Genomic DNA, 72,089 nt, shown 5'->3' with positions numbered 1-72,089 from the left:
AGCGCTCAGTGTTGACAGGGTGTCTGCTAGCAAAACAGAAAGCAAGAAATGGAAAGAAATCAGAACTTGATCACGTAGTGGTCACTCTCTCAGAATAGTTGAAGGGCTCATGGATGGCTGTTACCTCTAGCATATTTCTGGTCATCTAGCAGGCCTTGAGGAGAGCCCGACTGCTCTCCCAGTTCAGCAGCAGTTCCAGCTGTCCAGCAGAGCTCTGCGGATGCCCCCGCCAACGCTGGCCCTCACTCAGGGCCTGCTGGCCTCGAATCTCTCCTCTCCTCTCTGACTCTGCTCCTGCTTTCCTTTCTGCTGACAGCACTAAGCCTGCCTCTCTCTGTCCTCCTGTTTTCAGAGCTTCTGAGACTGTGTTCTGACAGAGTCTGCTTCTTACCTTCCTGGTTGCAGGCTTTGCAGTCTCTCCCCCCCTCTCTCTCTCTCTCCTTGACACACCCTTAAAAGGAAATCAGACTGATTTCTTAGATCCTCTCCAATATAGAATTGTTCGTCCTGCACAGAGTTTTCTGGCAAGCATATGAAAGGCTACCTTTGGTTGCAAGGGTCCTGGTTAAATAAGGTGGGCATGATGGTGTTGTGGTCCACATAAACTATGGTGACAGATGTGTGAGGAGTCACTCCTGGACAGGGAGCTGTGAGCATGGTGTGTACGGAGAAAAGCATTAACTCCCATGAAATTCTGAGGCTGCTTTCCAGGCTTCCCTAGGGTTGGCTAATCCTATTAGAATGGAAAAGATAGTGCAGAATGAGCAAAGAGGATGAGTTAGCAGTCCAAGTAGTCGGATAGTTAGTCAGTACAATCGCTCAGTCGTGTCCGACTCTATGTGACCCCATGAATCGCAGCATGCCAAGCCTCCCTATCCAACACCAGCTCCTGGAGTTCACTCAGACTCACGTCCATCGAGTCAGTGATGCCATTCAACCATCTCATCCTCTGTCATCCGCTTCTCCTCCTGCCCCCAATCCCTCTCAGCATCAGAGTCTTTTCCAATGAGTCAACTCTTTGCATGAGGTGGCCAAAGTACTGGAGTTTCAGCTTTAGCATCAGTCCTTCCAAAGAAATCCCAGGGCTGATCTCCTTCAGAATGGACTGGTTGGATCTCCTTGCAGTCCAAGGGACTCTCAAGAGTCTTCTCCAACACCACAGTTCAAAAGCGTCAATTCTTCGGTGCTCAGCCTTCTTCACAGTCCAACTCTCACATCCATACATGACCACTGGAAAATCATAGCCTTGACTAGATGGACCTTTGTTGGCAAAGTAATGTCTCTGCTTTTCAATATGCTATCTAGGTTGGTCATAATTTTTATTCCAAGGAGGAAACTTCTTTTAATTTCATGGTTGCAATCACCATCTGCAGTGATTTTGGAGCCCAGAAAAATAAAGTCTGACACTGTTTCCACTGTTTCCCCATCTATATTCCATGAAGTGATGGGACCAGATGCCATGACCTTCGTTTTCTGAATGTTGAGCTTTAAGCCAACTTTTTCCCTCTCCACTTTCACTTTCATCAAGAGGCTTTTTAGCTCCTCTTCACTTTCTGCCATAAGGCTGGTGTCATCTGCATATCTGAGGTTATTGATATTTCTCCCGGCAATCTTGAATCCAGCTTGTGCTTCTTGCAGCCCAGCATTTCTCATGATGTACTCTACATAGAAGTTAAATAAGCAGGGTGAAAATATACAGCCTTGACGTACTCCTTTTCCTATTTGGAACCAGTCTGTTGTTCCATGTCCAGTTCTAACTGTTGCTTCCTGACCTGCATATAGGTTTCTTAAGAGGCAGGTCAGATGATCTGGTATTCCCATCTCTTTCAGAATTTTCCACAGTTTCTTGTGGTCCACACAGTCAAAGGCTTTGGCATAGTCAATGAAGCAGAAATAGATGTTTTTCTGGAACTCTCTTCCTTTTTCCATGATCCAGCAGATGTTGGCCATTTGGTTTCTGGTTCCTCTGCCTTTTCTAAAACCAGCTTGAACATCTGGAAGTTCACAGTTGACGTACTGCTGAAGCTTGGCTTGGAGAATTTTGAGCATTACTTTACTAGTGTGTGAAATGAGTGAAATTGTGCAGTAATTTGAGCATTCTTTGGCATTGTCTTTCTTTGGGATTGGAATGAAAACTGGCCTTTTCCAGTCCTGCGGCCACTACTGAGTTTTCCAAATTTGCTGACATATTGAGTGCAGCACTTTCACAGCATCATCTTTCAGGATATGAACTACCTTAACTGGAATTCCATCACCTCCACTAGCCTTGTTCGTAGTGATGCTTTCTAAGATTCATGTTGATGTATGGCAAAGCCAATACAGTATTGTAGAGTAAAATAAAGTAAAAAAAAAAAAAAACAATAAGGCCAGTTGACTTCACATTCCAGGATGTCTGGCTCTAGGTGAGTAATCACACCATTGTGATTATCTTGGTCGTGAAGATATTTTTGTACAGTTCTTCTGTGTATTTCTGCCACCTCTTCTTAATATCTTCTGCTTCTCTTAGGTCCATACCATTTCTGTCCTTTATCGAGCCCATCTTTGCATGAAACGTTCCCTTGGTATCTCTAATTTTCTTGAAGAGATCTCTAGTCTTTCCCATTCTGTTGTTTTCCTCTATTTCTTTGCATTGATCACTGAAAAAGGCTTTCTTATCTCTCCTTGCTCTTCTTTGGAACTCTGCATTCAGATGCATATATCTTTCCTTTTCTCCTTTGCTTTTCACCTCTCTTCTTTTCACAGCTATTTGTAAGGCCTCCCCAGACAGCCATTTTGCTTTTCTGCATTTCTTTTCCATGGGGTGGACTTGATCCCTGTCTCCTGCACAATATCATGAACCTCTGACCATAGTTCATCAGCCTCTCTATCTATCAGATCTAGACCCTTAAATCTATTTCTCACTTCCACTGTATAATCATAAGGGATTTGATTTAGGTCATACCTGAATGGTCCAGTGGTTTTCCCTACTTTCTTCAATTTAAGTCTGAATTTAGCAATAAGGAGTTCATGATCTGAGCCACAGTCAGTTCCTGGTCTTGTTTTTGATGACTGTATAGAGCTTCTCCATCTTTGGCTGCAAAGAATATTATCAAACTGATTTTGGTGTTGACCATCTGGGGATGTCCATGTGTAGAGTCTTCTCTTGTGTTGTTGGAAGAGGGTTTTTGCTATGACCAGTGCATTTTCTTGGCAAAACTATATTAGTCTTTGCCCTGCTTCATTCTGTATTCCAAGGCCAAATTTGCCTGCTACTCGAGGTGTTTTTGACTTCCTACTTTTGCGTTCTAGTCCTCTATAATGATAAGGACATCTCTTTGCAGTGTTAGTTTTAAAGGTCTTGTTGGTCTTAATAGAACCGTTCAGCTTCAGCTTCTTCAGCGTTACTGGTTGGGGCATAGACTTGGATTTCTGTGATATTGAATGGTTTGCCTTGGAAATGAACAGAGGTCATTCTTTCATTTTTGAGATTGCATCCAAGGACTTCATTTCAGACTCTTTTGTTGACCATGATGGCTACTCTATTTCTTCTAAGGGATTCCTGCCCACAGTAGTAGATATAATGGTCATCTGAGTTAAATTCACCCATTCCAGTCCACCTTAGTTCGCCAATTCCTAGAATGTAGACATTCACTCTTGCCATCTCCTGTTTGACCACTTCCAATCTGCCTTGATTCATGGACCTGACATAGGTTCCTATGCAATATTGCTCTTTACAGCATCGACCTTGCTTCTATCACCAGTCACATCCACAACTGGGTATTGTTTCTGCTTTGGCTCCATCCCTTCATTCTTTCTGGAGTTATTTCTCCACTGATCTCCAGTAGCATATTGGGCACCTAGTGACCTGGGGATTTCCCCTTTCAGTATCCTATCATTTTGCCTTTTCATACTGTTCATGGAGTTCTCAAGGCAAGAATACTGAAGTGGTTTGCCATTCTCTCCTCCAGTGAACCACATTCCGTCAGACCTCTCCACCATGACCCACCCTTCTTAGGTGGCCCCACGGGCATGGATTAGTTTCATTGAGTTAGAGAAGGCTGTGGTCCTAGTGTGATTAGGTTGAGTAGTTTTCTCTGAGTATGGTTTCAGTGTGTCTTGCCCTGTGATGCCCTTTGCAACACCTACCATCTTACCTGGGTTCCTCTTACTTGAACGTGAGGTATGTCTTCACGGCTGCTCCAGCAAAGCACAGCCACTGCTCCCTACCTTGGATGAGGGGTATCTCCTCACTGCTGCCCCTCCTGACCTGGAATGTGGAATAGCTCCTCTAGGCCCTCCTGCACCCACATAGCCACCGCTCCTTGGACATGGGGTTGCTCCTCCTGGCCGCCCCCCTGGCCTCGGGTGGGGGGTAACAATTCCCCAAAGAATATCCTTAAATTAACAACTGTCATGTTAAAGAAATTTATGTTCACTAGTTTGTTCCCTGACAACTCTGCGGCATTGTGCACAATGATACGGAAGTTAAATGAGAAAAATGATAATAACGCCTAATGTTTGTTTAGTAACTAGGCTAAATAACCTTATCTCATGTTAGAATTATTCCTTTCTTACAGACAAGTAAACAAATTCAGAAAAGTCACACTTCTTAAAGCCAATATATGGTAGGTGAAGAATTTAAACCTAGTTCTTTCTGGCACTAAAGCCCATGCTCTTAACCACTATACTAAATTGTTAGTCAACTAAGAAAAAGAATTTGAGGAGAAAAAAAAGAAGCATATCTCACAGAAGAAACCTGAGGCTAGAGTCAAAATGGAGATTGGGAATATCAAGAGCTAACCACTCAAAACTGAAAGATACAAAAGATCTCTCTACAGCCCTTGATCACCACCATCAATTTGTTAGGGCACAGAGACCAGACAAGTCACTTTCTGCTGATGTTAACAGCATATACTGCTGACTCAATGATCTGTTTGCTGTGAGAGTTCCTAAGCACCGAGATGGGAGAAACATGAGAGTTATCCTAGACTGGTGATTTCTTAAGGTGTTACTCTAATATTTTTCACCTGTTGATGCATACTAAAGCATTTTACAGTAATCACTGAATAAACATCTTGAAAACAAACTGTACACTTCATTGTACTGCATAATTCTCAATTTGATCACATCTTTACTACTATAAACTTTGTCCTATATAAACCCAATTTTCTTCAGATCAAAAATAACATCCCCAAATGAATATTGACTTATATTTGACATATGAAATTTCCACATAACACTCTTAATTAGCCTTTGGATTAATCTGTCCTATATAATTACTGGGACAGAGTTTTAATGATTTGGGCCAGAAAAAAAATTGTAAGTCAAACTAAAGAGGGTTCGTTGCTCAGATTCTATCTCTATAAAAATCACCAACAATAAACTAACCAGGTAAAAAAAGATTAAAAACAAGCAAAAAGTAAACACTGATCAAGATTCTGTTTTAAGATCTAGAATACTGTTATTGAGTCAAATGTTTTACTGTTTCAGTTTTGAAGAAAGTATCACATTAGGGAAACAGTTTAACATAATATTTTTCTTTAGGTTACTGGAAGCCACTGTGGTGCTGCCCACCAAAACTGGCACTGTTTTACTGTGGGGTGAGGTGCCCTCCACTTATGGTTTTTCCTCTTTTACATACACCACAGCATATAATTTTTGCCATAGAAACATTGAGCAATGCATTGGGTCTGTGTTTGTCTGGTAAGAAATGTGATGAAATTTCTGTATTTGCTAAACTACTGGAGGGCTTCCCTGAACTCCTAATTCCAGAAAACTCAGGAAATTAATGGAAATTGGGGTCTACATTTCTCTGAAATTCTCCTTGCTGACAGTGCTCTCCCCTCATCACAACACCTATATCTTGGGCTTTTCACTTTTGAAGTCTAAAGGGTAAGAATTCAATACAGACACTGAATTGACCTCCTGATCTAATTTTAGTCCTGCTGGCTGCAATTAATAAAGCACTCCTCACCTGGATCTTCACCTTTCCAACCCAGTTCCTATTAGCGGTCACTCTGTCTCCTCAATGGACAAAGCCACAGGAATCCATCCAGCCACTGGGTGGGAAGTTTGTATAGCTGGAAAGTTAGGATCTGAACCATTAATCAGGAGACAAAACCTGGGGGTGGCAAGTCATCCCAGGAGACTGAATGTGGGGGTGGCAAATTGATAGGACATTGCTCATGGCAAGTCTGAAAAGCTGACAAACCATTGTAACTGTTGCAGGCTATCTCAGGGCCAGCCCAGTCCACGGTGCTAGTAGAGAGAGGTGAATGAGCAAAACATTATGACTCACATCCTGGCCTTAGACAACACCTCGGGGTTAATGAAGGAAATAAAAAATAAATATCAGGGCAATGTCAAGGTTAAGTTTTAGTTTGCTTTGGAAAGCTGGGCATATTCTTTAATAAGCTCACAAACTGCATCCTTTGAAGAGTTAATGTTAGCGTAGCCTCTATATGCCTTACTACCAGTTTGGTTCTCTTTTGGTACTCTTTCTTAAACATATTTTGGGGTGGCTCAGAGGTTAAAGCGTCTGCCCGCAATGCGGGAGACCTGGGTTCTATCCCTGGGTGGGGAATTTTCCTTGGAGAAGGAAATGGCAACCCACTCCAGTATTCTTGACTGGAGAATCCCACGAACGGAGGAGCCTGGTAGGCTACAGTTCACGGGGTCGCAAAGAGTGGGACATGACTGAGCGACTTCTTTCTTTCATTTTCATACATCTACCACACTATCTTTTGTATTTCTCTTCTCCCATCGTACTGTGTATTGGATGTTGTGTTGGGTCAGGAATCTTCCATCATGTCTTTAAGTATAGATGTATGCTTTTTTAGCCTACAGAGGCAGTGCTTCTTGCTTTTTTGCCACTGTTTACAACTCTTTATATAGATACCATGTGTGTGAGTTAGTCGCTCAGTTGTGTCAGGCTGTTTGCGACCCCATGGACTGCAGCGCACCAGGCTCCTCTGTCCATGGAATTCTCCAGGCAAGAATACTGGAGTGGGTTGCCATTTCCTTCTCCAGGAGATCTTCCCCACCCAGAGATCAAACCTTGGTTTCATGCACTGCAGGCAGATTCTTTACCATCTGAGTCACTTACCCTGTAATATACATATTAGGTCAAGCCATATAAAATTGCCATTTGCAAACATAAAAAATGGCCAATACTGGCAATTTCAAACAGTTCAACCTAATATTTGTGTGTATGTGTATGTATTATGTAATGTTTGTGTCTGTATGTGCGTGTGTATGTTTGAGGTATGAGCACTTTACATACTTTACTTCAGTAATTATTACAATATTCTGTGAGATGTCTGTTTCTTCAAGATACACATGTGAAAACAAAAGGTAGGAAAGCATAGCAATTTATCTAAGGTCTTCAAGGATTCAGATTTAGCTTTCTTTCCCTGTGGTACATACTCTCTCCAGGCTCCCCATTATGAAGACTGTTTGGTTGGCTGAATCACCTTGGTTTCACAGCTACCTTGGGAAGAGACACAGCTGAGGGCTCCCAGCTTGCAGACATCCTTTCTCTCATCCGGTCTGAGGCTGTGGCACTGCACTAGGGAGGTGATCAGCATACTCTGTGTCGGTTTATCCCATTAGCAAACACTGGTAAAATTAATTTAGAATGTTTCAATGAGTGTCATGCTTATTTCTACAAAAAACCTTGAATAAATTCTTCAAGCCATTTTGTTGGCCCAGATTTGGGCAAAATCTTGCATTTTAGAGGAACACTAGTTTTCCCAGAAATTTGAAGAGAAATATGCTTAGAATATAGTTGAGCAAAGGTGTCCAAACACTGTGAAATCTAGTTCTCTCCTCTTCCAAATTATAGAGCGTGAGAAATGGTTTGCTGGCTTTCCGGTTCCTACCCTGGGCATTTTGGGAAGTTAGACCACAGCAGTCTAGATTTACATTGCTGGGATTTTTTTTTTTTTTTTTTCAGTAAATGCTTATGCAAATTCATCCTTTCCTGTTGGTCTTTGACTGATTTGTTTTCATCTCACATTTTCTGCTGAACCAAAGTTGTTAAAAAAAATAAGAAAGAAACTTTTGCACTAGATCATGATAACATTGTATCAAACCATATTCACAACTCACATTTTATAATGACCAGGGGCAGCAAGGAAGCTGACTTTGAAACAAGCAAGCACAGCATCTCCAGGATTCTCTGAAAAGGGAATAGGACCTGAAGAAGTCAACAAAGCATAGAAAATCAAACCAGAATGAGGTCACCAGGAAAGCGTCTCTGTCCCAATGATCTAATTCATTAAGTGAATAAACAAAGAGCAGGACAAATCATTTCCAGTGTAAACCTCGCCAGATGGGAGGATCCCTTAGGATTAAACTTTTCTCAAACTGAAATCTCTGCATGCTTGGTAGTTTGTGCCTTGTGTTCTTAGGCCTCCACAAGGTTCCCGTGAGAATTTTTTATTTTTCATTTTGATTTTAATGGTCTTCTAAAACGTGATCAGCATAACCATATCCTGGGTTGTTTGGATGACCATCTTGGAACCAGAAACTGTACTGTGGTTTCCAGGCCCATATTTGCAGTTGTGTTTATAAATTATTGAGAACAGGGGAGAGCTGAACATGCTCAGTGAAAACTAAATGATGTCACGAGCATTGTATAAAGGAAAGTTCTGGAGTAGAGAAAAACTGGGAGAATTGCACCCAGGAACATGTAGTCAAGAATATATTTATAGTGGGAGCCATGATGCAGTTGTAGCAAAATTATACTAATCGTCACACTAATCGTTAACTTAGAGTCACTCATGCAAAATTTGGGGGGTTTATAAATTTAAATATGTATATTTTTAAAATTTGCTTTGCTTTGATAGCTGTAAAAGAACTGTAAGTTTATGGAGGGTATTGATACATACGTAAGTATATTAGTTTGCTAGAGTAGCTGTAATAAAACATCACATACTGGGTGGCTTCAATAGCAGATATCTAATATCTCACAATTGTGGAGATTAGGAGTCCAAAATCAAGGTGCTGGCAGGGCCATGTTCTCCCCAAAGGCAACAGGGAGAAACCTGTTGCAGGTCCTTCTGTTAACCTCTAGTAATTCCTTGGCTGCTGCAGATATGCGCATGCTCAGTCACTTCAGTCGTGTCCAACTCTTTGTGGACTGTAGCCCGCCAGGCTCCTCTGTCCATGTGATTCTCCAGGCAAGAAAGTGGGTTGCCATGCCCTCCTCCAGGGTGTCTTCCCAACCCAAGGACTGAACCCAAGGCTCCTGCATCTCCTGTACTGCAGGCAGATTCTTTACCTCTGAACTGCCATGGAACCGCTAGCCCACATACATGTCTGCATCCAAATTTCCCATTTCTATAAGGATGTGCTGTGCTCTATGTGATGTCGCTTCAGTCGTGTCCAACTCTGTGCAACCCCATGGACTGTAGCTCACCGGGCTCCTCTGTCCACGGGATTCTCCAGGAAGGAACACCGGAGTGGGTTGCTATGCCCTTCTCCTTCTATAAGGATACCACGCTGGATTAGGGACCTACCTTACTCTAGTGTGACCTCATCTTAACAAATTACATCTACCACAACCCAATTTCAAATAAGGTCACATTTTTCAGAAGTACTAAGGTTAGGACTTCAACATATAAATTTGGAAGGAACACAATTCAATCCATTATAAGAAATAATAAAAGTCATTTGTCGAGTCAAGATCATTTTCTTCCTTTAGAAGTGGTCTGCAGAATGCTCAATTTTAAGAAGCCATGCTGAAAGTTACATCATTCTGGTAAGAATTTACAACTTTTCATTTTCCCATAGAAAATATCATAAAAACATTTAACTATTAAACATGAACTTCTGACAGATCAAACCATAGAAAAATCTAGATAAAAATACAATGAATATTTAGTCAGACCTTTTGAAAGAGGTGAGTCTTTCAGTCTACAGGTAAAAGAAGAAATCACAATGGAAAAAAATAAGCTTAATGGTATAAAAGCTTTTTTTAAAAAAATATACTTAAAAAAAGCAAACTATGAAAAAATTACCATAAAAAACAAAACAGAAAAAGGGAATAATATGTTTATTTCACAAGATACATACAAAACAACAACAGAAACATAGGACCTCAGTAAATAAGTACAGGACAAAAAGAGACAATTTTTAATGAGAAAATGTAACTCAGAAACAATCAAGGAAATGGGGATTTTTAACTGAAATGCCTTTTGCACACATGCAGACAGGCACACAGGCTGAAACTGGGGTTCTTGCATCTTGCTGGCACCAAGAGAAACTCTATCACCCTTTCAGAAAGCACTATTGAAAACACTGCAAATCACATTTCTCAAAGTTACAAAATGTTCCGATGAATTTTTTAAAGCTTTATTGAGATGAAAGTCCCATAAAACAAAATTTAGCACCTTTAAGTGTATAATTGTGTGGTATTTAGTGCATTCATGATGTTGCGCAACTTTCACATATACTGACTTCCAAAACACTTTCATCTTCCCAAAAGAAAAACCTAGACTCTTTAAGCCAACACTCCATATGCCTCCCCTCCACCATCCTTTGGATTTACCAGCCTGAGGATTTACCTATTCTGGACATTTCATGTAAATAAAATCATTAAATATGTTATCTTTCTCTGTCTTGCTTCTTTAATTAGCATGATGTTTTGAAGGTTCATCAGCTTGTTGCATGTATCAGTATTTCATTCCTTTGTATGGCTAAATACTACCCCACTGTATATATGGTTTACAACACGATTTGTTTACACATTCATCTGATGATGGATAGTTCTGTTGTGTCCATCTTTTGGCTGTTGGGAGCAGTCCTGGTACAGACCATATTTAAGAAAAAAACTTTGCATTTCTTATTCAGGCATTCTAATGCAGGAATCCTCTCTGAAGGGAAAAACTTAAAATATGGGAAAATCTACATCTTATGTTTATTTCAAAGCTATCAGTGCAACTGGGGAAAAAACACAGATTAGTAAGGCTCACACTGATGGCTAGCTGTCCAATCTTTAATCTTTTGTTATAACCTGTGGATTGGTTCCCACTAATTCCACTTTTTCCCTTAAAATTTATCCTTCAAATATAGCTTAAATATATATTTTACAACAGGATCATCTCAGTTCAGTCCTCAGTCATGTCCAACTCTTTGCAACCCCATGAATCACAGCACACCAGGCCTCCCTGTCCATCACCAACTCCTGAAGTTTACTCAAACTCATGTCCATCGAGTCGGTGATGCCATCCAACCATCTCATCCTCTGTCATCCCCTTCTCCTCTCGCCTTCAATCTTTCCCAGCATCAGGGTCTTTTCCAAGAAGTCAGTTCTTCGCATCAAGTGGCCAAAGTATTGCAGTTTCAGCTTCAACATCAGTCCTTTCAAAGAATATTCAGTACTGATTTCCTTTAGGATTGACTGGTTGGATCTCCTTGCAGTCCAAGGGACTCTCAAGAGTCTTCTCCAAATGCCACAGTTCAAAAGCATCAATTCTTCTGTGCTCAGCTTTCTTTATAGTCCAACTCTCACATCCATACATGACTACTGGAAAAAACATAGCTTTGACTAGACAGGCCTTTGTTGACAAAGTAATGTCTCTGCTTTTTAATATGCTATCTAGTTTGGTCATAGCTGTTCTTCCAAGGAGCAAATGTCTTATAATTTCATGGCTGCAGTCATCATCTGCAGGGATTTTGGAGCCCAAGAAAGTAAAATCTGTCACTGTTTCCACTGTTTTTCATCTATTTGCCATGAAGTGATGGGACTGGATGCCATGATCTTTGTTTTCTGAATGTTGAGCTTTAAGCCAAATTTTTCACTCTCCTCTTTCACTTTCATGAAGAGGCTCTTTAGTTCCTCTTCACTTTCTGCCATAAGAGTGACATCATCTGCATATCTGAGGTTATTGATATTTCTCCCAGCAATCTTAATTCCAGCTTGTCCTTTTTCCAGACTGGCATTTCGCATGATGTACTCTGCATAGAAGTTAAATAAGCAGGGTGACAATATACAGCCTTGATGTACTTTTCCCAATTTGGAAACCAGTCTGTTGTTCCATGTCCAATTCTAAGTGTTGCTTGTTGACATGCATACAGATTTCTCAGGAGGCAGGTAAGGTGGTCTGGTATTCCCATCTCTTGAGTAATTTTCCACTGTTTGTTATGATCCACATAGTCAAAGGCTTAGTAAAGCAGAAGTAGATGTTTTTTCTGGAACTCTCTTGTTTTTTCTATGATCCAATGGATGTTGGCAATTTGATCTCTGATTCCTCTGCCTTTTCTAAATTCAACTTGAACTTCTGGGTGTTCATTTCACTCCCTAGCAAAAGTCTTCCTATTATTTTCTATTAATACCCCATTCAAAATAAAAGGCAGTCCCCTCCCCTTGGCTTCCGAAGTCCTGCCTGACTGTGCTCCAGCCTCATTGCCAGCCACCCTCTCTTCCCTATGCTCAGTCATGTTGGTTTTCCTTCTGTTTCTGATGGGGGCTTTCACTACTCTTCTCCAGGTCCAGTCACATCTCTCTCCTCAGGTTTTTACTGCCTCCATTTCCTCCTCACTCACTTATCACTGCAATCAGAACTTTGTTCTACCACTTGATAAAAATTGCACTGTGGAAGTGACTCAGGAATAATGTTGGCTAGATCCATAGGCCAAATCTTTATAAGAATCTCTGTGAAAGTGAGAATGAAATTCGCTCAGTCCTGTTCAATTCTTCGCAGCCCCATGGACTGTCCACAGAATTCTCCAGGCCAGAATACTGGAGAGAGTAGCCTTTCCCTTCTCCAGGGGATCTTCCTGACCCAGGAAGTGAACCGAGGTCTCCTGCATTGCAGCTGAGCTATCAGGGAAGCCGATGAGAATCTCTGATGATATCTTTAAAAACAAATTGCTTCAAGACGAAGGGGACATATATATATACAACTACAACTGACTCATGTTGATAACTGGCAGAAAACAACAAAATTCTCTAAAACAATTATCCTTCAATTTTAAAAAAAAAATCGCTAAATACTTTTAAACATATTTCAGCTTTTCTGCCAAACTAGCTGTAGAAATTTACCAGTTCTGTCTGTCACTGATTGTCTTCCTCTACTTCCCCTTCCCTTCACTGGGTGCAGCCATTCTTCAAAGAACAGACAATCCTGTGGCTTCAGCGCTCCTCTCTATACTGTTTCTCTGTGAAATGCAAACAGAACCAGAACCACTCCGGCATGTGTTTTCACACTAGGCTGGGATGGCAGAGAACGTGCCAAGGTAGCTTTCAAATGACTGGGTCAAAGACCACAGAGTGGATTTATCCCTGTGAACCTGATCAGGTGGCTCAGTGGTAATGAACACAGGTAATGAACCTGCCTGCTAAGGCAGGAAACGCAAGTGACGCAGGTTCAATCCCAGGATCAGGAAGATCCCCTGAAGTAGAAAATGGCAACCCACTCCAGTATTCTTGCCTGGAAAATTCCATGGACAGAAGAGGCTGGCAGGTTACTGACCATGGGGTCGCAAAGAGTCAGACACAACTGAGAACACACGCATGCACTAATGATATCCAACCCCTTGGAGAACACACAGAGTAAGGTGAGGAGGCTGCCAACAGGTAGGGGTCAGGCGCTGGCGATATTCGAATATTAATATGAATGCGGTCTCTTGTATTCTCACAAGTTGGTAAAGCCTGGGCCTTCAGGATGGTGTCAGATCCATACTTCTCTAGAGCAGAGAACACCACAGATCAGTGGGCAATGCCTGTCGATTACTGCATTACACAGAGATTACTTCAGGTAACACTCAGGCTCGTTGTTGCTAATTAATGTCAAAATCACACAGAAACTACACAAATAAATGCTGGTGCTCTTTACATGCAGCAGGAGACCCCATCGTGTCTGCTTCAGCACAGTTTTAAGGTCCCCATTTGCACATTTGCTTAATTTAATCAAAGAAACACATACTGAGTACCTACCATGTGTCCTTGAGCCAAACACATTAGATATGAGATGAATCTGACATGGTCTCAGCTCTAGGAGATTAACGAATAATATAAAGGAGGCTGGAATAAAGGGAGCCCTTTTCAAAAAGTAACACCTTCTCCACCAAAATTCAGATCAAATTCAGAGGTAAGGTTAAAAAAAACTATATAAGTAGTATATCAACTTTATTAGCAACAGAAACTAGATTGAAGGACAAAGCTTAGTGTGAAAATCAAATTGGGTTTGCTTTTCCTTTATCCTCTAGTTTATATCTTGGAACAGTCCAACAGATGGACAGTTTTAATCTGTGAAGTAGACACTCTTACTTCAGGTCTTCCCTCCCACTGGTCGAGCAGAGAGGCAATGAGAACAGAGACCAAACGTGCCACCTCAGGACCACTGATGGATTAATGCCATGCAATTCAGACATGTGGCCCAAAAGCTGTCACCCGCTGACCACACACTTACTCTGTGAGGAGAGTCGGCGAGGGAAAAGAGGCCAGCAATGATAAAGGAAAAACTTTCTTTGTGGAAACCAGGAGTGGAAAAGAGCTGCCAAGAGGAAGCAGTGATGTATGGAGGAGGTAGCTGTTGCATTATTTGGAAAAGTTGAGAAGGACAGGTCTAATCAGAAAGGGAAAGATCAGTTTTCACTCCAATCCCAAAGAAAGGCAACACCAAAGAATGTTCAGACTACCACACAATGGCACTCATCTCACACACTAGAGAAATAACGCTCAAAATTCTCCAAGTTAAGCTTCACTAGTACATGAACCGAGAACTTCCAGATGTTCAAGCTGGATTTAGAAAAGGCACAGGGACCAAAGATCAAATTGCCAATACCTGTTGGATCATAGAAAAAGCAAGAGAGTTCCAGAAAAACATCTACTTCTGCTTCACTGATTATGCCAAAGCCTTTGACTATGTGGATCACAACAAACTGTGGAAAATTCTTAAAGAGATGGGAATACCTGACCCACCTCCTGAGAAGTCTGTATGCAGGTCAAGAAGCAACAGTTAGAACTGGACATGGAACAACAGACTGGTTCCAAATTGAGAAAGGAGTGTGCCAAGGCTGTATATTGTTACCTTGTTATTTAACTTATATGCAGAGTACATCATAAAAAATGCTGGGCTGGATGAAGGACAAGCTGGAATCAAGATTGCAGGAAATATCAATACCAATATCAATAACCTCAGAAACGCAGATGACATCACCCTTATGGCAGAAAGCGAAGAGGAACTAAAGAGCCTCTTGATGAAAATGAAAGAGGAGAGTGAAAAAGTTGGCTTAAAACTCAACATTCAGAAAGCAAAGATCATAGCATCCAGTTCCATCACTTCGTGGCAAATAGATGGGGAAACAATGGAAACAGTGACAGACTTTGTTTTCTTGGGTTCCAAAATCCCTGCAGATGATGACTACAGCCATGAAATTAAAAGACACTTGCTCCTTGGAAGAAAAGCTATGACAAACCTAGACAGTATATTGAAAAGCTGAGACATTGCTTTACCGACAAAGGTCATTATGGTCAAAGTTATGGTTTTTTCCAGTAGTCATGGATGGCTGTGAGAGTTTGACCATAAAGGAAGCTGAGCATTGAAGAACTGACACTTTTGAAAGGTGGTGTTGGAGAAGACTCTTGAGCATCCCTTGGGCAGCAATGAGATCCTACCAGTTCATCCTGAAGGAAATCAGTCCTGAGTGTTCACTGGAAGGACAGATGCTGAAGCTAAAACTCCAATACTTTGGCCACCTTATGTGAAGAACTGACTCATTGGAAAAGATCCTGATGCTGGGAAAGATTGACGGTGGGAGGAGAAGGGGATGACAGAGGATGAGATGGTTAGATGGTATCACTGACTCGATGGACATGAGTTTGAGCAAGCTCTGGGTGTTGGTGATGGACAGGGAAGTCTGAGGTGCTGCAGTCCATTGGGGTTGCAAAGAGTTGGACACAACTGAGCAACTGAATTGATCTGAACTGAACCAGGAAGGGAATCAACCCTTCCATGGACTCACAAAGAGTCAGACACGAGATAGCAACCAAACAACAACAAACCAGGAAGGGAATAGTGGGGTGTGCAGTGGAGTGTGAGGAAAAGAGAAAAACATAAGGTACAAATGTGAACATTCATGTTTGAACTAAAGAAGCAAAAAGTATACAGCAGTGTGAACGTGGTCATCTTATGAGACCTATTTGGTTATAGAGTTTTTGACTTGGCCTTAAACACAAACATTTTCCCACATTTTAGATTATCAAGCCACAATGTTTAAATGCATTTTATCATGGCTCAGAATATGATGAAGTTCAAGGTAAGGGGAAATTCAATTAGGGACAGGTGACAAAAATGGCGAAAAGGATAGAATACCTGTTTCCCAGGTTACTGGGTGATTTAAAAATATAGTGATTAACATTATGATATGGCCATTTTGAAAAGATATTTGTGAAAATGTCTCTCATTTCCCAGAATACTCTGTTCAAATCCTGGGTTGTATGGAGGGCGGAAAAGTAAGAGATGGAGATTTTTTTTTTTAATGCAGAGGGAATGAAATTGTAAAGGACTTGGGATAACATTTTAGTGAGTTTATTTCATAGGAAGAAGGAACGAATAAAAGATTTTTTAATAGAGCTATTATTGGCAGGTGTACACTAATCACTGGTATGAAGTGATACTAGCATTCCAAGAGTTCATTCCAATGAGATCAACAGGTAGATAAATTCCGTACAAGCAAACAGAAAGACAGGGTGACATTATCTGAGTCATGTGTCAGAAATATCTCTCTGGCAATGGTGTGAATACTGGGTGGAGGAGGAACAGAGACTGGAGGCAAGGACTCCAGTTACAAAGCAACATGACATCCAGGTAAGAAGAGACCAAGACCATCACTGAGTTACCAGGAGGAAATGAAATCTAGCACACAGCAGAAGCATTCACTTCAGAAAAAGGAACTTCTGAAACAGGTGAAAAAACAAGTACAAGTAAAGATACAAAATATTAGATTTTAGATTTTCATGATTTAACAATCATTTTGGCATTTTAATTCAACGGGGTCTCTCTCAGTAGCTGTGATGGAAAGTATTCAGACCAATTACTCAGATTCCAAACAAGCAGCAGACTTTTGTTTATTTAACTTCATGGTTCAGCTGTAGAAAAATAATCAAGAGTTGACCTCGGTGTCTGTTTGTACACTTAGAAAACTATAGGTTAGATTCCCAGAGGTTTTTATTTTTCCAGGAATCAAAACCACAGTCATTATAAAATTATGAAACAAATAGTGAAGAAAGTAAGAAGCTCTTTTTGAGAAGACAGCGGGAAGAGGCACATATGAGAGCAGATCCAAGGTGACAGGCAGTGGACACTCACCAAGAGGTTACTATCCATAGGCAGTTGTGCAGCTATCCCTGAAGAGCTCATAAAATCAGCTGCCTACACTGCCATTCATTCATTCATTTCTCAAATATTTATTAAATGCCTGTAATGAGCCAGGCATTCTTCTAGGTACAGAGGGTATAGTACTAAGTATATTAAACAAAAAACACCCTAGCCTTGTGGAGCTTACATTTTAGTGAGAGAAGGCAGATAACTAAAAATTAGATAAGTGGAAAATTAATAGTGTGTTAGATAACTGTTAAGGAGAAAACAGCATGGAAGGTTGGACGGGACTGTTATTGCTGGGGCTCAGGGTGTGCAGAGAAGTCTTCACTAAGAAACTAACATTTGGGTAAAGGCCCTAAGGAAGTGAGAGACTGAACAATTAATGCTTCTCCACTTGAATGTCCAAGGACCCAACAATCAGCATGCTCAAAACTGCTCATCATCTTTCTTCTCAATGAGAAGAATCAGGGTTAGTGAACTATGTTTCCCGGGTTAGTGAATGGTACCAACACACACTGGTCTCCCAAGTCATCTTGACCTGGTCCCTTCCACTAGCTCCCACATTCAGTCTGTTACGAAGGCCTATCAGTTTTACCTCCAAAACATTTCTCCTATTTGTCCCTTGGTGACACACAAGTCCGTCTCAATCTACGCAATCTCATTAGCACCCAGAACTCCCTGCCCCTAGACTTGCCTGTCTGAAATCTATCCTCTGCATCAGAGATCACGAATGAAAATCTTGTATCTACATCACAAACCTGACAGTGTATTGTCTGGCTTAGAATGCTTCACTGTCTCATCATCACTTCTAGGACACTGTCCAAGCATTTTAGCATGAGGAACAAATCCCCTTAGACCTGACCTCTTCCAAATTCTCCACCCATGTCTTCTTCTCAACAGTTAATTACTCCTTTCCAACACACAACGTGTCATTTCACTTTTCCTTGCCTTTGCTCATGCCATCCCCTCAGCCTCAAATCTATGTCCAACTAACTCCAGATATCTGTCCAGCTCAACCTGGGTACCATTTTTTTCATGGAATGTAATCTCTCAGATTTGTTTAAATGCATCTCCTCTTTGCATACTTCTAACATAGAGAAGACTGTTGAGAGTCCCCTTGGACAGCAAGGAGATCCAACCAGTGCATCCTAAAAGAGATCAGTCCTGGGTGTTCATTGGAAGGACTGATGCTGAAGCTGAAGCTCTATACTCTGGCCACCTGATTCGAAGAGCTGACTCATTGGAAAAGACCCTGATGCTGGGAAAGATTGAGAGCAGGTGGAGAGGGAGGCAACAGAGGACGAGATGGTAGGATTGCATCATCGACTCAATGGTCATGAGTTTGCGCAAGCTCCCAGAGATAGCGAAGGAAGGTAAGCCTGAGGCCCATGGAATTGCAAAGAGTTGGACACAACTGAGCAACAGAACAACAATATAGAACAAACCACAGCATCACGTTACCATGTGTGTGTGTGTGCTCAGTTGTGTCTGACTGTTTGCAACCCCATGGACCGTAGCCTGCGAGGCTCTTCTGACCATGGAATTTTCCAGGCAAGAATACTGGAGTGGGTTGCCATTTCCTGCAGGAGATCTTCCTGACCCAGGTATCAAACCTGCGTCTCTTGTGTCTCCTGCACTGGCAAGCGGATTCTTTCCCACTGAGCCATCTTTCTGTGGATATATCTGTCACCTCCACAAGACTAAGTGCTTCAAGGGCAGAATGGGAATTACTCATCTTCATACCTCCTAGCATATTCCTTGTTGAACTTTTCAAATAAACTAATTTAAAGATAAAGTTCTCAGAATACAGGAAGTGATTATATTTTAGTCCAAAGTCTGATGCTTCTCTCTACTTGTAACTCAATAACCACAGAGTGGTTTGTTCTTCCCAATGCCAGAAGAGGGAGAAAATGCTGTTTCTTGACATTCTTCTTGGGGTCAAAGCAGAGACCACTTTGTGGCCTGGGTGTGAGCAGCATTGGTCTGTGCAGGACAAAGGACAGAATTTCTTGTTGATTCCAGAAACAATATTGGTATAGATGAGTACTGAAGTTTCAAATGGGGAGGGAAGCAAAGGTAAGCCAGGAGATGGCAGAAAGCTGTAGGTGTTCACTGTGAAACTTCTACTAATACTTCAAGTCTTACTGAATTTGGTGCACAAGTATGTATAGGTGGGGTTTAATCTGGGGAAGGCACATGGGTTTATGTCCAGTGATGAGGGACAAACAGAGACCGCATGAAAGGAATTGGAGTTGCAGACATTAGGGACCATAAGCAAATAAACTGTCACTATTTCCAGTGTATGGTTTATGTGAAGTAATCCAGGCATATGGCTTGGGGTAATGCGTGGACCTTAGAGTCAGAATGAGGTGAGTTTCAACCTTCTATCCAACTTTCATCAATTGTGTAGCCTTGGGCCAGTTGTTTAATTCCTCCAAGTCTGAGCCTTTGACTATATAAAGAGGATACCTCTGGATTACTAAAAAAATTACCTAAGTGCTTAGTGCATTACAACTGTTGTTATTTTCATCATCTTGTGTTTTAGTTCAGATACATCTGCTGGGAAGAAGTGAACAGAAGCCAAGAGAAACTGACAAGATGATATTTGAGCAACTCTTCATGAGAGAGAGAGCATTAAGAGTCTCAGTGCAGAAAATGGGGAGGGAAATGAAAAGGAAAAAGCTGAAAGATGAGACTTAAGGCTGAGAGATGGGGTCCGAGGTGGAGACACAGCTTTGCTTTCAGCGAGTGAGAGATGAACGGTGACAAGCCACCCTCCTCTATGTGCAGAGAGCACTCCCGTGAGGTGTGGGCTGTCCTTTCCTAAGCTGAGATGGCCGGGCTTGGCGCAAGTCCCTTGTCATCAGAAGTCTTCCCTGACCACGCAAGCCCAGGTTTAGCTCTTCTTTCTCTAGTCAGCTGCTGCATTCAAGTCACTTAAGTGTTGGGTACTTAATTATACTTCATTCCTGAGGTTTTAGGTCTGACTTGCTGACCAAATTTTCTTGTCCTCTGAAGAAGAGAACAAAATCTCCCCTATTTTTCTATCGTCATCCCAGCCAGCGAACCTATTCCTACTCACTGCTTCTGCGACCTAACATTGATGACTTCCTTTGTTCTCAACCTTCCTACAATCACCAGATGCAAATTGTCACTCATGAGAATCCCATAAGGAAGAGAGTGTGTTTTTTTAAAAGGTAGTAGAACCAGGCAGCAACCTCCAAAGAATAAACGAAATCAACCTAGTACAAATATTTTGTGCTCACCACTATATTCATCATCATCTCCACCACCACTAACATTTATTGAGCATCTACCAAGTGCCAGGTACACGGGTCATCTCATTTAAACCTCAGAATCACCTGATAAGATCCCCATTTCCCAGAAAGAAATGAGACTTACGGAGGTTAAGTAGCATCCAGATATTAACAACTAGTAAGTGGCAGAAGATGAAAACTTTAATATAATAGGAAACACTAATGTAGTTGAGTTATGCTAGTAACCAGATTAAAATAGCTGTTTTGAGGGAAGGAGGTAACTCTAAAATAGAGCAAGGGGTGGCAGAAATACCCTGGGCTTGGAGTCAGGAGACCGAAGTTTTGGTCCCGAGCAGGTTAAGATCTCTAGACCTCAGTTTTGTTCTCCTGGGAAATGAAGGGGTTACGGTTGGGTAACTACTAAAATGTATCCCAGCCTCAAAACTCTGTACTAGAAATATCAATTTCTTGATACAATAAGAGACTTACTAGCATCATTTTTAATATAGATGCATATATTCTAAGGAGTTATTGGAAGTATTGGGGCAGATAGATCTGGGAAATGGGAAGGTCACATGGAGCTTTGAGAGTGAAACAAGGAAAGAAATGACATGAAGTAGAGACATCGGAGAAAAATTCATGCTAAGGTATCGTCAGTAAAGTGAGTAAAAGGAAAGAGGGGATGAGTCATGCCTGTGCTAGCAGATTCGCCGGGCTTCGAGGGGGGAAGCACAATCACAGCAGGAAACGGAAATGCTTAGTCAGGAGAGGACTAAAAGTGGTGAACGATCTTGAAAGTGATGCTTGGAGGTCCACAAATTACTAACTGGGACAGAAATCTTTGTCCAAGCTTTTTGAGTGTCTGCAGGCAAAAAAAAAAAAAAAAAGACCAGATAAAGTATTTTTTTCATCCATTAATTTCTTTTTCTGAGCATAACAGGAACATAGCTACCTCACAGGAGCTTTCGAAAAGGAAAAGTGTAGAATAAAAAGTTGTTCTGGCATGACATTCTAAAAATCACCTGAGCCAAATAAAATGTTTGGTGATATAAGAGTTACATTTCCTCAGAGAAATGGTTATGAATGGGGGCGGGTTTGGGGAGCGAGGTATCTGAATGTGGTATATGTATAAATGTTAGGAGGAAATTGTTGAGGTCTGCATCTTAGGGGTTTGGCTTTTCTTTCTTTCTTTTTTTTTTTTTAGTTATGGCTGGCATGTTTTCTTAATTTATTCCCAGAATGAAAAACAACTTTGCCTAACTTCCCAAATGCACTACAAGTCCCTTAAACTTTGTGTTACCTTTCTGAGATCTTTGTATTCACGAAAAAGAATCTTTATTTGAGAAGAATAAAATCAATTAAACTCTGAAATTCTTTGTAAGCTAGCTCTACTTCTTAGTCATTAGGAAACAGCAGGGCCATTTCAATAGGAAGTCCTTATAAAATGATTAGTTTTGATAAGAAACTAGATAGGATAGTTCTAGTGCTTTTCATAGAAATCATGAAAATTATTTTATAGTATATCATGAAAACATTTATTTTGTATTCTCTTGTTTCTGGAATGCCTTTCCTTAATTATAAAGTGACATAAGGCACATTTAAGATTTGGATTTTCCAGTCTGGGCAGAGAGCTATGTTGGAAAGGAAAAAAAGAAACAGTACTAATTTGAATGTGTATTTACTATGTGCCAGGTATCATTTGGATATTTTATACCCATTGTTTCATTTAATTGCTCGAATGCTCCTACACATGAGAACAAAGAGCCTCTGAGTTACTGGGCTGAGTCACACTGCTCATAAATGAAACATAAGGATGCAAAAAATCCCAGATCTACCCTATTTTGAAAGCCCATGTTCGTTCTACTAACCACTGATTCATGCTACTGATTACCTCATCTGGAAAAGGGGATTTCTATTTATTAACAAAACTCTTTGATGTTAAAAATTTTATTAAAAAAAATATAAGTACAATTTACAAGGACTACTTAAGATCAATTCCACTGAATTTTATAATTTGCTTATTAACCTTGGGGTTAGGAATTTGGGCAACTAATAAAAGCAGATCATTCATTCAGCTCTATCTTAAACTCCATGTCCAGAATCAGACCACTTCTCATCACTGCCCTTCCCACTACCCTGGACCATGCCTCCATCCTCTCTCTTTCCTGGATTACTGCATTCTAACTGGTTTTCTGAATTTATCTCTTGCCTCCTTTTCAATTTATTCACACAATATAGTTTCCCAGAAGGATCCTTAAAACTTCATAACACAAAACCCTCCTGTTCAAACTCTTCAATGGCTTTCCATCTCACTAAAGTAAAAGCCAAAGTATTTAATAGGTGTAGGGAGAGCAAATTAGCCAAGATGGTGTGGCCAGGCTCTCTTGCTCCACAGCCTCTTGCTCTCGCCCTGTGCTTTGTACATAATGATTATGTAACAGCTGAGCTCACGAGTATCACTGTGCATGCCTGTCATGAGATACTAGCTTGGACATGGGCTACTTCTGTTATATGAGCTCCACTTGGACCATCCCTGGGGACTGTGAGTGGTACACCTGTACATGCTTCACCGTGAAAGCCCTGGAAGCTGCTGTCTTGGGGCTACACTGGTGCAACATTATGGTCTTATGCTATATGAGGTTACGTTATGGCTACCTTATGGCTACTTTATGGTTATCTGTGGCTGCTGCTACAGCTTCTGCGTCAGCCAGGAGAGACACCGTGTTATGGCTGCCATGCCAGCCAGGAGAGAATGAATGTGTCTGCAGTTCCTACGGCTCCTTGCATCTTCTTCCAGCTTCTTGGCTTGTGCCTTGACTACCCTGGATTTGTGAACAGTGCAGTGTAAACAGGATCAGCAATAAAATGGGCTAAAAAGTTTTAATTGATTTGGCCCATGGGTACCTCTTTGATCTTGTCTCCTATTGTTTTCCCCACCATAATTTTAACTCCCTGCCACTCAGGTCTCTGGTTCCTAGAACACAGCCTCTGGTTAGTGACTTTGCTCTTGTTTTTCCCTCTGCTCACAACACTCTTTCTTAAGATACTGACATGACTTGCTTCTTTAACTCTTTCATGCATGCATGCATGCATGCTCAAATGTGTCCAACTCTTTGCAACCCCATGGATTGCAGCCCACCAGACTCCTGTGTCCACGGGATTTCCAAAGCAAGAATATTAGAGTGGGTTGCCATTTCCTCCTCTATGGGATCTTCCTGACCCAGTGATCAAACTCATGTCTCCTGTGTTTCCTGTACTGGCAGGTGGATTTGTCACCACTAAGCCATAGGTCTTACTCAAATGTTAGCAGCTAAGGAAGATTTTCTCTGATGATCTTGTTTTAAAATTGCAAACTTCACACATACACACACACACACACACACACACACACACACACACCCTATCCCTCCCTATCCTTCACCTTGAACATGAGCTCTGTATTGGCAATTTCATTCACTGCTGAATATTCAGTACATAGGACAATGCCTGACACATGGAAAGGGCTCAGAAAAGTAGTTTTGATATGAAAGAATGAGTTTATCAGTAATCCTTATTATATATCTACTGAGTATCAGGCATAATTTCTAGTCCTCAATAGCTATTTATCTTAGGGCAAGTCATTAATTAATTTGGGGGGAGTTTATTTTTGGCCACTTGAATAATAAAGGTGTGGAGCAGAATCAGTTTAATTCATCAGCTCAACAAAAATGAACTTGATTAAGAACTATATTCAAGAAGCTAAGCCTGGATTGATAGAGGTGGGAGATGTTTTTTAAAATGAAGGTGCTGTGCCTGTCTTCAAAATATTTACTTCTAAAGTGAGAACTAACAGAGAAGTACAAAAGTATCAGGGGAGGTCAAAGACAGCAAACATTAAATTTTATTGGGCCATTGTAGGAATGACTTTGTGGTGTATTTAGCTATTTGATGTGAACCTTGAAAGATGGTTAGGATTTTTAAAAAAGAGTTTATTGCAAATGGAGTGAACAATAAAAAAGAAAAAAAAATAACAACAAAAAAGATAGCAATGGCAAACAAGAATATCTGTCTCAAAAGTAATAGAGCTAATAGTAGAGAAAGGGACCTCATGCTATATTTTGAGAAAGCACATAGATTTTCAGAAAAGCAGAGAAGGCAGTATTTCTGTGTTAGCCAGAATTCTTTCAATAACAAATCTCAAGAAACTCAAACCATTTTAAGCAGAAAAAGAAGAACTTAATACAGTATTACTATCTCACAGAGTCCAAAATGAGCTTGCTCTCATGGAAAATTTGAACTCAGTTTTGAACACTGCCTGGCCCACTTCTATTATCCTACCAATTCCTCTTTGGGAGTTGGCTTCATTCTTTCTTCTTGTTGCTCACAGCTTATTCTGGTCTTCAATCCATGTGCTAAGCTCCTGCAAAATTATCTATGAAATTATTAAAAAGAGATCCCCTGTAAGCACTTGGAAAGGAGAGTTGGCTGGGAGACAAAAGTGGGTTCACAGAGAAAAGTCATGCCATATCCAGAACATTTTATTTTTTAACAGGGTTATTAAATTGTAATATTATTAATAGAAAAATACTTTGGGGCACTAAAGTTTTATGTGATCTGTATATATGCCATATCTACTTTGCTGTCTTATGCATTCCATGATGTGGCCCCGGAAGCTGCTTCAACAGTCTTCTTTGTTCCTCCTATTGGTCCCCATCGCAGTGAGTGTCTCTGTCTCCCCAGCTAGGTTGTAAGTTAAATGGGAGGGGAGAGAGTAGGTCATTGTCACCATCATGCTTCCAGCGTCTAGCCAAAATCCTGGCTCATAGCAGGAATTTAACAAATGTATATAATTAATAAATGAATGAATAACATTTCATAGATAAAAATGGTGTTATTCTATGGGCTAAGAAAGAGTGAGATTTTGATTGTTTGCTCTTGTTTGTAAGTAACTAGATTAGAAGTATGTTTCGGTTCATGCAGTAACATCATGTTGAGGGCTATAAGTTCTGAACCCAATTATTCAACATTTCCATCAATAATTCAAACAGGAAATGGAGGAGTGTTCATTGTCCCTCCAACAAAGCTGAAGGGGCACATGTGGAATGACAATGAAAGCGAAACTAGAAAGTGTTAGTCACTCAATCGTGTCCAACTCTTTGCAACCCCATGGACTGTAGCCCTCCAGGCTCCTCTGTCCTTGGGATTCTCCTGGCAAGAATACTGGAGTGGGTTGTCATGGCCTCCTCCAAGAGATCTTCCTGACCCAGGGATTGAATCTGGGTCTCCCACATTGCAGGCAGATTCTTTGCCATTTGAGCCACTGGGGAAGCAGATATCAGAAAGACCTTGACAAGCTGCAAAGATGAAAAGCAATCAAGATGACATTTAAAAAATAAATATAAGCCTCTGCATTAAAGTTCAAAATCAACAGCAACAATGGAGACAAGATTTGACAATATTTCAAAAGGTGCATCTGAGAGTATAACTGTATTTCAGTTAATTGCCTTCAGTTTGCAGCCCTCTGTATTTCATTTTTGCATTTGAAAACATTCCATGAAAGGATCCAATTCTAGATCGCCAGTGGAATTTCATGGCAAAATATCCATGTTGTTGTTGTTCAGTCACCCAGCTGTGTCTGACTCTTTGGACCCTGTGGCCTATAGCACGCCAGGCCTCCCTGTCCCTCACCATCTCTGAAAGTCTTCCCAAGTTCATGTCCATTGCATCAGTGATCCCATCCAGCCATCTCATCCTCTGTTGCCCTCTTCTCATCCTGCCCTTAATCTTTCCCAGCATCAGGGACTTTTCCAATGAGTCCCTGTTCACATCAGATGACCAAAATACTGGGGCTTCAGCTTCAGCATCAGTCCTTCCAATGATATCCCCATAGGAATCTGTAATTTATAGGCTCTCCTTTTACAAATAGCAATTTTATTGAGCTATAATTCACATATTATAACTTTCACCCTTATAAAGTCTAAAATTCAGTGGATTTTAGATATATTAACAGAGGTATTTTTTTACAAGTAGTAATTTTTTAATTTATTTATTTTTTAAATTCCAAGATCATTGCTTTATACAATTTTGTTGTTTTCTGCTGAAATCAACATGAATCAGTCATAGGTACACGTATGTTCCCTCCCTCTTGAACCTCCCTCCCATCTCCCTTCTGATGCTACTTCTCTAGGTTGTTACAGAGCCCCTGTTTGAGTTCCCTGCATCATACAGCAAATTACAAGTAGTTTTTTTAATGTGGGCCATTTTTAAAAATCTTTATTGAGTTGTTACAGTATTGTTTCTGTTTTATGTTTTGGATCTTTGGCCCCAAGGCCTGTGGGATCTTGGCTCCCCAACCAAGGATCAGACCCACACTGCCTGCATCAGAAGGTGAAGTCTTAACCACTGGGCCATCAGGGACATTCCCATATAGAGTTTGAAGTCATCACCACAATAAAATTGTAGAACATTTATTTCATCACACCAGAAAGAAACTCCATGCTCATGAACAGTCATTCCCCATTCCAGACCCCTCCATTGCTTGGCAAGCTCTAATCTACTTTTTATCACTAAAGATTTGCTTGTTTTGAACATTTCATAAAAAGGGAATTATTCAGTATACAATCTTTTGTGAATAGATTTTATATAACGTTTTCAATTTTCATCCATGTTGTAGAATACATTGGTACTTCATTCCTCTTTGTGGCCAAATAATTTTCTACTGTATGAGTAAATTCTATTTGTTAATTTATGCATTAGTTGATGAATGTTTGACTTGTTTTCATTTTTTGGTCATTCTGAATAACGCTGGTATGAAAATTCATGTAGAAATTTTTGTGTGGATACATGTTTTCACTTCTCTTGAACAAATCCCAGGAGCAGAATTGCTGCCTATGTTTTAGTTTCCTGTGTGCCCAGTCACTTCAGTCACGTCCAGCTCTTCGCAACCCTATGGACCATAGCCTGCCAGGCTCCTCTGGCCACAGGATTCAACAGGCAAGAATACTGGAGTGGGTTAACATGCCCGTCTCCAGAGGATCCTCCAGACCAAGGGATTGAAGCTGCATCTCTTGTGTCTCCAACACTGCAGGCAGATTCTTTATCCACTGAGCTTTAGTTTCCTAGGAACAGGCAGATTGTTTCCAAAGTAACTGAACCATTTTGCAATCATGAAAACATGATTATACATGCTACCTTCATATAGAGGGTTCCAGTTTCCACACCTCCTCAACAACACTTGTTGTCTATGTTTTTTTTTACAGGTCTCCAAGTGGGTATGATGTAGTATTTCATAGTTTTAATTTGCACCTCACTGATGACTCATGATATCAAGAATATTTTCACATGTTCATTGGCCCACTACATAGCCTCAGGAGAAATGTCTATCCAAACCCTTTGACCATTTTTTAATTGGGTTATTTGTCTACTTATTAATGTGTTGCAAGTGTTCTTTACAGAATCTTAATATAAGCCCCTTGATATATATATTTGATATTATATATATATATATACTTGATATATATCAAATATATGATGTGCAAATATTTTTTCCAATCAGTGGTTTTTTTCTTTTTACTCACTCTTCTTGACTATAAAATCAATGGACACTTTTCACAACATTGCCAAAAAAATCAACATAATATTAAGCTGTATTAATAAAACTATAGGACCCTGATCAAACTATATCTGCTCTCTGCTTGGCTGACTACTCTGCAATGTTGAATCCATTCAAAGCACCACAATGTAGAAAGCATACCAAAAAATAGATAAGATATTCCAGGGTTAAACAGAGACCTAAAAACCATTCCACATTTCTTATGAGGAACAAAATAGGAAGCAGAGTATATTTAGTACAGAATAAGGGTTCTTATTGCACTCAATATGTCAGCAAATTAGGAAAACTCAGCAGTGGCCACAGGACTGGAAAAGGTCAGTTTTCATTCCAATCCCAAAGAAAGACAATGCCAAAGAATGCTCAAACTACTGCACAATTATACTCATCTCACACACTAGTAAAGTAATGCTCAAAATTCTCCAAGCCAGGCTTCAGCAATACATGAACCATGAACTTTCAGATGTTCAAGCTGGTTTTAGAAAAGGCAGAGGAACCAGAGATCAAATGGCCAACACCCACTGGATCATCAAAAAAGCAAGAGGGTTCCAGAAAAACATCTATCTCTGCTTTATTTGACTATGCCAAAGCCTTTGACTGTGTGGAACACAATAAACTGTGGAAAATTCTGAAAGAGATGGGAATACCAGACTACCTGACCTGCCTCTTGAGAAACCTGTATGCAGGTCAGGAAGCAACAGTTCGAACTGGACATGGAACAACAGACTGGTTCCAAATAGGAAAAGGAGTACGTCAAGGTTGTATATTGTCACCCTGTTTATTTAACTTCTATGCAGAATACATCATGAGAAATGGTGGGCTGGAAGAAGCACAAGCTAGAATCAAGATTGCTGGGAGAAATATCAATCACCTCAGATATGCAGATGACACCACCCTTATGGCAGAAAGTGAAGAACTAAACGGCCTCTTGATGAAAGTGAAAGAGGAGAGTGAAAAAGTTGGCTTAAAGCTCAACATTCAGAAAACTAAGGTCATGGCATCCGGTCCTATCAGTTCAGTTCAGTTCAGTCGCTCAGCTGTATCTGACTCTTTGCGACCCCATGAATCACAGCATGCTGGGCCCCCCTGTCCATCACCAACTCCCAGAGTTCACTCAAACTCATGTCCATCGAGTCGGTGATGCCATGCAGCCATCTCATCCTCTGTCATCCCCTTCTCCTGCCCCCAATCCCTCCCAGCATCAGAGTCTTTTCCAATGAGTCAACTCTTCGCATGAGGTGGCCAAAGTATTGGAGTTTCAGCCAGTCCCATCATGTCATGGCAAATAAATGGGGAAACAGTGGAAACAGTGTCAGACTTTATTTTTGGGTGGGCTCCAAAATCACTGCAGATGGTGATTTCAGCCATGAAATTAAAAGACACTTACTCCTTGAAAGGAAAGTTATGACCAACCTAGATAGCATATTAAAAAGCAGAGACATTACTTTGTCCACAAAGGTCCGCCTAGTCAAGGCTATGGTTTTTCCAGTAGTCATGTATGGACGTGACAGTTGGACTATAAAGAAAGCTGAGCACCGAATAATTGATGCTTTTCAACTGTGGTGTTGGAGAAGATGCTTGAGAGTCCCTTGGACTGCAGGGAGATCTAACCAGTCCATCCTAAAGGAAATCAGTCCTGGCCATTGGAAGGACTGATGTTGAAGCTGAAACTCCAATACTTTGGCCACCTGATGTGAAGAGCCGACTCATTGGAAAAAGATCCTGATGCTGGGAAAGTTTGAGAGCAGGAGGAGAAAGGGACAACAGAGGATGAGATGGTTGGATGGCATCACCAACTCAATGGACATGAGTTTGGGTGGACGCCAGGAGTTGGTGATGAACAGGAAGGCCTGGCATGCTGCAGTTCATGGCGTCACAAAGAGTTGGACATGACTGAGCAACTGAACTGAACTGAACTGAAGGGTTCTTCACTTACTAAAAGATACTCATGTAATCCTCTGGAAACCCAAAGTAAAATAAATGGATGCCAAAGACACTGGGTGTTTACATAATGACGGAATTGCAACAAACACACAATGCTAAATATTTATTTTGCTAAATAAATACTAGACTGTCAAGAATAAATGGATTAGACCAAAATACAAAATAATAAAAAACAACAAGCTGTTTCAACAAGAAATACATGGTCAGTCACTTCACTCAATAGTGTCTGATTCTTTGCAGACCCTATAGACTGTAGCCCACCATGCTCCTCTGTCCATGGGATTTCCCAAGCAAGAATACTGGAGTGGTGAATTTCCTACTCCAGAGGATCTTCCGGACCCAGGGATCAAGCCTGAGCCTCCTGAATCTCCTGCATTGGCAGGCAGATTCTTTTACCACTGAACCACCTGGGAAGTTCAACAAAGAGTAGGTGTCCATTAACAAAATGTTTAAGAAAGTAAAAGACTATTGTGTGCTCTTCTTATAGTACAAAAGTTTCCTGCATTGTTAAAAAAAAAAAAAAAGATTGGATAAGATCACCTGTAAAATCCTTTCCAAGTCTAATACTCCTTCACTTAAAAAAAAAAAAATATCAGGTAGCTATTGATAAAGATTCAAATTTTTAAATTAATTTTGAACTAGGAATGTATTCACAACTAAAAATTCAAGGTAAGAAGAGAATATAATGAAACTTGGATCTTTCTCCCATCCCTGTATCTTAGCTCAGCCACCCAGAGTCTTTGTTAGAAGTAAACCCCGTTATCGTTTCTTTTTAAAAAAATTATTTTATTGAAGGATAATTGCTTTACAGAATTTTGTTTTCTCTCAAACCTCAACATCAATCAGCCACAGGTATACATATAACCCCTCCCTTTTGAACTTCCCTCCCATCTCCCTCCCCATCCTACTCTTCTGGGTAGATACAGAGCCCTGTTTGAGTTTCCTGAGCCATACAGCAAATTCCCATTGGCTATCTAGAAGGAATGATGCTAAAGCTGAAGCTCCAGTACTTTGGCCACCTCATGAGAAGAGTTGACTCATTGGAAAAGACTCTGATGCTGGGAGGGATTGGGGGCAGGAGGAGAAGGGGACGACCGAGGATGAGATGGCTGGATGGCATTACTGACTTGATGGACGCAAGTCTGAGTGAACTGCGGGAGTTGGTGATGGACAGGGAGGCCTGGCGTGCTGCGATTCATGGGGTGGCAGAGAGTCGGACACAACTGAGCGACTGAACTGAACTGAACTGAACTGAACTAATGTAAGTTTCCATGTTACTCTTTCCATATATCACCCTCTCCTCCCCTCTCTCCATGTCCATAAGTCTATTCTGTATATATGTTTCTTCATTGATGTCCTGTAAGTAAATCCTTCAGGACCATTTTTCTAGATTCTGTATATGTGCATTAGAATACAATATTTATCTTTCTCTTTCTGACTTATTTCACTCTGTATAATAGGTTCTAAGTTCATCCACTTCGTCAGAACTGACTCAAAGTTGTTCCTTTTTATTGCTGAGTAATATTCCATTACCTGTACCACAACTTCTTTATCCATTCATTTGTCAATGGACATCTAGGTTGCTTCCATATTCTAGCTATTGTAAATAGTGCTGCAAGGAATAATGGGATACATGTGTCTTTTTCAATTTTGATTTCCTCAGGGTGTATGCCTAGGTGTGGGATTCCTGGGTCATATGGTGGTTTTATTCCTAGTTGTTTAAGGAATCTCCACATCCTTTTCCATAGTGGCTGCATCAATTTACAGTCCCACCAACATTGCAAGAGAATTCCCTTTTCTCTACACCCTCTCCAGCATTTATTGTTTGTAGACTTTTTGATGATGGCCACTCTGACTGTTGTGAGGTGACATCTCATTGAAGTTTTGATTTGCATTTCTCTAACAATGAGTGAAGTTGAGCATCTTTTCATGTTTGTCAGCCATCTATATGTCTTCTTTAGAGAAATGTCTGTTTAGGTCTTTTTCCCACTTTTTGATTGGGTTGTTTGTTTTTCTGGTATTGAGTTGTATGAGCTGCTTGTATATTTTGGAAATTAATCCTTTGTCAGTTGTTTCATTTGCTATTATTTTCTCCCATTCCAAGGGTTGTCTTTTCACCTTGCTTATAGTTTCCTTTGCTGTGAAAAAGCTTTTAAGTTTAATCAGGTCCCACTTGTTTGCTTTTGCTTTTATTTCCGTTACTCTATGAGGTGGGTCATAGAGGATCTTGCTTTGATTTATGTCGAGTGTTCTGCCTATGTTTTCCTCTAAGAGTTTTACAGTTTCTGGTCTTATATTTAGGTCTTTAATCCATTTTGGGTTTATCTTTGTGTATGGTGTTAGGAAGTGTTTTAATTTCATTATTTTACATGTAGCTGTCCAGTTTTCTCAGCACCATTTACTGAAGAGGCTGTTTTTGCCCCGTTGTATGTTCTTGCCTTCTTCAAAAATAAGGTTCCCATAGGTGCATGGGTTTATTTCTGGACTTTCTATCTTGTTCCATTGGTCTATACTTCTGTTTTTGTGCCAGTACCATACTGTCTTGATGACTGTAGCTTTGTAGTATAATCTGAAGTCAGGAAGGTTGACTCCTCCAGCTCCATTCTTCTTTCTCAAGACTGCTTTGGTTATTTGGGGTCTTTTGAGATTCCATATGAAATATGAGATTTTTGTTCTAGTTCTGTGAAAAATGCCATTGGTAATTTCATAAGGATTGCATTGAAATTGTAGATTGCATTTGGTGTATAGTCATTTTCACAATATTGATTCTTCCTACGTAGGAACATACATGTAATATCTCTCCATCTGTTTATATCATCTTTGATTTCTTTCATCAGTGTCTTGTAATTTTCTGTATATAGTTCTTTTGTCTCCTTGGCTAAGTCTATTCCTAGATATTCTATTCTTTTTGTTGCAATGGTGAATGGGATTGATTCCTTAATTTCTCTTTCTAGTTTTTCATTGTCAGTATATAGGAATGCAAGTGATTTCTGTGTATTGATTTCATATCATGTGACTTTGCTAAGTTCACTGATTAGCTCTAGTAAATTTCTGATACTGTCTTTAGGGTTTTCTATGTACAGTATCATGTCATCTGCAGACAGTGAGAGCTTTACTTCTTTTCCGTTCTGGATTCCTTTCATTTCTTTTTCTTCTCTGATTGCTGTAGCTAGGGCTTCCAAAACTACGTTGAATAATAGTGGCGAAAATGGACACCCTTGTCTTGTTCCTGATCTTAGAGGGAGTGCTTTAAGTTTTTCACCATTGAGAATTATGTTTGCTGTAGGCTTAGCATATATGGCCTTTACAATGTTGAGGTAGGTTCCTTCTATGCCCATTTTTGGAAGAGTTTTAATAATGAATGGGTGCTGAATTTTGTCAAAGGCTTTTCCTGCATCTATTGAGATTATCATATGGTTTTTATGTTTCAATTTGTTAATATGGTGTATCACAGTGATTGATTTGTGTATATTGAAGAATCCTTGCATCTCTGAAATAAACCCAACTTGATCATGGTGTATGAGCTTTTTGATGTGTTGCTGAGTTCTGTTTGCTAAAATTTTGTTGAGGATTTCTGCATTTATGTTCATCAGTGATACTGGCCTGTAGTTTTCTTATTTTGTGTTGTCTTTGTCTGGTTTTGGTATCAGGGTGATGGTGACCTCGTAGAATGAGTTTGGAAGTGTTCCTTCCTCTGTAATTTTTTGAAACAGTTTTAGAAGGATAGGCATTAGCTCTTCTCTAAATGTTTAACAGAATTCTCCTGTGAAGCCATCTGGTCCTGGGCTTTTGTTTTTTGGGGGGGTTTTTGATCATAGCTTCAGTTTTATTGCTTATAATTGGGTTGTTCATAATGTCTATTTCTTTCTGGTTCAGTCTTGGAAGACAGAACCTTTCTAAGAATCTGTCCATATCTTCCAGATTATCCATTTTGTTGCCATATAGTTGTTCATAATAGTCTCTTATAATCCTTTGTATTTCTGCATTATCTGTTGTAACATCTCCTTTTTCATTTCTAGTTTTGTTGATTTGATTCTTCTCTCTCATATTCTTGATGAGTCTGGCTAAATGTTTGTCAATTTTGTTTATCTTCTCAAAGAACCAGCTTTTAGTTTTATTAATCTTTACTATTGTTTCTTTCATTTCTTTTTCATTTATTTCTGCTCAGATCTTTATGATTTCTTTCCTTCTACTAATTTTGGGGTTTTTTTTTCATTCTTCTTCTTTTTCCAGTCGTTTTAGGTGTAAAGTTAGGTTGTCTATTCGATGTTTTTCTTGTTTCCTGAGGTAGGATTGTATTGCTATAAATTTCCCTCTTAACTGCTTTTGCTGCATCCCATAGGTTTTGAGTTGTTGTGTTTTCATTGTCATTTGTTTCTAAAAATTTTTTAATTTCCCTTTTGATTTCTTCAGTAACCTGTTTGTTATTTAGAAATGTATTAATCTCCATGTCTTTGTGTTTCTTACAGTTTTTTTCTTGTAATTGATATCTAGTCTCATAGTGTTGTGGTCGGAGAAGATGCTTGATGCAGTATCAATTTTCTTAAATTTACTGAGGTTTAATTTGTGACCTAAGATGCGGTCTAGCCTGGAGAATGTTCCATTTGCCCTTGGGAAGAAGGTGTATTCTTCTGCATTTGGATAGAATGTCCTGAAGATTCCAATGAGATCCATCTCATCTAATGTATCATTTAAGACTTGTGTTTTCTTATTAATTTTATGTTTTGATGATCTGTCCATTGGTGTGAGTGGGGTGTTAAATTTTACTACTATTACTGCGTTACTGTCAATTTCTCCTTTTATGCCTGTTAGTGTTAAGGTGCTCCTATGGTGGGTGCATAGATATTAACAGTTGTTATGTCCTCCTCTTGGATTGATCCCTTGATCATTATGTATCTTGTAATCGTCTTTATTTTAAGGTCGATTTTTTCTGACATGAGGATTGCTACTCCAGCTTTCTTTTGTTTCCCATTTGCATGGAATATATTTTTCCATCCTCTCACTTTCAGTCTATATGTGTCTTTAGGTCTGAAGTGGGTTTCTTGTAGACAGCACATATATGGATCTTGTTTTTGTATCCATTCAGCCAGTCTGTGTCTCTTGGTTGGAGCATTTAATCCATTTCCATTTAAAGTAATTATTGATATATATGTTCCTATTGCCATTTTTCTTCATTGTTTGGGATTGATTTTGTAGATCTTTTTCTTCTCTTGTATTTCTTGACTATGTAAGTCCCTCTAACATTTGTTGTAAAGCTGGTTTGGTGGTACTGAATTCTCCTAACTTTTGCTTATTTGAAAAGCTTTTTATTTCTCCATCAATTTTAAATGAGATCCTTGCTGGGTGCAGTAATTTTGGTTGTAGATTTTTCCCTTGCAGTACTTTAATTTTTCTTGCCATTCCCTTCTGGCCTGCAGAGTTTTTGCTGAATGATCCACTGTTAAATGTATGGGGTTTCCCTTGTATGTTACTTGTTGCTTTTCCTTTGCTACTCTTAATATTCTTTCTTTGTGTTTAGTTTTTGTTAGTTTGATTAGTATGTGTCTTGGCATGTTTTTCCTTGGGTTTATCCTGTATGGGATTCTTTGCACCTCTTGGATTTAACTATTTCCTTTTCTATGCTGGGGAAATTTTCAAATATAATATCTTCAAAAATATTCCCATACCCTTTGTTTTTTTTCTTCTTCTTCTGGGACCCCTATAATTTGAATGTTGGTGCATTTGATATTGTCTCAGACATCTCTGAGACTATTCTGAGTTCTTTTCATTCTTTTTACTTTATTATGCTCTTCAGAAGTTATTTCCACCATTTTATCTTCCAGCTCACTGATTCGTTCTTCTGCTTCAGATTTTCTGCTACTGGTTCCTTCTAGAATATTTTTAATTTCGGTAATTGTGTTATTTGTATGTTTATTCTTTAATTCTTCTAGGTCTTTGTTAATTAATTCTTGCATTTTCTCCATTTTGTGTTCAAGGTTTTTGATCTTCTTTACTATCATTATTCTGAATTTTTTTTCAGGAACTTTGCCTATTTCCTCTTCATTTATTTGGACTTCTGTGTTTCTAGTTTGTTCCTTCATTTGCATAGTATTTCTCTGCCTTTTCATTGTTTTTTTTAAAAACATTGTGTTTGAGGTCTCCTTTTCCCAGGCTTCAAGGTTTAATTCTTTCTTCCTTTTGGTTTCTCCCTTTGTTAAGGTTGGTCCAGTAGTTTGTGTGAGCTTCGTACAGCGTGAGATTTGTGCTGAGCTTTTGTTGGTTGCTTTGTTTGTTTTTCCTCTGATGAGCAAGGCTGAGTGAGGTGGTAATCCTGTCTGCTCTTGATTTGGTTTGTATTTTTGTTTTGTTTGTTGTTTAGATGGTGGTTGGGTGATGCTGGGTCTTGTATTCAAGTGGTTTCCTGTGTGTGAGTTCTCACTATTTGATACTCCCTAGGGTTAGTTCTCTGGTAGTCTATGGTGTTGGAGTCAGTGCTCCCACTCCAAAGGCTCAGGGCTTGATCTCTGGTCAGGAACGAAGATCCCACAAGGGGTTTGTTATGGCATTAAGTGAGATTAAAACAAATCCCCCAAAATGAGAAACCAAAGATGAACCCCAGGTAAATGATGTTAGAAAATAAGGCAAATAATAGCAAAAATAATGGAATATACACATATACATATACACCCATAAGCAAAGTCAAAACAGTACAACTAAAATAAAGTACAATAGACTGACCAAGCAAACAAAGGAAACCAAACATTATATCTACCGGTTAAGAACAAAACTAACTAAAGCACAAACGGGAAAATAAAACTAATGCAAGGTGCCAATTGGGGAATAAAGCAATGAAAATAAAACTAACAAATATATGTTGAGAGGAAAGGAAAGAATAGACATGCAATGTTAAAGGTGGATAAAGAAAATTTATATACATTAAAAATTAACTGCAAGGGGAAAAGAACAGTAGGAAAAACAAACAAAGGAATAAATGTAGAAAAAATAATCATAAGTTTAAAAATTAAAACTATAAAAAAAGAGAGAGAAAAAAAGAGAGAACTCCACAGAACTGCAAAAGCCCAATGTAGAAGCAGAGGTTTATAAAGCAATAAAAAATGTGACTGAGGAAAAAAAAAAAATAAAGCTCCAAAGCTTAATTAGATGTTATAGTGCCAATAAAATGAACAACTACAACAGGGGGAGGGGAAAGGGAAAAAAAAATCCGAAAGAGTCTACAGAACAAGTCAAAACATAAGAATAATAAATGTTTCTCTTGAGTCACTGCTGTCAGAGTCCTTTCCCTTGCTGGGAGTCACAGTCCACCTCACCTCCCTAGGATGCCCTCCAACTCTACGCTGATCTCTGGACCTGTTGTCCAGAGACCTGGCAGCTCAGATTCTAATCTGGTGCTACTCCTGTGTGTTCTTGCCTCCAATGTCCACAGCTATCAGAACTAGTGTCTTTTGTTTTGTTGGAACTCTCAATGCCCTTTTATATAATCCACAGATACAGAGTCTGCCTAGTTGATCATGTGGATTTAATCTGCAGCTTGTACAGTTGGTGGAAAGGTTTTGGGTCTTCTTTAGTCACACTGTCCCTGGGTTTCAATGGTTTTATTTCCACCTCTGCATGTGGGTTGTCCCCTGGGGGTTGCTCCTGAGGCTGCCCTGGAGGACTTGGCTTTGTCCCTGTGAGGGCCAGGTGTGGAGGTGGTGCAGCTGCTTGGGTCACGGGGGTTCTGGCAGCACCAGGCACTCAGGAACTGGTGGCTAGGGCAGCAGGAAATATAGTGCTCTTGAAGGGTATGGCAACCGGGATTGGCCAATATGCTCCAGTATTCTTTTCTGGAGAACCTCCCTGACAGAGAAGCCTAGCAGGCCACAGTCTACAGGGTCACAAAGAGTTTAACACGACCAAAGCAACCGTGCGTGCATAGATGCAAGACTTTTTTTGCCTGTGGCAGCTCTGCCCCAGTGAGGGTTGAAAATGAAGTTGGCACAGTTGTTTGGTTTGTGGGGACCCTGGCAGCACCAAGTGTTCAGGGTCATGGACTGCCTCCACCCCAGGAGTTATGGCCCTATCAGAGTTTTTTTTCGAGCCTCTTGTAGCTGGCCATCAGAAGGCCTCTTTGGCCAGTCTTTTTCCATAGCTCCACCAGTTCAGGCACGTAGGTGGCTCCCTTGCCTGGGGTTCTTCTCTGTTGTCCAGTATGTCAGGCACATAGAGGGGCACCCCTTGGGTGGGATCCTACTCTAGGTCAGTGCATCAGGCGTTTGGTGGGCCAGCCTCTCTACTGGTCAGCTGCGGATGCTGGCGTATGGGGAGAGAGGCTATGGGGATGGCTCCAACCCCTACACATGACTCAGCAGTATCGCCTTGCTTCCATGGCTGCCTGGCTTTCCTCCACAAGCATTTCCCACCACAGTCTCCTCCCTCACATCCCCTTAGTCTGTCTCTCTGCTGTCAACAGCAGCCCTCGCCCTGGGATTTCTCCACAATCCCTAACTCCAACTCCCAGCTGCTGCGCCTTCCAAGGGACCTGTGTCCCTATCCAGGGTATGTATAGCTGTGGCAAGGACTGTCTGTTCTCATTCCATTTAGGCTGCCACAGATCAGTTGTTTCACTCTCTGCCTTAAATGTTTCTCCTCTGACCCAGACAATTGCCCCAATGTGGGGATCAGACCCTTGCCTCAGTTCCCCCACTGCAGAGGGCAGGTCAAGTCCTGTTTTTCCCCCCTAGTTCCTTCATCTTATCAAGTTTTGCATGGTTCTATATATTCTTTTCCACTGGTCAGGTACTCCTGTCCGCTCTCAGCTGGTGTTATGCATGCACTTCTGTGTCTGAAGGTATATTCTTGATATGTCCGGGGAGAGAGATGTACTCCACGTCCACCTACTCTTCTGCCATCTTGTTCTCCCCTGTTATCATTTCTTATCCAGAGATATTTTGTTTGGGAAAGTATATATGAAAATACATTTTTACAAAATGGTAGCTTGGTACACATGTCTTGCATCTTGAATTTTTCACTTTAAAAATTTATGTTGCAGATTACAGATTATATCAGTCCATAAAAACCAATTTTACTTCTATTAAATGCTATATTGTAGACCAAAGTGTAGAACTGATGCAATTTATTTAAGCTGACCCCTCTTGATGGATACTTATGTGGTTTCCTATTTTTCCCTATTACAAACAGTGCTGCAGTGGATACATTTACGCAGTCCTCATTTCACATTTGTAAAAATAATCATCATTAGGAAAAATCAGTAATATAATTGCTTGAATCAAGGGATTTGCATTTTTGTTTTAGATAGAGATAGCCAGATTGCTTTACGTTGGAGTTGTAGCAATTTTCCCTTTTGCCAAAAATGTTTGACGATATTTATTTCCCTTCACCCTCAACCCCAACTCAATTCAATGGTTTCATTTTTTATCTTTGCTAATATCATGATTTTCATTTCTCTTATTTTGAATAAGGTTGAGCTTCTTTTCATGTGAAAGAGTTACTTTTATAATTTTTTAAAAAATATCCTTATCTAATTTGTTACTAGATAAGGTTATAGGCCTTTTTCTTAGTGACTATTCTGGTATTAATGTATTGAGGAAATTATGCATTAAAGAAAATAGTCATTTGCCTATTTTATGATTGCAGTTTTCCCCTAGATCCTAATTGTATTTTCTCTTTATGTTTTTCCCTTATGAAGTCACTCTTTATTTTATGTAGTTGGATTCAACATCAATATTTTCTTTTATGCCTTTGAAATTTGTTCAACTTAGAAAGTCCTCCTCTATTCCAGAATCAAATTAAAAATTATCCTCTGTATGTGCTATTCCTTTTATGATTTTGTTTCTCACATTCAAATCTTTGCACCATCTGGAATTTATTTAAGCGGAGGTGGGAATTCAAGTGTTTTTTTCCAGATGGCTATGCAACATGTTTTATTGAATACAGATAATAGATGAAGTTCATAATTCTGAGCTCATAGTTTCTACAAGAGTAGCATGTGCATAGTGGCCCAATAACAATAGCAGCAAAAAAAATAACAGAAACAGTAACAATACTAGCTACACTTACATGGTGCTTAGTATGTGCCAAGCACAGGTTTAAGCATTTTACAAAAATACTACTAGATGACTATCTCTAAGCCTAAGAACAGGTCAGATTCTCTACAATGATTGATGCAAGACAAATCCCTCCCGCACTCCAAGATGGAATGGTTAGACTATCAGTTCAGTTCAGTTCAGTTCAGTTCAGTCACTCAGTTGTGTCCGACTCTTTGCGACCCCTTGAACCACAGCACGCCAGGCTTCCCTGTCCAATACCAACTCCCAGAGTCCACCCAAACTCATGTCCATTGAGTCGGTGATGCCATCCAACCATCTCATCCTCTGTCGTCCCCTTCTCCTCCTGCCCTCAAACTTTCCCAGCATTGGGGTCTTTTTCAAAGAGTCAGCTCTTTGCATCAGGTGGCCAAAGTATTAGAGTTTCAGCTTCAACATCAGTCCTTCCAATGAACACCCAGGACTGATCTCCGTTAGGATGGACTGGTTGGATCTCCTTGCAGTCCAAGGGACTCTCAAGCATCTTCTCCAACATCACAGTTCAAAAGTATCAGTTCTCAGGTGTTCAACTTTCTTTATAGTCCAGCTCTCACATCCATACATGACTACTGGAAAAACCATAGCCTTGGTTAGGCAGACCTTTGTGGACAAAGTAATGTCTCTGCCTTTTAATATTCTGTCTAGGTTGGTCATAATTTTCCTTCCAAGGAGTAAGCGTCTTTTAATTTCATGGCTGCAATCACCATCTGCAGTGATTCTGGAGCCCAGAAAAATAAAGTCAGCCACTGTTCCCACTGTTTCCCCATCTATCTGCCATGAAGTGATGGGACCAGATGCTATGATCTTCATTTTCTGAATGTTGAGCTTTAAGCCAACTTTTTCACTCTCCTCTTTTACTTTCATCAAGAGGCTCTCTAGTTCCTCTTGACTTTCTGCCATAAGGATGGTATCATCTGCATATCTGAGGTTATTGATATTTCTCCCAGCAATCTTGATTCCAGCTTGTGCTTCCTCCAGCCCAGTGTTTCTCATGATGTACTCGGCATATAAGTTAAATAAGCAGGGTGACAATATACAGCCTTGACGTACTCTTTTCCTATTTGGAACCAGTCTGTTGTTCAATGTCCAGTTCTAACTGTTGCTTCCTGACCTGCATACAGTTTTCTCAAGAGGTTAGACTATATATAAAAGCAGAAAACAAAATTCCTCATTTTTACAGTGGAGCTGTGAAGAGTTCCAGGGATTAAAACTATTTATTAGTTAAAACAATTTATTGATATTTGCAGATGAATAAATAGTAGTTCAGTTGGTATTTGTTGAGTACAAGGCTTTGCACTAGGGAAGTGGGATAAAGGCTGGATCTGATCAGTCATCTGGTGGGATAAAGGCACCGCAATCATAGTTTGCATGTGCCAGGAGTCACAGATGCTCAGGCATAGATACACCAGAAAAACTGCACCAGCTGGCTCCACTCTGATGATGGAGCTTCATATATTCTAACTGATCAACACTAGAGCTATATAGGTTGTTAAATATTTCGAATCACGTCATAATACCAAGTGCTACAGTAATTCTTTACATGCATTAGAAGTGCTCTAAAATTAGGAGTGTAGAATTAAAATACACACATTACTATACGTAAAACAAATAATCAAATAACACAGGAAACTATACTCAATAAGAATCAGAAAAAGAATAGACATATAGACATGTATAACTGAATCATTTTTCTGTACACCTGAAACGTACACAACATTGTAAAATGACTATATTTCAATCAAAATTGGAAAACCAAGGAAAAAAACAAAAAAGCCCAATTTTAACAATAAGAAGTTTTTTAAGTGCTCTAATATCTCAATGTACATTTTCTTCATAACGTTTACTATAATTTGCACTTTTATATGGGCTTCCTAGGTATCTCAGTGGTAAAGAACTTACCTGCAATGAAGGAGATGTGGGTTCAATCCCTGGGTTGGAAAGAGCCCCTGGAGACGAAATGGCAATCCACGCTAGTATGCTTGCCTGGGAAATCCCATGGACAGAGGAACCTAGAGAGCTATAGCCCATGGGGTTGCAAAGAGTCAGAAACGACTGAGTAACTGAACAACAATACTTTTATGCTGTCAGTATTAATTATACTGTCTTTCTGCTAGTTGCTGTTGTTCAGTCAGTCATGTCTAACTCTTTGGGACCACATGAACTGCAGCACGCCAGGCCTCCCTGTCCTTCACCATCTCCCAGAGTTTGCTCAAACTCATGTCCATTGAGTCAGTGATGCCATCCAACCATCTTATCCTCTGTCATCCCCTTCTCCTCCTGCCCTCAATCTTTCCAAGCATCAGGGTCTTTTCTAACGAGTCAGCTCTTCAAATCAGGTGGCCAAGGTATTGGAGCTTCAGCTTCAGAATCAGTCTTTCCAATAAATATTCAGAGTTGAATTCTTTTAGGATTTAATGGGTTGATCTTGCTGTTCAAGGGACTCAAGAGTCTTCTCCAACACCACAGTTTGAAGGCATCAGTTCTTCAGCGCTCAGTCTTTTTTATTGTCCACCTCTCACATTCATACAAAACTACTGGAAAAACCACAGCTTTGCCTATACAGACATTTGTCAGCAAAGTAATGCTTCTGCTTCTAATACACTGTCTAGGTTAATCATAATTTTTCTTCCAAGTATCTTTTAATTTCATGGCTGCAGTCACCATCTGCAGTGATTCTGGAGCCCGAAAAAATGAAGTCTGTCTCTGTTTCCATTGTTTCCCCATCTATTTGCCATGAGGTGGTGGGACTGGATGCCCTGATCATATATATATATATTTATTTATTTATTTATTTTAATTGGAGGCTAATTACTTTACAATATTGTATTGGTTTTGCCATACATCAACATGAATCTGCCACGGGTGTACACGTGTTCCCCATCCTGAACCCCTCTCCCACCTCCCTCCCCATACCATCCCTCTGGGTCATCCCAGTACACCAGCCCCAAGCATCCTGTATCATGCATCAAACCTGGACTGGCAATCCGTTTCATATGTGACATTATACATGCTTCAATGCCATTCTCCCAAATCATCCCACCCTCTTCTTCTCCCACAGAGTCCAAAAGACTGTTTTATACATCTGTGTCTTTTTTGCTGTCTTGCATACAGGGTTATCATTACCATCTTTCTAAATTCCATATATATGTGTTAGTATACTGTATTGGTATTTTTCTTTCTGGCTTACTTCACTCTGTATAACAGGCTCCAGTTTCATCCACCTCATTAGAACTAATTCAAACATAAGACCAGAAACTATAAAACTCCTAGAGGAGAACATAGGCAAAACACTCGCCGACATAAATCACAGCAGGATCCTCTATGACACACCTCCCAGAATATTGGAAATAAAAGCAAAAATAAACAAATGGGACCTAATTAAAATTAAAAGCTTCTGCACAACAAAGGAAACTATAAGCAAGGTGAAAAGACAGCCTTCTGAATGGGAGAAAATAATAGCAAATGAAGCAACTGACAAACAACAAATCTCAAAAATATACAAGCAAAATATACAAGCAACTCCTGCAGCTCAATTCAAAAAATGGACCAAAGAACTAAACAGACATTTCTCCAAAGAAGACATATAGATGGCTAACAAATACATGAAAAGATGCTTGACATCACTCATTATCAGAGAAATGCAAATCAAAACCACAATGAGGTACCATTTCATACCAGTCAGAATGGCTGTGATCCAAAAGTCTACAAGCAATAAATGTTGGAGAGGGTGTGGAGAAAAGGGAACCCTCTTACACTGTTGGTGGAAATGCAAACTAGTACAACCACTATGGAGAACAGTGTGGAGATTCCTTAAAAAACTGGAAATAGAACTGCCTTAAGTGATCAGTGATAGCGGGGCAAGTTGGCTCAGAGGTTAAAGCATCTGCCTCCAATGCAGGAGACTCAGGTTCAATCCCTGGGTCGGGAAGATCCCCTGGAGAAGGAAATGGTAACCCACTCCAGTATTCTTGCCTGAAGAATCCCATGGATGGAGGAGCCTGGTGGGCTACAGTCCATGGGGTTGCAAAGAGTCAGACACGACTGAGCGACTTCACTTCACTTCACTTCACTTTATGACCCAGCAATCCCACAGCTAGGCATACACACCAAGGAAACCAGAATTGAAAGAGACACGTCTACCCCAATGTTCATCAGAGCACTGTTTATAATAGCCAGGACATGGAAGCAACCTTGATGTCCATTAGCAGACGAATGGATAAGAAAGCTGTGGTACATATACACAATGGAGTATTACTCAGCCATTAAAAAGAATACATCTGATCTTAGTTTTTTGAAGGCTGAGTTTTAAGTCAGCTTTTTCACTCTCCTCTTTCACTTCCATCAAGAGGATCTTTAGTTCCTCTTTGCTTTCTTCCATAAGGATTGTCATCTGCATATCTGAGGTTATTGATATTTCTCCCTGCAATCTTAATCTAGCCCAGCATTTCACATGATGTATTCAGCATATAAGTTAAATAAGCAGGGTGACAATATCCAACCTTGACGTACTCCTTTGCCAATTTGGAACCAGTTCATTGTTCCATGTCCAGTTCTAACTGTTGCTTCTTGACCTGCATACAGATTTCTCAGGAGGCAGGTAAGGCGGTCTGGTATTCCCATCTCTTGAAGAATTTTCCACAATTTGTTTTGATCCACAGAGTCAAAAGCTTTAGCATAGTCAATGAAGCAGAAGTGGTGTTTATCTGGAATTCTCTTTCTGTCAAATTAGACTAAATCCCTGAAAGCTAGAACAAATCTGTTTTATTCAACATTTTACCTCAGTTCTTGCCTGGAGAATCCCAGGGGTGGGGGAGCCTGGTTGGCTGCCGTCTATGGGGTCACACAGAGTCAGACACGACTGAAGTGACTTAGCAGCAGAAGCAGCAGCAGCATTTAGTAGGTGCCCAGTAAACATTGTCAAGTGAGTGGCTTTATGTATAGTTCTAGAAGCCAACAGATCCAATTTCTTGTTCTTTCCTTACTTCTTCCTAAGAGTGTGACCCTGGGCATGTTTCACAGTTCTCTATACTTTGTTTCCACCTCTGTGAGTGGACATAGTAACAAATGTTACCTTATAGAGCTGCTATGAGAATTTATTACATCATCACCATCATCCTGAGTTCTTATTATATGCCCAGGTCCTCTTAGCTCTAGAAAAATCTCCTTGCAGAATGTGGTCACGCACACATTCATGTTTGAAAAGCCAGTCCTGAGATTCCATAACTGAGTGTTTAGATTTTTTCCTTTAACCTCGTGACTCACACCCTGGCATCCGAAATCTACCAAGCACAGTCAGAAGAAAGCAAGGGACCTTCATTTGTTTAATGTATGTATTCTGATTTTGCCTAGGGTGTCTGTGCAAGGCTTTTAAAATCATGGTGATAGTCACGTACTGCACAGAATAATCAAATAAGGCAGCAGAGTGCCTGTAAATCAAGTGTGAATAATTTTAATGACAAACTGTACATCACTCCCTAAGGGTTTGTCACCCAATATCCTGTAAACCTAGGTGAGGAATTCATGAGATACAATCTTGCCTCTGAATGCCCTAAAATTTACATTGCTGGCTTGTCAGTTACATTACCTCTTTGGTTAAAAACTTGACACTGTCCTAAAGTGCTTCAAAAGCTACATAGAATTTACCTACTGGCTCAGAATCCTGCTGCAATGCAGGAGACTCAGGTTTCACCCTGTGTCAGGAAGCTCCCAGGAGGAGAGAATGGCAACCCACTGCAGTACTCTTGCCTGGAGAATTCCATGGACAGAGGAGCCTGGCAGGCTATAGTCCATGGGGTCGCAAAGAGTCAGACACAACTGAGCAACTAACATTTTCACTTAAGTTACTCTCATGATGATAACTTAACAGTAGACTTTAAAATGTCTTTGTACAAAGCTATGAAATCCCCTTTGTACAAAGTACTAAACAGATACACTAGGGGATCTACTAGAAGTGGGACTCCCGCCTGCAGGAAGCTTCTTCACTCAGCATCTGTGTCATGACAACTACTGTGTGTATGTGTCTCCAGTCTGGCCCACATCATTCTGTTCACCTACTTACTGGCTATCTCCATGCAGCATTCCAGAGGCTCATCTGCCTCACCAGTCCCAAATGAAATCCATCATTGTTTGCCTCAAGTGTGTCCCTGTTTTGGTCACTGGCCCCATCACCTGCCCAGTTATCCACACCAGAAGCATGGAATGGGACTTGGATTTCTCCCTATCCTTAACAGCCCACTTGTATCATTCAGAAAACCTGTCGATTTTATCATCTCCGTGTTTCCTTATTCTGTCCTTTCCTCACCCTCTCTGCTACTGCCTTAATTCCTGACATCATCCTGTCTAACCCAGGCAACCACAAGAGTCTCCCCAGCTGGTTTCCTGGCTGCAGTCTGCCCTTCCTCTAACCAGTCTCTTCACTGCTACTGGAATGATGGTTTCAAATTCAAACGTTTCCACCCTCCAGTGTTCTAAACATTTAAATGACTCCCAACCCCATAGAATAAAGTCCAAACAAGGCCCTTCAGGAAATGCACGCTAATTCTTGTCCAGCCACTTTTTGTCACCCCACCCCCACCCTTACAACCCCAATATCAGCCAAATTTAAATACTTATAAAGGTCTCTGTGAGACTTCCTCTGATTTACCTGAATTATAGCTGATGACTTCTTCCTTTATCCCCTTGGTGAAATTCACATGCTGCTTTCTGCCATTCCTCAAGTACTGTCATTTTTTATGTCAGAGTCTCTTTCTAAACTCTGTGTGGCAGGAATCCCCTGACAGTCCAGCGGTTGGGACTCAGCGCTCCACTGCCATGGGTCTGGGCTCAGTCCTTCGTGGAGGAACTGAGGTCCTGCAAGCTGCTTGGAGCGGCCATAGGGAGAGGAAAAGCTGTAAGTGCCTTGAAACTGGATCTTTTAATACAACTCTTCAATTCCTCAAGCACGCTCTATACCCCTCACCATCACACTCACCCAAGTCAGCATCTCTTCTTCCCTGAACTATGCCATAGACTCCTGACCAACCAGGTTCTCAGCTTCCACTGTTGACTCCCAGTCTTCCTCTGAATTTGGAGTGTTTCATTTAAACATAAAGTAATGTAAATGTATTTATATATATAATATATACATATGTATGTATAAAATAGATAGATAGAGAGACCCTACATTTCTTATGTTAGTGGCTCCACACTTCCCTTAGGATAAAATCAGAACCTTTAGCACAGCCCTCTTGGCCCTCAGGACCTCCCTCAGGTCTCATTTCATGCTTATGTTCCCTCCCTCCTCCTCATTCTAATCCTGAAAAGCCGACTACGTTTGTCACCCATAACAGCCTCTCCAAGCTGAAGGACTTGTGCCTTGATTTACCTCTGCATTTCCAAACCAGTATCTGAGAGCTGAAGGACACTAGCCTTGTTTATCTCTGTGCTCATTTCAAAAGTGTCTGATGGTTGGCAGAGAAGCTTTAATGTCCTTTGAGAGATATACAGTTGACAGTTGTACAGAACCAGCTCTGACTTCACCACAGGGATGAGCCTGTGCAAATGAGACCTGGAAGGGTCTGAAAGTCACCTTTGCTTCATTACCATGCTAAGATCTCCACTCAAGAGGAGGATTTGTACTCTGCTAGGCACAATTTGTGCCATTTGCAAAGGAGAGTGGAAGACTGCACATGTCCCAGCTATCCCTGAAAATCTAGAACCTGATGACGTGTCTGCCTCCTATCCCTTAAAATTCCTTTGTCCCCTTCCTTTGAGGAGAAGGTATTTTTAGAGTAGGAACTCTCCCTTCTCCATTCTTTGATCAATGAGCAAAGTTTCTGCTCTGTTATGCCAAACCCAGTCTCATTCAATGTTGGCATTTGTGACTCCAGGCAAAGGACCCATTGAAGGTCCCCTTGCTGCTGCTGCTGCTGCTGCTAAGTCGCTGCAGTCGTGTCCGACTCTGTGCGACCCCATAGACGGCAGCCCACCAGGCTCCACTGTCCCTGGGATTCTCCAGGCAAGAACACTGAAGTGGGTTGCCATTCCCTTCTCCAATGCATGAAAGTGAAAAGTGAAAGTGAAGTCGCTCAGTCGTGTCTGACCCTCAGCGACCCCATGGACTGCAGCCTTCCAGGCTCCTCCATCCATGGGATTTTCCAGGCAAGAGTACTGGAGTGGGGTGCCATTGCCTTCTCCGGAAGGTCCCCTTACCCACAGGAAATTGGTAGCACATTCAATCCCTGTGTCTTCCATTAAACCCACCCAAGAAAGGCTGTGGAAGAGACAGAGGCACTATCAAAGAACTAGGCAGGGGAATACATGATGCCTTAGAAATAAGAACAGAGGAGGTTTCAAGAAGGAGCAGGTGGTCAGTGATACCAAGTGGAGGCCACACAGATTATAGAAAACAAAGACTGAGAGAGGGCTTTTGGACTTGGTAAAAAATAAGAAGAATTCTTGACTTCTCAGAGAGCCTCACTGGAACATAAGATGGCATAAAAACCAGAGAAGCTAGTGCTAAGGAATAGGTTATTATTAACCCCTGAAAACAAAAATGGTTTTAAGTAATCAGTTTAATTTTTATATTTTGAAGAGTTAAAAAGGCAAACAACTGGTCACTCACCAGACATCCTGAAATACCTCTTTGTGTTCGGGAATAGGCTGCCGTATGTTGCAAGCACAGACCAAAACCACATAAAACAATTCTCTTACAACCTCCAAGATTGGGAAAGCTGTGAAAAAAAATCCCAATATAAAATATTCTCAGAAGTTTTTCCCATCTTCCATTCCTGCTTGTTCAGAAGAATGTTTGCAGTTATTTGTTTTCCTAGATGATGTGCTCATTCTGTCATTGCAACATGCACAAAAGCAGCTGCCTGCTTTCTTGCTGTCTGTCTCACTTTTAGGGAACTCAGGCCTGAAATAGCCCAACTCTCCAGCTACATCTTCATAAGCTATTAAAGTTTTAGGAAACACCAATACTCTTCGCCGTTCATTCTAAACTTCTGTATAAACTACTTAAGACTCAGAAATACCTATTTCCTAGCTTTCACTCAAGGAAATGAAGGAGCTGTGTCCAAAGCTCTATTAAAAAGTCACCATTAATTCGCCATTCAGTGAATTCTATGTGAGCCAAACATTATGCTGGTTTATGAAAAGATGAGCGACACTCTGGCCTCAGTTTTCACATGTCAGCTGAGGCTAACATGTACTCTCTTTCTCCCGTGACAGAAGAAGTGACTTCCAAGAAGCGTAGATTTGAAGATCTGCTAAGAGTCCCAGCTCAGATTATCACAGGAGAGCTCGTAAGGGACCTGACTGTATTGTTGTTGTTCAGTTGCTAAGTCGTGTCCGATTCTTTGCAACCCCATGGACTGCAGGACACCAGGCTTCCCTGTTCTTCACGTCTCACAGAGTCGGTTCAAATTCATGTCCATTGAGTCAGTGATGCCATCCAGCCATCTCATTCTCTATCATCCCCTTCTCCTCCTGCTCTCAATCTTTCCCAGCATCACGGTCTTTTCTAATGAGTCAGCTCGTCACATCAGGTGGCCAAAGTATTAGAGCTACCGCTTCAGCATCAGTCCTTCCAAAGAATATTGAGTTGATTTCCTTTAGGATGGACTAGTTTGATATTGCATGCTGTCCAAGGGATGCTCAAGAGCCTTCTCCAGCCCCACAATTTGAAAGCATCAGTTATTCAGCTCTCATCCTTCTTTATGGTCCAGCTCTCACATCCATACATGACTACGGTAGAAACCATAGCTTTGACTATACAGACCTTTGTCAGCAATGTTTTTACAGTATAAAAAGGCAAAAATATACTCTATGCCAGAAGGGAAACTGAACAGCATTGCTCTTTTCTGAAAATTACTTTGTTATTATGACTGATAAGTGGGCATGGACTAGGGTGAAGAGCAAAGGGCTCTTTAAAGGCAAAAACATTCTTTCACCTGGATAGGACTATGACTCAGTGAAAGAAAGCAAAAGAGTTATTAGCTTAGTCATGTCCAACTCTCTGCAACCCCATGGACTATAGCCCACCAGGATCCTCTGTCCATAGGATTTCCCAGGCAAGAAAACTGGAGTGGGTTGCCATTTCCTCCTCCAGGGATTGAACCCAGGTCCCTTGCATTACAGGCAGATTCTTTACCATCTGAGCCACCTTGTTCTTTGCACCTTGGAGTGAGTATTAATGATATTCTCCTGCTTCCTGGGAACACAACTATGATTTGCTCTAAAAGAAAAGGAAGATCATTAAAGGGAGAGGAGGGGTTCAAATGGTTTATCTAAATGAGCAAATGTATTCCTGCTTCTAAATGAAAGAACTCAGCTCAATTACAGCAATGACTTTATTTGCCCTACCTCCTGAGGGAAAGTTTCAAGCTAAGGGAATCTGTCAAATCAAACTGTTTCTCCAATATGTTTGATGTTTTCAACAGAGTCCAAAAATTTGCCAGAAAATAGTTCAAAATCTGAAATTACTGTGCATCTTCACTTTGCCATATAATATTTAGAATCAGTCATTTTGAGATGTCTAGACCAGCAGTTTTTCTTCTGTGTTTCTTCTTCCCTCCCAAATTAATTGAGCCATTCAGTATTTGAATATCAATAAGCAAAAAGCTACCAAGATAATTTCTAAATGTATGCCTCTTAAGTATTGGTAATATTTTTAAAGGTTAAAATTAATCTGCTATACATCCTTAATGTATTAGCATTTTGCATCTTCATACTTCTAAATTTCTCTGATTGTTCTGCTTTCAAATAGGAGGCAGCATACTAACCAACAGCTTTATATAGAGGACAATGGCAGGGAAAGAAATTGTTTCACTTTCTTGGTAAAAGAATGCTTACATATGCAAGGTATATTAGGACTTACCCTAAAATAAAACACTGAGTTCACTCGGAGCTACCTTGCTTTTACTTAAATCTTGTTAATTTAAATATATCCACACTAACTCTTCTCTAATTTCCCATGTTTGCTTATTGAACCGGATATTAGATTAAGGATTATACCAGGTGCTAATGATTCAAAGGCCAGTCTAAGAACTCTCCATTGACCTAAGCTTATCCTCTAGAGTGAGATTCTGAGCTTCACGATGGCAAGAATTATCTTAAATGTTCTCTGAATTGTTTTCGCTCCTGAGTAACTAGCAGGGAATCAGTACTTAAAAGAACATTTACAGTCATAGAATTGGAGAGCTAAGAGGAGCCTTAAATACTATCTAGGGTAGTGCTAATCAGTAGAAACATGACAGGATCCACAATGAGAATCATATATGCAATGGTTACTTTTTCCAGTTTTCTGGAAAAGCTGGGGGAAAGAAAGTGAAATTAATTTTGATACATATTTTATTCAAGTCAATATATCCAAAATATTATCACCCCAACATATATTCAATAAAAAATTATGAATAAGATATTTCACATTCTATATTTGCATCAAGTCTTCAAAATCCAGCATGCCTTTCATACTTACAACACAATTTCAAATATTCAATAATTACATGTGGCTAGAAGATACCCTTGGAGAAGGCGATGGCACCCCACTCCAGTACTCTTGTCTGGAAAATCCCATAGATGGAGGAGCCTGGTAGGCTGCAGTCCATGGGGTCGTGAAGAGTCGGACATGACTTCCCTTTCACTTTTCACTTTCATGCATTGGAGAAGGAAATGGCAACCCACTCCAGTGTTCTTGCCTGGAGAATCCCAGGGACAGGGGAGCCTGGTGGGCTGCCGTCTGTTGGGTGGCACAGAGTCGGACACAACTGAAGTGACTTAGCAGCAGCAGTAGATACCCTGGTGGGCAGTACAGACCTCAAGTCCAACCTCTGAACTTTACAGATGAGAAAAACAGAGATATAGAGAGGTGAAATGACCAGCCAATTGGAGAAACACTAGAGAAAAGCGATTGCATATCATGAAACCACAGGTTTCCCTCCTGGGAAGTTCTGATGACATTTCCCACTTACTAAACCATGTGATGCCTGTCTTTTTCCCCCCTCACCTCTGATATTTTAACCCAGAGTCTGGCTAATCATAAAGGCATGCCTGTGTGCTAAGTTGCTTCAGTCATGTCCATGTGATCTTATGGACTGTAACGCACCAGGCCCCTGTGTCCGTGGGATTTTCCAGGCAAGAATACTGGAGCGGGTGGCTATGCCCTTCTCTTGGGAATCTTCCTAACTCAGGGATCGAACAGGCATCTCTTATGTCTCCTGCACTGGCAGGCAGGTTCTTTATGACTGAGCCACCTCGAAGCCCATTCACAAAGGCACTGCCTTCAAACATAGGTAAGCAGCTCTTTCAAAGGGATTGATTGTATTTGCCTTGCCACACCTACTGATAAGACAAGACGTTTTTATGTTTGCCCAGACCATTGTTCACATATGAATGCTTTGATGTACTAACTATTTGTTTTTGAAGGTAAATACAGTTTCAATTTTTCCTCTCCCTGTTTTCCCTTGCCCTGGTGAAGACAAGATCTGACATGTTCCTTTTCTCTGTTTGACTCCTCTTCCACCAGTCAAAATGAGTAAAGTTGGTGATCAGAAAGGTAACTGAGAAGGCTTTCAAAAGGTCAAAAGAGAAAGGGCAAAGTGGAGATGTGAGGTGAATTCTTGCAATTTAGAATTTATTCCTCAAAAAGGAGGTTATGAACAGGGAGCACTTGCCTAGGACATAAGAGGCATATTAAGTGAGCCACACAGGCTGGACCCTGTGCTTGGCACTGGTCCCTTGGGTGCAATGAAGGACCCAGTCATGCTTGACAGTGTAATAGAGGGGGAGAGCCCAGCTCCGAAACCAGGTGAGGTAAGGAGGTGCTGCTGGGGACTGAGAAGATGGATAACCGCAGTCAGAGGGCTGTGTTTCCTGCAGAAACCTTTTCAGATGACCTGCAAACATGTTGCCAGTAAGACTAAGGCATACAACTTAATTGGGAGATTATGAATTCAACATATAGACAGACCATAAGGCACAATGTGGGGAATTACAGAACAGTGAGAGACCATTCTGATGACTTGTGAGGAAAGGAGAGTCAGAAGGTGTCCACGTTCTTGGTGTTTCTCCAGCGGCACTGGCGCAACAAATCAGCTTTTCACCCCTGAATGGCACCACCACCTCCCCGCCCCCTCACAGACTCTCTCTCTCTCTCTCTCTCTCTCTCTCTCTCTCTCTCTCTATATATATATATATATATATATATATATATATATATGTATGTATGTATGTATGTATGTATATGTATCCAGTTGCCTTTTCCTAGGGACTGGAATTCTAAATTCACCAGGTGAACCCTGTTCGAAGGTGACTTTTCTCTGAAGCCTCCACTGACACAGGCAAGGACTTGTCTCTTCTGCCTCTCCTTCTGTCGTAGCTACTGTACCACAGTGAAGATTCCATCCTCCCTAACTGTGACTTAGAGAGAGCTGATGAGCTTTGAGAGATTATTAAGAGCCCTAGACCAATGAAATTACAGTCTATGTGGGTAGAGCCTACCCTGATATTGATGTTTTGGTGAAAACAGAGAGATTAAATTAACGATCTATATTCTGAACAGTGAACTATACAGGCTCCTCCATCCACCCTACTTCCCACCATCACCCTCAATTCTAAGCAACCTAGCAATCAGGCTTATCCCCTCAAAGTACTAAGAGAAAAGGTCTACAGATACTAATAATTGAGAGGCAGGAGGGGGCAGACACACACATAAAGAATGTAGCTAGGTCAGCACCCTGCAGTCTACACACCAACCTGTTCACACACAGAGCTTTCTAGCAGTTTCTTAGTGCCTCACTCTTTTTTTTTTAATAGTTCAATTTATTATTTTAATATCTTCTTCTAAGGGGAACAGGGTTTTATTTTTTAATTGATTTTAAAATTTAGTTCACATACAATATTATGTTAGTTTCAGCTGTACTACAGAATGATTTTATATTTGCATATATTATAAAATGATCATCACAATAGGTCTAATAATCATCTGTCCCAATTAAACTTATTACAATATTATTGATCATATTATACCCCAGTAGACTATTTATTTTATAACTAGAATTTTGTTGCTCTTAATCCCTTCACCTATTTCACTCTCTACTGCCACCCTTCTGTCAACTACCAATTTGTTTTCTATATCTATGAATCTATTTTCATTTTTTGCTTGTTTTTAAGATTCCATATATGTGAGATTATACAGTATTTGCATTTCTCTGTCTGACTTATTTCACTTAGCATAACACCCTCCAGATTCATCCACCCTCCAGATTCACCCATCCATTTGTCAAAATGGCAGAATTTTATTTTTTATGGCTAATATTCCATTGTATATATATATTACCATATTTTTTTATCCATTCATCTGTTGATGGATGCTCAGGTTGTTCCTACATCTTGTCTATTGTAAATAATACTGCAATGAAAATTGGTGTTCATCTTTTTGAATTTGTACTTTTGTTCTTTTCAAATAAATTACCAGAAGTGAAATTACTGGATCATATGGTGTTCTATTTTTAATTTCTTGAAGAACCTCCATACTGTTTTCTAATATTGGCTGTAACAATTTACATTCTCACAAACAGCACACAAGGATCCGCCTTTCCTAAAGTTTGCCAACTTTTATTATTTATTATCTTTTTAATAATAGCTATAATGACAGATGTGAAATGGTCTCATTGTGGTTTTGACTTACATTTCCCTGATGATTAGTCATGTTCAGCAACTTCACATGTTTCTGTTGGCTGTCTGTACATATTCTTTGGGAAAATGTCTATTCAGGTCCTCTGCCTATTTTTAAATTGGGTTATTTGGGGGTTTTTGATGTTGAGGTATATGAGTTCTTTGTATATTTTGGACGTTAACCCCTGATTGAATGTACTGTTTGTAATTATCTTTTCCCATTCAGTCAGCTTTTCCATGTAGCCATCCAATTTTCCCAACACTATTTATTGAAGAGGCTCTGTTTTACCCCATTGTATATTCTTACCTCATTTATCAAAGCCTAATTGGCCATATAAGCATGAGTGTATTTCTGGGCTTTCCATTTTGTTCCATTGATCTATGTATCTGCTTTTGGTGCTAGTACCATACTGTTTTGATTACTATAGCTTTGTAATTAGTTTGAAATCAGAGCATGTAATATCTCTAACTCTGATTTTCTTTCTCAAGATTGCTTTGTCTATTTGCAGTCTTTTGTGTTTCCATACAAATTTTAAAATTACTTTTTCAGTTCAGTTCAGTTCACTTGCTCAGTCATGTCCAACTCTCTGCAACCCCATGAATTGCAGCACACCAGGCCTCCCTGTCCATCACCAACTCCTGGAGTTCACTCAGACTCACATCCATTGAGTCAGTGATGCCATCCAGGCATCTCATCCTCTGTCGTCCCCTTCTCCTCCGGCCCCCAATCCCTCCCAGCATCGGAGTCTTTTCCAAACGGTCAACTCTTCGCATGAGGTGGCCAAAGTATTGGAGTTTCAGCTTTAGCATCATTTCTTCCAAAGAAATCCCAGGGCTGATCTCCTTCAGAATGGACTGGTTGAATCTCCTTGAAGTCCAAAGGACTCTCAAGAGTCTTCTCCAGCACCACAGTTCAAAAGCATCAATTCTTCAGCGCTCAGCCTTCTTCACAGTTCAACTCTCACATCCTTATGTGAAAAATGCCCCTAGTATTTTAATAGGGATTACACTAAATCTGTATCTTGCTTTAGGTAAAATGTTCATTTTAACAATATTAATTCTTCCAATTCACGAGCACAGTATATCTTTCCATTTGTCTGTGTCATCTTCAGTTTCTTTCATCAGTGTCTTACAGTTTTGAGTATAATTTACTCCTATATATTTTATTCTCTTTATTGCAATTGTATATGGATCATTTTCTTAAGTTCTCTTTCTGATAGTTTGTTATACTTGTATAGAAATACAACAGATTTCTGTATATTGATTTTGTATCCTACAACTTTACTGAATTTATTTATTAGTTCTAATAGTTTTGGTAGCATATTTAGGATTTTCTTCATCCTCAAACAATGACAGTTTTACTTCTTCCTTTCAAATTTAGATTCCTTTTATTATTTTTCTTGTCTGACTGCTATGACTAGGACTTCCAATACTATGCTGAATAAAGGTGGTAAGAGTGGGCATCCTTGTCTTTTCCTGATCTTAGAGGAAATACTTTCAGTTTTTCACCATTAAGTTTGATACTGGCTGTGGGAGTGCCTCACTCTTAAAAATTAATGCAGAGCCAAGAATTTCCCAAAACTCAAGGAAAGGGTCTAATGTGAAAGCTAAAAACCAAAACTTACCAACAAGAACAAGTACATTGAGGAGACAGAGGCAGTTCAGAAGAGAACTTGAAAAACTATAATGAGACTATTAACATCCTCAGAAGCGTAGAAGTAGTTACTATTACAGTCATGAAACAGGTGTGAATGCTAAGTGTGGAGGGGGGGAGAAGCATTCAGAAAAAAAAAAGAAAACCAGAATGCAAAAATATGCTGAAGTATAACTTCAAAAATCAATAGAAGTATTAAGAGATAATATTTGAGGACTTTTATAGGAATTAGAATAACAACGGAATATCATAATTATAAGAAAATTATAGGATTAATATGACAACTAAATCATAGCAGTTTCAGGAAAAGGTGAAAATTATCAAAGAATTAGTACAGGGAAATGTTCCAGAACAGGAGGATCTGAACAACTATGCATAAACATGACATGGGAACCAGGAAAATGGATACCAAACATAGAAAAGGTGAAAGGGAAGTCCCAGGATGATGGCTGCACAGCAGGCCAAAGCAGACCATGAGAACAACTCCAAGGGGGATGTCTCCAAGAAAATGTATGCCCCTAATATATTACCTTTTTATTAGTTGGCTTAAAACTTAACATTCAAAAAACCAAGATCATGGCATCCAGTCCCATCACTTCATGGCAAATAAATGGGGAAACAATGGAAAAGGTGGGACTTTATTTTGGGGGGCTCCAAAATCTCTGCAGATGGTGACTGCAGCCATGAAGTTAAAAGATGCTTGCTCCTTGGAAGAAAAGTTATGACCAACCTAGGCAGCATATTAAAAAGCAGATACATTGCTTTGCCAACAAAGGTCAAAGCTATGGTTTTTCCAGTAGTCATGTATGGGTATGAGAGTTGGACTGTGAAGAAAGCTGAGCACCGAAGAATTGATGCTTTTGAACTGTGATGTTGGAGAAGACTCTTGAGAGTCCCTTGGACTGCAAGGAGATCCAACCAGTCCATCCTAAAGGAAATTAGTCCTAAATATTCATTGGAAGGACTGATGCTGAAGCTAAAACTCTAATACTTTGGCTACCTGATGCAAAGAACTGACTCATTGGAAAAGACCTGATGCTAGGAAAGATTGAAGGCAGCAGGAGAAGGGGACGACAGAGGATGAGATGGTTGGATGGCATCATCGAGTTGATGGACATGAGTTTAAGTAAGCTCTGGGAGTTGGTGATGGATAGGGAGGCCTGGCGTGCTGCAGTCCATGGGGTCACAAAGAGTCAGAAACGACTGAGCGACTGAACTGAACTGAATAAGTGCTGTGTTTGATTGAGAACCACTTCAGAGTTCTGCTAGACTTCTGGGATAAATTAGTGATCAATATACAAAAAGTAAACAAGGATAAAAGAAAACTTATGCAATATCAAAACATAAATATTGTACATTATGGGCTCAACTGAACAACTGTGTATTGTTGAAATGATATAAACACCTTACAGTCATTCAGTTGAAATTGTGATGTCACTCTATTGCAGTGGTTCACAGTTTGGGCTGCATAGTAGAACCATGCAAGGGTATTTTAAAAAAACACTGAAGCCTTCCATCTCAATCTGGTTTAATTGGTTTGGCACACAGACTGGGCCATGACAATTTTTAGAAGCCCCCAGGTGATTCCTAATGAGGTGGAAGGGGATGAGGGAGGAAAATAGGGGAGCCAGGGTGTGACAAAGAAGAGCTAAATTCTACTTTGCAGGGTGGGAATTCCTACTTGCCAATAGCAAGAGTGTAAGGACAGACAGAATCCTATTCTATCCTGTACAGTTCAGCTTCATTCATTTCCTCCTATGCGCAGCCCTGTCAGATCCTACCTTTATTGTGAATTTTGATATTTTACTCATCAAAAAAATTTTGCATAATTTTCATTTTTTCAAATATTGCTTTAAAATTTTATTTATTTTGATGTCTAACTTTTGTGGCACCCCCACAAATATTTTGCCTGAAGTAAATATTGCGAAGGTGAGAGCCATACTTGCTTCACCCTAATTCCAGCTCTTATGAGAATTAAAATTGAAAAATTAAAGCATTATGGAATAAACACATTACTTTTTTAAAAAGGGGACCACTAGGAGAAACTATTGGATTAAAAGTTATTGCTTGTTGGAAGCAGGATTCAAAGTTAGGGAGGGGTAAAGCAGGGAACCACTATTCTATTGTTACAAGTCTTGATATACTTTTGACTTTTTTGAAACTGAATCTATGTGTTACCTTAATAAAAATTAAATCAAAAATACATTGTGTCAGCCAACTATTTCTGTGGGCCACATGACAGCTGATTTTAGACCAACTACACATTTGCCAGATGAGGAAAATGAGGCACAGGGAACTGAAGTGGTTTTCCCAAGATCCCTGCCAACCAGCGTCAGAACTGAGACCAGAGCAGGCTATGAATTCTTGGTTCTTTCTGCCTGAATAATCTTTCTTCTCCACCCAGTAACACTGCACCAAAAAACCTCTCTATCCTCCTACACTGCCAAGTCTACCTCCTAAATATGACTTCACAGCTCCTCTGCTGAAGGTCAGGGCCATCTTAAGACCTCTGAAATCCTGGGAATTCTGACTTTCAGAGGTCCTATCCCACACCATGTGAAAAACACATTAAAATCCACCTACCACTCCATAAACTAATATTTCTTTTCATGTACAAAGAGTTTTTAAATTTTCTTTTGAATATTTACTTTGGAGTAACACTTTTTGGTTGGCTCTGATTTCTCAGCAAAATTTTGCATTCTTTGCAACTCTTGCAAAGTGAGAAAACCTACCCATTTCATTGTTTTGAAAACAAATTTTTGCCACTGACACAACGTGCATTCTTTAGAGGTTTTCATTCAGCAGATGAAATCTTATTTCTGCAGTTTTTCGTATGTTAGAGAACATCCTTTTCTTTTCATTTCTCAGAACTTTTCATCAGTCTTAGAACATATCTTGGATCTTCAGCACGGTACCCACAGCACTGACTGAATTGAATCAAACTGTGGATCACTGACCAATCTTCCGTTGGTCTCCGTCTTAGGGACTTTCCTTCCATCTCCCAACCTGGTGAGTAATTGTGTCCTTTTTTTTTTTTCCCAAAGTCTTTAATGAGGTACTGCACAAGCAATTTCCTTATAACCTCACTTGTGATCTTCAGCATCTCCTCCTCCCTGTGGAACTCCCACCTGAACTACATGTGATTCTGGGTAAAATGCCAGGCTTCATCTTGCCTGCTTGTCTGGGAATGTGCAATTGCTACTATTTGGATTATATTTCCTCCTCCTCATTTATTGATTACTCCAATTTCATCTAAAGAATGCATACTTGTTCTTACCTAGGTTTGGGTTTCTTACCATAATTTCTCTGTGATAGTACTTAATACACATTGCTGTTTTTACTTGTTGTCACGTCTGTCTTTAATAATGTCAGCAAGGCAAGGCTTATATACATTTTGTATCTCCAGATCCTAGCAAACATTTGGCCAATGGAATGGATGTAATAAACTTGATTAAATGAATGTCCAAAATGACAAGGCTCTACTGATATTGCAGCTCTCTGGTCAATTGTGGTAACCAGCTATTATTCTGTCCAAAACATACCACAATTCCACTGCAATAGAAACAAAAATGAAACCTGGACCATCTGAGGTTTATACTCTGCTGAAAGTGTACAAATGAAGTTAAACAGATACAAGTCTCATTCTTTAGGAATTTTGTGGTTCAGTAAGAATACAGAGATAAAGATGAGGGCAGAGATATCTGTACAGTTATCAAATATATAAATAAAATATTCTGCATAAAAAATGGAACTTAGAGTAAAAACCCTAGTTATAGTCCTTCTTTTGCTATTCTCTAGCTAAGTGACTCCAGACAACTTGCTTGATATAGCACATTTTCATGTTCCATTTATGTAGGTTGTATGGTAGCTCTGTTGATGATGACCACAGAGGAAGGTCTCACTGAGGTCCTATTGTACCTGCCTCTCCCTTGGCAGTGGGGCCTGTACTCCTTTACGTGAGGGCCTGAGGAAAAGGGTACAGGAAAACCCCAAACCCTTAAAGTGCACCATTCTTTCCGGACTAATGAAGACTTGGCCATAGGAGGAATACCTCAAGGGAAACAAAATCCTTCTTCCTAGATAAGAAATGTATAACCTGAAACTGGAAGATTAAAAATTAAATCTCTAGTTTGAAAAGACATTTAGTCAAAAGTGGTCATTGGGTCACTGGCAGGAAGCTTAACATGTGGAAACCACGTTGGTCATACAAACCTGTGTCATCTTGCCTCCCCATACCCTAACTCTGGGCTTCAGGAGCCTCAGCTATAAAAGCTGGCTTGGGAGAAACTCTTGTTCCCTTTCACTTGGGCAGTTCCATGATCCCAAGTGACCTGGGACCTAACATCCCAGCATTGCCTAAGTGTTCCTGAAAACTAGCAGAGCATAAAGTGGTTTCATGCCCCATTGAGAAATATAAAGATGGGCCTGTTACTTGCGGCTGGAAAAACACAACACTTCCGACACAGAAAGAAGACAGAGGGTGAGGAATCAGACCAGAGCAGTGAGTCTGAACTGCCAAACCCAAACAATTTTCCTCTTTTGAGGTTAGAAGCCAAGCAGTTTGAGAAAGAGTCACACAGACCACCTGGATGACGAATGTCAAGAGCCTCAGCTTGTACTTGAGGCTTTGTCACCAAATCCACCCATAACTCTAGGCGAGTCTCTTAAACCACAAGGCCTCATTTTTTTTTTTATTGTAAAATGGTTGACTTGAGCAATGAATAAATGTTTTAGCAATAATAAATAATAAAGTCATATGTGAAAAGCAGGGAATAGAAAATCACTAAAGGCAACAGGAGAATATACAAGATTATGTCATGAGGATGTAATTTCTAGTCATTTGCTGAATAAATGTTTATTTCTTTTGCCAAGTATTATTCAAGGTGTGGGTATGGAAGTAGAAACAAAAATAAAGCAGATATTCTTACTTTCTTGGAGTGCAAATTTCTGTCAGGATGACAGTAAATAGTCAGACAAATAAGTGAAATATATAGCATGCACAGGAACCTGGAATGTTAGGTCCATGAAGCAAAGTAAATGGGAAGTGGTCAAAAAGGAGATGGCAAGAGTGAACACTGACATTTTAGGAATCAGTGAACTAAAATGGACCAGGGTGGGTGAATTTAATTCAGATGAGGGCTATATAGTCCATGGAATTCTCCAGGCCAGAATGCTGGAGTGGGTAGCCTTTCCCTTCTCCAGGAGATCTTGCCAAGCCAGGGATCAAACACAGGTGTTCCACCTTGCAGGTGGGTTCTTTATCAGATGAGCTGAAAGGAGAGCCCATTATATCTATTGCTGCGGGCAAAATCCCTTAGAAGAAATGGAGTAGCCATCATAGTCAACAAAAGAGTCCAAATGCAGTACATGGGTACATTCTCAACAATGACAGAATGATCTCTGTTCATTTCCAAGGCAAACCATTCAATATCACAGCAATCCAAGTCTATGCCCTAATCACTAATGCCAAGAAGCTGAAGTTGAACAGTTCTCTGATGACCTACAAGATCTTTTAGAACTAACACCAAAAAAGATGCCCTTTTCATCACAGAGGACTGGAATGCAAAAGTAGGAAGTCAAGAGATACCTAGAGTAACAGGCAAATTTAGCCTTGGAGTACAAAATGAAGCAGGGCAAAGGCTAACAGAGTTTTGCCAAAAGAATGCACTGGTCACAGCAAACACCCTCTTGCAACAACACAAGAGAAGACTGTACACATGGACATCACCAGAGGGTCAATACCAAAATAGATTGAGTATATTCTTTGCAACTGAAGATGGAGAAGCTCTATACAGTCAGCAAAAAGAATACCTGTAGCTGACTGTGGCTTAGATCATGAATTCCTTACTGCCAAATTCAGATTTAAGTTGAAGAATGTATGGAAAACCACTAGACCATTCAGGTATAACCTAAATCAAATCCCTTATGATTATACAGTGGAAATGACAAATAGATTCAAGGGATTAGATGTGATAGACAAGAGTGCCTGAAGAACTATGGATGGAGGTTCATAATATTGTACAGGAGGTGGTGATCAAAACTGTCTGCAAGAAAAAGAAATGCAAAAAGGCAAAATGGTCGTCTGAGGAAGCTTTACAAATAGCTGAGAAAAGAAGAGAAGTGAAAGGCAATGGAGAAAAGGAATGATATATCCATCTGAATGAGGAGTTCCAAAGAATATACAAAGGAGAGATAAGAAAGCCTTCCTCAGTGATCAATGCAAAGGAAAAGAGGAAAACAATAGAATGGGAAAGACTAGAGATCTCAAGAAAGAGACACCAACGGGATGTTTCATGCAAAGACGAATACAATAAAGGACAGAAATGTTATGGACCAAACAGAAGCAGAAGATATTAAGAAGAGGTAGCAAGAATACACAGAAGAACTGTACAAAAATTAGATCCTAATGATCCAGATAACCATGATGGTGTGATCACTCACTTAGAGCCAGACATCCTGGAATGTGAAGTCAAGTGGGCTTTAGGAAGCATCAATAGGAACAAAGCTAGTGAATGTGATGGAATTCCAGCTGAGCTATTTCAAATCCTAAAAGATGATGCTATGAAAGTGCTGCACTCAATATGCCAGCAAATCTGCAAAACTCAGCAGTGGCCACAGGACTGGAAAAGGTCAGTTTTCATTCCAACTCCAAAGAAAGGCAATGCCAAAGAATGCTCAAACTACCACACAACTGCACTTATCTCACATGCTCGTAAAGTAATGCTCAAAATTCTCCAAGCCAGGCTTCAGCAGTACATGAACTGAGAACTTCCAGATATTCAAGCTGGTTTTAGAAAAGGCAGAAGAACCAGAGCTCAAATTTCCAACATCCATTAGATCATAGAAAAAACAAGAGAATTCCAGAAAAACATCGACTTTTGCTTCACTGACTATGATAAAACCTTTGACAGCGTGGATCACAACAAACTGTGGAAAATTCTTAAAGAGATGAGAATACAAGACTATCTCACCTGCCTCCTGAGAAACCTGTATGGAGGTCAGGAAGCAACAGTTAGAACCAGACATGGAATGATGGACTCTTTCCAAATTGGGAAAGGAGTACGTCGTACGTCAAGGCTGTTTATTGTCACCCTGCTTATTTAACTTATATGCAGATGAAGCACAAGCTGGAATCAAGATTGCTGGGAGAAATAGCAATAACCTCAGATATGCAGACGGCACCACTCTTATGGCAGAAAGTGAAGAGGAACTAATGAGCCTCTTGATGAAAGTGAAAGAGGAGAGTGAAAAAGATGGCTTAAAACTCAGCCTTCAATAAACTAAGATCATGGCATGCAGTCCCATCACTTCACAGCAAATAGATAGGGAAACAGTGACACTTTCTTTTCTGGGGCTCCCAAATCACTGCAGATGGTGACTGCAGCTGTGAAATTAAAAGATGCTTGCTCCTTGGAAGAAAAGCTATGACAAACCTAGACAGCATATTAAAAAGCAGAGACATTACATTGTCAAAAAAGATCCGTCTAGTCAAAGCTATGGTTTTTCCAGTAGTCATCTACAGATGTGAGAGTTGGACTATAAAGAAGACTGAACTCCAAAGAACTAATGCTTTTGAACTGTGGTGTTGCAGAAGACTCTTGAGAGTCCCTTGGACAGCAAGGACATCAAACCAGTCAATCCTAAAGGAAATCAGTCCTGAATATTCATTGGAAGGACTGATGCTGAAGCTGAAGCTCCAATACTTTGGCCACCTGATGTGAAGAGCTGACTCATTAGAAAAGACCCTGATGCTGGGAGGGATTGAAGGCAGGAGGAGAAGGGGACAACAGAGGATGAGATGGTTGGATGGTATCACCAACTGAATGGACATGAGTCTGAGCAAGCTCCAGGAGATGGTGAAGGACAGGGAATCCTGGTGTACTGCTGTCTGTGGGGTCACAAAGAGTCAGACACGACTGAACCACTGAACAACAACAGTAGTGTGGCAGATGGTGACAAATGCTGTAGAGAAAAAGTGCAGGCATGACACATAGAGCATTCAGGAATGGGTGGGGGGTAGGAGGGTGGGTGTTGCACATTCCTGAATAGAAGGAATGAGCCAAGGCTGTGAGAAATGGAGCCCTCCAGCAGAGGAACAGCAAGCACCAACATCACTAGGAACCATAGAAACACTCAAGGGCTACAGCTGGCAGGCTAGGTGGTGAGTAGCAGGAAATAAACTCAGAGACTTAACAGAGGACAGATTGTATAAAGCTTTGTAGGACTTTAGCATTTACTCAGGGGGGATAGTTCAAACCGGAGGATTTTGAACAAAGGAATAAATCAACTCAGTGTTCAAAAAGAACACTCTGGTTCAGTGAAAAGAACACAAAAGCTACAGCAGGGATATCAGTTAAGAGGCTATTTACAGGTACTTCCTGGTGGTCTGGGGGTTAAGAATCCACTTTGCAGTGCAGGGGAGGAGGGTTCAATTCTTGGTTGAGGACTAGCATCCCACAAGCCACGGAGCAACTAAGCCGGTGTGATGCCACTCCTGAGCCTGTGCGCCACAAATACTGAAGCCTGGGCACCACAGCTAGAGAACTAGAATGCCACAGTGAAAGATGCTGCACGATGGGGCAAGGGTCCCAATCCAGCCCAATCAACTATTTTATAAAGAGGCTATTACAATAAGGTGAGATGATGATAACTGGGATCAAGATGATAGCAGTCCAGATGGGGACAAAGGTCATATTCTGTATATTTAAAAAGACAAACGGATTTTGCTAATGGATTAGATGCAGATTCTGAGAGGAAAAAAATGTCAAGAACAGCTTGAAGATTTTTTTGGCAAGAATCACTGTAAACCTGAGGTTGGGATTTACTGAAATGAGGAAGACCGCAGGAAGAGGAGGTGTGAAGAAAAAGACTGGGGCTTATTAAGTGTGAGACGTTAAACATACAAATAGAGATGTTGCAAAGAGTTGGATTTACTATTCTGGAGTTCAAAACAGAGGCTGTCAGAACTAGAAATATGACATCTGGGAGTCTTCTGTGTATCAGTGGTGTTTAAAGTGATGAGGTCAGAGAAGATCACTGAGAAGGAAAGGAGTTACGAGAGAGTTCAGAGAACTGAGTGTGGACCAGTCAAATGATGACTAAACGCGGAGGTTGTTAGGGAAACAGACAAGAGATGCTTCACTGGCAACCTAATTGAAATGGCTTCAAGAGAGAACTGGCAGAAAGAAACTGGAGACAGCTGGTATAGATCACTCTTTCAAGGGTTTCTGTTGTAAAGCAAAGCTGAGACGTGAGGCAGATCTGGACTTGGGGCAAAGTTGCCGAGCTGCTATTGCTGCTAAGTTGCTTCAATCGTGCCTGACTCTGTGCCACCCCATAAATGGCAGCCCACCAGGTTCCCCCATCCCTGGGATTCTCCAGGCAAGAGCGAGGGTTAAATTTTGAAGCTGGGCTACTCTACAGTATGTTTGCCTTCTGATAGAATAATAAAGGAGGAGGAAGAAAAGAGGAAAGAAAGGAAGGCAGGAAGGGAGGAAGAAAAGCAAATAGAGGAAGACGGGGAGAACAAGGCGAGCAAGAGGGGGTGAGAAGGATTGAGGAAGGAAGGAAGGGGGTGCAGGGGAGGAGGAGGAGGAGTAAAAATTAATAGCTTCTTGAGAAAGAAGAGAGAAGTATATATCCAAAATCAGAAATGGAAATGGGGACACTACTGTCAGTCATCATAACTAAAAATGATCATTATCCTTTACTGTGAACAACTGTAAACCAACAAATTAGATAACCTCAATAAAATGGACCAATTCCTACATACACACAAATTATCTACCTAAACTGATTCAAGAAGAAATAGAAAATCTCAACACTTATAACATGTAAAGAGATTGAATCAGGAATCAAAAAATCTCCCAACAAAGAAAAATCTAGGACCAGATAGCTTTATCAGTGAATTCTACCAGACATTTGAAAAAGAACTAACTCCAACTAACTCCAATCTTTTTCAAATTCTTGCAAAGAGTAGAAGAGCAGAGAACACCTCCTAACTTGTACTATGAAGACAGCACTACCTTAGTCTTTATCTAGTGTGAAACACAGATAAGAAAATCAGAAAAAGAGAAAATTACAGATCAATATCTTTGATGAATATAGATGCAAAGATCCTCAAGAAAATACTAGGAAATTGAATCAAACAGCCTATTACAAGAATTGTATACTGTGACCAAATAAAATTTATTCCATGAATTCAATAGTGGTTCCACAAAAGAAAATTAATCAAAATGTAATATATCACATTAATAGAATGAAAGAAAAAAAAAATCCACCTGATCATCTCAACTGACACAGAAATAGCATTTTACAAACTCCAACTGCCTTTCATGATAAGAAGTGAATGGGAGTGAATTATAGAGTAGAACTCCCTCCATACGATAAAGCACGTTTATGAAAGACCCATAGGTTAAAAAAAAAGAAAAGTTTTGAAGGACTAGAAGCTTTCCTCCTTTAAGGTAATGAACAAAATAAGGATGCCTTCTTTCACCAGCCATTCAATGTTGTAATGGAAGTTGTAGCCAGAAGAAAAAAATTAAATAAGTACAAGACATCCAAACTGGAAGGAAAGAAGTAAAATTATCTCTATTCACATATGACACAATCCTATATAGAGAAAATTCTAAAGAATCCACAAGAAAGCTAGTAGAGCTAATAAAGGAATGTAGCAAAACTTCAGGGTATAAGATTAATGTGCAAAAAGTCAGTTGTATTTATATATACCAGCAATAATCTGTAAAAGAATTAAGAAAGCAATTCCATTTACAATTAATCTAAAACAGTAAAATATTTGGGAATAAATTAACCAAGGAGATAAGAGTGATACACTGAAAACCAGAAAATATTGCTGAAAGAAATAAAAGATGATCTAAATAAACAAAAATGCATCCTATGTTCATGGTACAAAATTTAATATTGTTAAAATGTCAGCACTAGAGAAAGTGATCCACAGATGCAATGCAATTCCTGTCAAAATTCCTACAGCCTATTTCCAGAAATTAAAAAGTCATTCCTTTAATTCATGTGGAAAAAAAAACCTCAAATAGAAAAAAAAAAAAAAACTGAAAAAGAGCTAAGTTGGAGTACTCACACTTTTTAATTTCAAAATTTGTTACAAAGCTACAGTAATTGCAGCAGGATGATTATGGCATATGGCTTCCCTGGTGGCTCAGAGGTTAAAGCATCTACCTACAATGCAGGAGACCTGGGTTTGATCCCTGGGTCAAGAAGATCCCCTGGAAAAGGAAATGGCAACCCACTGCAGCATTCTTGCCTAGAGAATCCCATGGACGGATGAGCCTGGTGGGCTACAGTCCATGGGTTGCAAAGAGTCAGACACGACTGAGCAACTTCACTTTCACTTTTAGACATAATGGAAAAGAATTGAGAGTTCAGAAATAAACCCATACATCTATGGTCAATTGACTTTTGACAAGAGTGCCAAATATATTCAATGGCAATGAATAGTCTCTTCACAGATGTTGCGGGACATTGGACTTCCCCTATGCAAAAGAATAAAGTTGAACCTCCTACTTCACATCATATACAAAAATTAATTTATAATTGATCAGTGACATAAAAATAATTAAATTATTAGACAAAAACAGGAGTAGATCTTCATTACCTAGGATTTGGTAATGGATTCTTAGATATGATACTAAAAGCAGAAGCAGTAAAAAGAAAAAATAAATTTAATTTTTTCAAAATTAAAAAATTTTCTGTATCAAAGTATTATCAAGAAAGTGAAAAAAACAAGCTAAAGGTTGGTAGAAAGTATTTAAAATCATATATCTGATAAAAGTTTAATATCTTAAATATATAAAGAATTCATGTAACTCAACAATAAAAAGACAATTCAGTCTGAAAAATAATGGACTTGAGTAGACATTTCTCCAAAGATAGAAACAGGAAATAAGTACATGAAAAGATTCTAAACATCACTGGTCATTAGGGAAATGTAAGCAGAATCACTTTATAGCTATTAAAATGGTTACAATCAATAAAACAAAAAAATAAGTGTTATAAGGATGGAGAAAAATTGGAACTCTCATGCATTTATGATGGAAATGTAAAATGGTACACCTACTATAGAAAACAGTTTGGTGGTTCCTCAAAAAGCTATACATAGAATTACCATATTCTATCTAGCAATTCCACTCCTCACCATTTATCCAACATAATTAAAAACAGGAAGTCAAACATTCACAATAGGCAAAAGGTAGAAACAACCCAAATGTTCATCAACAGATGAATAGATATAGAAAATGTGGCTTATGTATATAATGGGCTATTGTTCAGTCACAAAACAGAAGTTCTGATACATGCTAGAACATGAATGAATTTGAAAACATCTCACTATTAGCAAGACACAAAAGGCCAGACATTGTGAAATTCCTTTTTAAGGAAACATCTAGAATAGATGTCAAATTCATAGAAACAGAAAATAGATTAGAGGTTTCCAGGGGCTGAGAGTGGAGAAAAATGAGGAGTTATTACCTCAAAATTATAAAGTTTCTGTCTAAAGTGATGGAAATTCATGGAAATAGAGAGTGAGGATGGTTGCACTACATTGTGAATATAGTTACTGCCATTGAGTTGAATGGTTAAAATGACAAATTTGTTATACATATATATATATATATATATATATATATATATATATGGCTTCCCTGGTGGCTCAGAGGATAAAGCATCTGCTTGCAAAGCAGGAGACCTGGTTTCGATCCCTGGGTTGGGAAGATCCCCTGGAGAAGGAAATGGCAATCCACTCCAGTATTCTTGCCTGGAGAATCCCATGGACAGAGGAGCCTGGCAGGCTACAGTCCACAGGGTCGCAAAGAGTTGGACACGACTGAGCGACTTCACACACACACATATTATATATATAATATATATATATCTTACCACAATTTTAAAAATTAATAATGTCATATGCAAAAAAAATGAATTATATACTTTAAATGGATAAATTATATGGTATGTGAATTATATCTCAATAAAGCTGTTTAAAAAAGTAATGATACAGTACACAGTGAAAATTACTAGAGTCCTGTCCTTGTGTAGGCAAGAAAAGATGCGATTTACTACATGAAGGAGCTTGGCTTAAACAGGAATGTGAATAATTCATCCATAGTAACATGGATGTAAGTCAAAGAATACAGACACAAATGCAGGCAGTAGGTTTGGTGTTGGGAGCAGGTTTATCAGTCTCAGCTGTTGTAAAAGTATGTCAAGTTGCATCTTTCTTACAGTGTTTCTTTCTTTCTGCCAGATGGGCCCTTGGTTTTTCTTTCCCTACCCAACATCACTCGATTATGTTTCTTATAGGGGTATACAATGCCTTAACTCATTTTGAATTGCCATAGAACCTAGGGTCCTATGTTCTGAAAACATTCTGAATGATTGAGTGAGCAAATTATGAATACAACAGACAACTGGCTCTCAAGAGCTTAGTTGGTTTTCATCCCCCATCCTCAGTTCAGTTCATATTCTCTACTTCTGTGTCATATATAAACCAAACTATGTTTGGTGAGAAACCTCCTCATCACCCATTCTAATGGTAGTTGTGTGATAATATCCTCCTATTTCTGTTGGAAAACAATTTTTGTTGTCCCCATATGGCAGTCAGGCAGTGTCAGCTGGCGAGTTCACAGCACCAGCGTCCCACTCACGGCCTGGGCCATGCTGCCTCCTTGAGGGCCCTAGCAGTGAACAAGCAGGGAACAAGAGCAACGCTGATGCAGAGGAGACAGATGAAGGAGAGAAAGAGGACAGAGTTGTCCTCTTTACTTAACAAGCCAATCAGAAGCAGCTCTACTGATAACACAAGCCAGGTGGAAAACCTACAACAAGATCCAAACTCCTCCCTACACTCAGTAAGTCTTGTGAGGAGTCTATACCATGAGCTTCATCTATCCATCCAAAATGCAAGTGAACATGCTGCCTTTGTATTTGCTGAAGCCCTGCAGAACTTAGTTGCCCTGTCTTAGTCTGGAGCAGGTAAAACAGCTGCCTTTGTGTTAGTTGTGCAGTTGGATACCCCACTGTCTGTGCCTCTCCCAGACTTATAAGCTGGTCTTTCAAATAGGAAACGTGATTGAGCGGAAGGAAAAATTTTACCCTGAACTCAAGATAGCTTATGCTGTTCAAGGCAATAATTTGGGCACCAAGGTCAGAGATCAGGAAGCACCTTATCTTTGGTACCCCTGGGACAATTCTGGATTGGTATTCCAAGCTCAAGTTCATTGACTCCAAGAAGATCAAGGTTTGATCTGGATGAAGCTGACCTGATGATAGCTTCTCACCACCATCAAGATCAGAGCACCCAGCAACTGCCAGATGCTGCTTTCCCCTAAAACCTTTGAAGACTCTATGGAAATTTGTCCCAGAATCAAACATCCAACTGAAGTGGGAGGAGGAGACAGTGGACCTCGTGCAGCAGTAATACATCCTGTGCAGCAATGGAAATGGGAAGTTGCAGGCCTTGTGTAGCCTCTATGGCCCATCACCGTTGCTTAAGCTACCATCTGCTGCCAGTCCCCTAAAACACATGGCTGGCTGACAGCAGGGCTCTCCAAAGAAGGCAACCAGGTGAAATGTGGTGAAATGATGGTGGAGCAGAAGGCTGCCATAACTGAGTGCCTGAGATGGTAAAGAGAAGGTTCTGGCAGCCACCAACATGTATGCCCTTATTGTTGTCATACAGATGTATAACCTGAAGTGAAGCAGGCATCTGTCATCATCAATGCTGACCTTTCCCTTTACAAGGACAGGAATCTGGACAATGAGACCTACTTGCACTGCGTTAGGCATACAGGCCCCTTTGACAAGAAAAGCTGGGAAGTGAACATGGTTGAGAGCAGGCACAGCATGATCATCCTGAACCAAAGCCATGTAATAAGAGTAGAGACAGACCGGACATGCTGATGTGGAGGAGACAGAAGTCAGCCAACCGAGGAACACCACCACCATGGTACTTGCTCTCTCCCTGAACATATATTCTGAACATTTGTGTTCATAGTGCTTGGGATACAGACAGGTGCAATCAAGGGACTAGGGGGACTATAGCCATTCATTTGTCTAAGGCAAGAATAATTGCCAAAGTTTTTGCTTCATCTTTATTTGGTATCTTTGTGTGGAATAGTCAGAGCAAATAATAGAACTATGCACTTCCTCAAAGCTGGCCAAGGCTGTTGGTACACACAGAGCAACAGAGCAAAGATGAGATGAAACTAAGTTGCAAGAGAAATATAAAACCCCAGTCAAGAGGAGTCCTCTTCAGTTCATTGATACCGAATGGTTACTTTATCTGGGACCAGGCCTGGAAGAGGACTCTTCTGTGACGAGCATTGCTCCAATCTCAGACCTTCCTTGGAGCCATCTCTGGGTTTTAGGACCAGATCCTTTCCCAGGAAGAGAAGGGGAGGATGCCAGACCCCAGGTGGTTTCCTTGTGACATTACAAACACTGCGGAGACCAACAGACAGCCCCACATTTCCCCAGTGGGCGCTTGACTCTGTTGAGTCTTCTTCATGCTTCTGGCCAACTCTGAGCCTTCCCAGGAGTGTTTTAGGAAGAGAAGAAATTTTATGCCTC

General features: G+C 40.2%; 1 pseudogene; it reads left to right on the top strand.

Moving 5' to 3' along the window:
• Nucleotides 1-52,906: 52,906 nt before the first annotated feature.
• LOC128060597 (ATP-dependent RNA helicase DDX19B-like) lies at nucleotides 52,907-71,420 on the top strand (annotated as a pseudogene).
• Nucleotides 71,421-72,089: the final 669 nt, after the last annotated feature.

The sequence above is a fragment of the Budorcas taxicolor genome, chromosome 15 (assembly GCF_023091745.1).
Source record: "Budorcas taxicolor isolate Tak-1 chromosome 15, Takin1.1, whole genome shotgun sequence".
Taxonomy (NCBI): Eukaryota; Metazoa; Chordata; class Mammalia; order Artiodactyla; family Bovidae; genus Budorcas; species Budorcas taxicolor.
Note: the sequence above shows the minus strand (reverse complement) of the source record. Positions and strands in the feature narration are given on the sequence as shown.